This window comes from Blennius ocellaris (genome assembly GCF_963422515.1).
Source record: "Blennius ocellaris genome assembly, chromosome: 23".
In the NCBI taxonomy this organism is placed as follows: Eukaryota; Metazoa; Chordata; class Actinopteri; order Blenniiformes; family Blenniidae; genus Blennius; species Blennius ocellaris.
In genome coordinates, this window is record NC_137672.1 from 18621760 (window position 1) to 18681759 (window position 60000).

Below are 60000 nucleotides of genomic sequence, written 5' to 3' on the forward strand. Positions count from 1 at the left end.
CCAGGTCTGAACCTCCAGGTCTGAACCTCCAGGTCTGAACCTCCAGGTCTGAACCTCCAGGTCTGAAACCTCCAGGTCTGAACCTCCAGGTCTGAACCTCCAGGTCTGAAACCTCCAGGTCTGAAACCTCCAGGTCTGAACCTCCAGGTCTGAACCTCCAGGTCTGAACCTCCAGGTCTGAAACCTCCAGGTCTGAACCTCCAGGTCTGAACCTCCAGGTCTGAACCTCCAGGTCTAAAACCTCCAGGTCTGAACCTCCAGGTCTGAAACCTCCAGGTCTGAACCTCCAGGTCTAAAACCTCCAGGTCTGAACCTCCAGGTCTGAAACCTCCAGGTCTGAACCTCCAGGTCTGAAACCTCCAGGTCTGAACCTCCAGGTCTGAATCTCCAGGTCTAAAACCTCCAGGTCTGAACCTCCAGGTCTGAAACCTCCAGGTCTGAACCTCCAGGTCTGAACCTCCAGGTCTAAAACCTCCAGGTCTGAACCTCCAGGTCTGAAACCTCCAGGTCTGAAACCTCCAGGTCTGAATCTCCAGGTCTGAACCTCCAGGTCTAAAACCTCCAGGTCTGAAACCTCCAGGTCTGAACCTCCAGGTCTGAACCTCCAGTTCTGAACCTCCAGGTCTGAAACCTCCAGGTCTGAACCTCCAGGTCTGAAACCTCCAGGTCTGAACCTCCAGGTCTGAACCTCCAGGTCTAAAACCTCCAGGTCTGAACCTCCAGGTCTGAAACCTCCAGGTCTGAACCTCCAGGTCTGAACCTCCAGGTCTGAACCTCCAGGTCTAAAACCTCCAGGTCTGAAACCTCCAGGTCTGAACCTCCAGGTCTGAACCTCCAGGTCTGAAACCTCCAGGTCTGAACCTCCAGGTCTGAATCTCCAGGTCTAAAACCTCCAGGTCTGGGACCTCCAGGTCTGAACCTCCAGGTCTAAAACCTCCAGGTCTAAACCTCCAGGTCTGGGACCTCCAAGTCTGAACCTCCAGGTTCCACTGGGCAGGAAATCAACAAAATAAAAGCTTGTCAACACTGTGATGCCAAATCCGATACATCTGAAGCAGCCTCAGTGTGTGTGTGTGTGTGTGTGTGTGTGTGTGTGTGTGTGTGTGTGTGTGTGTGTGTGTGTGTGTGTGTGTGTGTGTGTGTGTGTGTGTGTGTGTGTGTGGATTGTCAGCGGTTTATATTTATCTCAAAGCGTCACTAACGAAGTGATTCACGTCTTGATTTGGAGGAGGAATTTGATTTGGCGGCAGTTTGGCATCGCCGACGACGTCGGAGGGAAACGATACCCGAGGTCTTCGTTTCCCCTCAAAGTCGCCGTGATCTTCAGAAACGTGGAACTAAAAAGAGGGATAATACGTCATATACGTATTTTATACGTTGATAATCACTTTTAGCGGCTGGGAGGCGGAACGAGGCAGTGATATTTTAAAGAAAAGATCAAAGAACGAAACAGGAACTTGAAAGTAACTGCAAAGAAGCCGAACTTGGTGACGGAGGTGACGGAGGTCTTCTTCTGTTTCACATTGTTTGGACGTTCAGCTGCTAAACCAACAACTAATAACCTATAAATATCCATAACTTGTGGTTGTCAGCAGCTTTATCGGCTCCACAGGGGAGATTTTAGCCTTTTTAAACATTATTATTCATCTTATAATGGTTGTGAATAATAATTCATCAAGTTGTTTTTTGACAATATTGTTCCAGGTTTATTAAATAAATTACAGGGAAAATAAAAAGTGTCTTTTTATTTTTTAACACCCCCGAAAAACCCACATTATTATCAATAAACTAAAGAAATGTTAGATCTACGTCTACAAAACCTGCATCAACATTTCTACCATGAAACGTTGATATATTTTTTTTTCCACCTCCTCCATATATCAGATTTTATTCAGTGTGATGTGAAGTGTTATAAAGATAAATCCAGTAATGTGACCCAGTGCAGAGGTCTGGGGGCGAAATCCAGTCTATTCTCGTCTAATCTCGTTTTGCACCTTAACAAGTCAGCCAGTGTGTGTGTGAGTGTGTGTGTGTGTGTGTGTGTGTGTGTGTGTGTGTGTGTGTGTGTGTGTGTGTGTGTGTGTGTGTGTGTGTATGTGTGGTTGAATCTACCTGATGCTCAACCAAACAAAACAACGTCGGCTGTAAGATTCATCCTTTGTCCTCTAAATTAAATCAGTACGTCCTCAAGTAATCCGCTCAATAAGACAATAAAACTGACTTTTTTTTCAGAATTTTGAATTTTAAACTCAGAATTCTGCATTTAAAGTGGAAATTCTAGAGTCTAAAAGTCAGAAGTCTGACTTTTTTCTTGTAATTCTGACTTTTTTCCCGCAGATTTTGGAGTTTAAAGTCGAAATTCTGAGTCTAAACGTCAGAATTCTGACTTTTTTCACAGAATTCTGACTTTAAATGTAGAATTCTGAGTCTAAAAGTCAGAATTCTGACTTTGTTTTCGCAGATTTCTGAACTTGAACTCAAATTTCTGACTTTTTAAAGTCACAATTCTTTGTTTAAAGTCAAAATTCTGAGTAAAAGTCAGAATTCTGACTTTTTTTCACAGAATTCTGACTTTAAACGAAGAATTCTGAGTCTAAATGTCAGAATTTGCTGCTGATTTATGTCCCGAAGCCCAAATGGTCATTTTAGTCCCGCAGTACCGTTTATCACCACAAGATGGTGCATTGAGTCATTGAAAGAAGCAGTTGGAGGAGGAATTGTTAACGGTCTATGCGATGAGCTACTTTCCATATATTAAAAGTCCTGCGGCCTAAAAACTAGACAAAAAAAGGGGGAATTGAGCTGCGCGGACGCGCGGACTGCTAGCTAGCACGTAACAACGGAGGAAAACTTCCAAAAACCTGGTGAAAAAAAATGAGCGTAACCAGAGTGAAATCAAGGAACCGAAGCAGATAAAGGAAAGTAAAAGAAAACAAGCTGGCAACCAATGCAAAAAAAAAACAAAAAAAAAACGAACACTGGTGAAAACTTGACTCAACACTGCCACCCAGTGGACAAAAGAGGGATCAGATAATCTTTACATACTGTCCCTTTAAAGCTACTCTGTCAGGACAATTTGCACTTTGGTGACAATTTTTGTCGGTGAATTTTTCTACTTTTTCCATATCGTCTACGATTTAAAAGCTTCGGCAACGACTCGCGAAAAGTTTGGACTATTTTCAAAATGTGCCTCGTGTTTGCGGTTGATTCGTCCCGACCTCGGCGTTTTGGAGGAGATAATTGAACATCTGGAGGAGGACTCCGTCCTGACCTGGACCGTCACCAGACAAAAATTGCCGAAGTCTTTCAGAATAAATGTAGTTTCACGGTTCGCCTCAAGAAAAATCAACGTAAGCGGAGAGGCGAGAGAGCCGGCGGCGGCGGCGGCGGCATCGGGTGGCAGTTGCTATTCCAGAAGCCGTGTCCTTGTAGGGAGGATTCTATAAACTGCTTTAGTGCAGGAGGAAGAGGAGGAGGAGGAGGAGGAGAAGGAGGAGGAGGAGGAGGAGGAGGAGGAGGAAGGGCTGAGGAGTGTGTGGTATATATCCTTCACGGTCATTTGCAGTACTTCCTGAAGCACGAGCCGTGACGGCGGCCATCTTTTTTAGCGATTCCGTCGTGTGTTTTTTTTTTTCGTACATTTTTTTTCGAGGTTGACGGTTAAATCGCCGCGTCTGAGTCAAAAAAACAAAACTCAAAACCCGTGAACTTAAGCTCATGACGGACGGCAAATGATAGTGTTTTTGGCGCCCCCTGCTGGCGCCGCCTCGAATCCCAACGCCTGCAAATATAACAAGTGAAACCGGAGTTGTGAGATCGTCTGACTTTTTTTTTTTTTTTTTTTGTGGGTCGTCTCATGGGAGGCCAAAGTCGAAGCACAAGGTCATGACAGTGACTTGCACGAATGCTGGGAAAAAGTATCCGGGGGGGTCGAGGGGGGGTTGGAGGGGGGGGGGGGGGGGAGGTTTCAGCGCCGGTCAAGGTTTCCTGTTGAGAAAAGGAATTAGCTGACCGGCGTGTTCGCCGGGACGGTTTTGTTTCTTATTTCAGAGAAAGAACTCAGCTCCTGAAATTAGACCCCCCCCTCCCCCTCCCTCCTACCCCCTCCCTCCTCTTCTTCCTCACCCCTCCCCCACCCGTCCTCAACCCCAAGCCAAACCATCCGCCGCCATAAATCCTCCGCAAAGTAATTTCTCTCCCCCTCGTCGAGTCCCGAGATCATTAAAGAGACAAAAAAGACTCGCCGTGGAACCGCCGCCATCAATCACGACAATCAAACGGCGGCGGCGAGGAGCAAACGATGACAGATAAGGACGAGGCGGAAGCAAAAAAAAAAAAAGCAGGAAGTTGTGGTTATTACATGAAAGCCAATCATAATGAAGTCGCTGCGTCTTTAAAAAAGAAAAACGTTAAACAAATGCAGCGGAAAACAGCTGGAACTGATTTTTCTCTCTTCTGACTTCCACCCCTTCATCCTTTCATCTCATGAACTTGAAAGAGAGAAAAGGAAAACCGTCATGTTGATAAACAGACAATTTGAGCTGTACGATATTTACATGTAAAGTTTTTTCGCCCGATAAAGATGAATTATGAACAGATAACAAAATGCTGACTGCAGCGGATTGTGTCGAAAAAACATAAGCGACAAATTGCTGGGAATCAGTTCCAAACACGTCGTTTTTGTGTTTTTGTTTTGAAAACTGCTGCCCGTTTCCAAGGAAACGGGAGAAACGCTGAAAGAAAACGATGTTGTTTCCCTGTAAGGCCACTCGAGGGTGCTGTTGGTTGTTTTGTTTTGTTGTTTTTGTCGTGAATCCACACACAGAACAGTGTTCTATTTAAATGAGCGTTTTCGAAAAGTTCCACCTTGGGAGCCGTTTTCAAAAAGTGGCGTGTAATGAAGTTCTGACCACACGTTTTTCAATTTAAAAACAAAAATGTGTAAACAGGCTTTTTTTTTTTTTTTTGCAGTAACAGCGCTTCGGAAAAGTTGCGTTTTCGTCCATCAACATAGAAACGCCTCTGAAGCATTTTCAAAAAGGTTCTGTGGCGCCGAGCCCTTGTTGCCATGGCAACGGGCTCCCAAAACGAATTTTTTTTTTTTTTTTTCCGTCTTAACTTGAAAGCGCTGTCGCGTCGCATCGGGATAATGTCGCCGGTGCAACGACTTCCTGTCACGACCTTCCGAAAAGTTTTGGAGCGGTGGCATTTTTTCGAAAAGTTCCACCTTGGGAGCCGTTTTCAAAAAGTCTTCAGTAACGGCGACTCGTAGGTAGCGCCGCAACAGACGCTTCTGAGAAAGTGACGTTTTTTTTAAAAAGTTGCCTCTTCGGTGGCTCCGAGCCCTTGTTGCCATGGAAACGGAGACAAAATGTTTCCATCTTAACTTGAAAATACGGCCATGTGGGGAGGGGGAGGGGTGATGTCGCCGGTGCAACGACTTCCTGTGACAACCCTTCAAAATAGAGGCGCCCCAAGCGAGTGTATCGATCAGCCACTTTGGTTTTAACGATTGATTGATTGATTGATTGATTTATTGATTGATTGATTGATTGGCTGATTCAGGGTCTTGCCGTTGTTTTTAAATCTTCCCGCCGCCCAAACAGAGAATCTCTCTGGCGTCCAGCTCACATTCCCACCGGCTTTGTCCAGAAGAGGAGTTCTAGTCCTTTCATCCTCTAAACGCAGACAGAAATCCGCGAGTATTAGAACCTTAATCCTGCGGCGAGTCGATTCACTCACACTTGAGAGTGTAAACTTTACCTTCTGTAATTCAGCTGACGACTTTCTCTATTTTCTCTTTTTCTTTTCTTTTATCTGCTTAGCGGCCGTCGATCCTTCTTGTCGGTTTTATTTTGAAAAGCCACCGTTCAAACATGGCGTAAAAATGTCAAATATATCCACCTTTTTATGGTGTTTTAGGCTCCGTGGTCAGAACCATGACTCAAACACACGTCCAATATATAGATTAACAAACGCAATCGCACTAAGTAAAGATGTTTTAACAGTCAAACAACAAGAAACAAGGATTAATTGATTCATTTTCTGGACTTTTCACTGTATTTCGCACAAGAATTTTTCATTTAGTTTAGATTTTTGTTGCTATTTTAGTAATTTCCTCGTCGTAATATTTTGTTCCTTTTCATCGCGTGTCCTCGACGCGGTGGGGGTCGGGGGTCAACTGTCTCAGTCATCGCCATGGCAACCAGGTTCAGGGCTCCGGGGAGTATTTTTAGAGGAGCATCTGAGGAGGAGGAGGAGGAGGAGGAGGAGGGTGCTCAGAAATAACGGCAGCACCTGTTGTGCCCCCCCCCCCCCCCTCCCCCCTCCACCCTCCACCCCCCCTCCGTTGCCGTGTCACTCCATCAGCTGTTGAAATGCAGCGACTCGGGGGCGATGGTTGTTTACACGAGGCGGCTGACGCAAGAGACTGACGACAGTCTGGGAAGAAAAAAAACAACAAAATATGTTGCTTCTGTTTTATTCTGACGGGACTCGGTTCAACAGCTTGTGGAGCTTTTATAAAAAAAAAAAAAAAGATGTTTAGAGCTGATTTTTCAGATTGGATTATTATTATTATTACTCATATAGTGACTGATTTAAATATCTTTTATTGGCTAGTTTCTTAGATTATGTCACACTACGTACCGATTGACTGTTATTTCTAATTATTTTAATTTGTAGTTTAACACTTTTAACACAGTGAAGCTGCTGAACTCCGGCGTCCCACCAGGTTCTGTCCTGGGGCCTCTCGTCTTCATCTGCACTTACTAGTAGTAGTTATTAGTAGTTGTTATTAGTATTAGTTATTAGTAGTAGTAGTAGTTATTAATAGTAGTAGTTATTAGTATTAGTTATTAGTAGTAGTAGTTATTAGTATTAGTAGTTATTAGTAGTTATTAGTAGTAGTTATTAGTATTAGTAGTTCCTAAGATTCTCCTGTTTATCATACTAATACTGTTACTACTACTACTACTATAATACTTTATATTTAAAGCACCTGTCAGTCATTGTCAACTAAAACTTGCTAATAAACAAAATATGAAAATATGAATTTGAATTTGAAAAACAAGGAGTTTTCTTTTTCTATAAATTAATTTCTTAAAACTATTAACTTTTTATGTAACTTAATTTTTTGTGTCCTCGGCCTTTATCGTCACGCGACGTAACGCCTCGCTGGTTAGCTTGTTTTAGCCTGGCTACGATTTACACGACTGTAATATACATTGTTTTCATTATTGGATTTTTATTTCTGGAAAGTTTCGCCGTCTCGAACGCTGAAAACGATGTAGTTACCATGTTGGGCCACTAGTGGGGGCTGTTGTTTGTGTTTGTAATGAAACCACGCACATACTCGCCAGAGAACAACCCGCTGTAAAACAATAGCAACGTTTGGACGCCGACGTTCTACACCATCAAAAGTACACATCAGGATGCAGTACATATGCCAGGCCTGTAGGTGGCGCTGTGGCGCCGCCACAGAAATACACTGAAAACGGAGAAGAAAACACGGAGAAAGAAAAACTCAAATGAAGGAATCACAAATCTCATAGTGAATATCATGAGCTCCTGCGGCGCCACCTGGAGCCGGTCGTCCGCCATTGTTGTTGTTAAGTGACGTCATGGTCGCAGGGTGATGACATCATCGTTTTCGGGCAAATCTTGTGGAAGACAAAAAAAAAATAAAAAATGACACGGCGACATGAAACGGCGTTGTCGTCGCCTCTCTGGCTCCTCCTCTTTTTAGCGGTAGAGTTAGCACGCCACGCGGGTACGGCGGATATCTTGAGCTTCCTCCTTCGCCATTACGTTCGTAGCGACCTCGTAGGTCTGACACTTTTTTTTACGCGTGGCTATTAATGTGACGGGTGTTTCTGCGTGCTTGCGGGAGACTCGGCGAACACGAGCGCCGAACAGGTGCGTGACGGCGGCGTCCGGTATTTCAACCTGGCGGGGCAAATACCGGCGTTATATCGGGACGAGGCTTTTTTATTAGATGTGCAGTCGTTTAGAAGTTGATCGTAAATTTCTTTGGCAGCGTTTTTAGTCACCTGCAGATGATGCGACGCCTTGGAGACAAACACTGTTGGTATTTTTCAATCCGCGGCAGCAGCGTTTCCAGAAAGTTGCGTTTCCAACCGTTTCCGTGGAGACAGTCAGCGTTTTCAAAAAGTTGCGTCTTTCCGTTTTCCATGGAGACGGACTCAGCATTTTCAACAAGTTGTGTTTTCCCCGTTCCCATAGAGACAGAGTTTGAGTGTTTTCAAAAAGTTGTCTTTCTTGTTTCCATGGAGACAGAGTCAACAATTAAAAAAAAAAAAATAGCATTTCCCCTCATTTATATGGAGACAAACTTGTGAGTGTTTTCAAAAAGTTGAGTCTTTCCCCTTTCCACGGGGACAGAGTCGGAGTGTTTTCAAAAAGTTGCGTGGAAGCAGTCTCAAAAAACTTTCCAAGTTACTCAGGAGACAGAGTGTTTTCAGAAATGTGCGTTTTCCCCCTCGTCTCCACGGAGATGAAGCGTCATTCGAAAAGTTCCACCTTCCGAGCCGTTTTCGTAAAGTTGCGTTTTGCGGCGTCTCCCACTGTCGCGTCGTAAACCAACATCCGAAACGTAAGCGACGCTTCGCACTTTCACTTGAAGGCGTCGCCGCGTCAACGTGACGCTAACGTCCTCGCGCCCAAGGAGAATGCGAAGCTTTTAAATACTCGCGTTTTAAAAGTTATTTCTGCTCTCGGGTTTTCCCCCTCGGTGCTGGGATTGCGTCACTGGGGGTGTGTGTGTGTGTGTCGGCCATATTGCCGTCCAGCAGTGGGATTCTTCTTGTCGGGGGGGGGGGGGGCAGTAATGACCGGCATTCCGCTAGACCACCGTGACCTCATTTTACAAGAAGGACCTATAGAGGCTCCAGCTGTGACCTCAGAAGGGGGGGAGAGGGGGTGGGGGGGTACCAGGACAGAGGGTGACTATATGCTAGCGGAGGACCAGGGGCACGACAGTGGATATGACGATGCCAATTAATTGATTTAGGCTTTTTTTCCCCCCGCGGCTGCTTTTACAAGAATCTTTTTTGTTCTTCTTCTTTCTTTCTTTGTCTTTTACTTTGACTGAACCTTTGATCTCCAGTTTGATCCATGTCTTTGATTCCCGCCACCTCATTGGCTAACAGCTCTCTCCTTTGACGTGGCAAGGCGTCACTTTATCTTATCTTTGCCCACACTTTCTCAAATTGTGACCTCGTATCTCATCATATTCTCAAATCCATTCCTTCCTCCGCCTCCTCCTCCTCCTCCGCCTCCTCCTCCTCCTCCTCCATCTTGGACTCTTACAGTTCACTTCAGGAATCCCGCCTGCTCAGCTGTCCCCTGGTGTCCCATGGCGATCACATTCCGCCCTTCTTGCCCCACGAACGCTCGCTGCCTCCTCTTCGGCTTAATTTAGTCCCCACGTTACCCCACCTCCTCCCTCCTCCCTCCTCCTCCTCCATCCTCCTTTCCTCCTCTCCTCTCCTCTCGATGAGGAGTCGTTCTAAATTTGGCCACGCGTGGCGAAGGAGTGGAGCACCTGCCGGTCGGACGGCGTCTCCTCCTCAGACGTCAAGTTTCACCGCCTCTCCGGCCTCGTTTTGGAAAAGTTCCACTTTTTGTAAAAACGCCCCAAAACGAGACTTTGTTTGGGTGTTTGACGAGAATCCTTCAGGTGTTGCCAGAACATCAGTCGCCGCCAAAAAACTTCACAGGTACGATGTTCCAGGAAGATTAAATCATTAAAAAAACGGAAAAAAAAAAACCAGCCTCAATTCAAATTTTCTTTCTCGCGTTGCGTTTATTCCTCCGCCACGCCCCGCCGGGTGTTTCACCTCGCCGTCCATGAGGTGAGGTGGAAAAACAACAACAACGAAACAACACCCGCCCACTCACTGTACAAGAACACAAGACATTTTAATTTCCTGGATTATTTAATGGAAAATGTATGTTCTCACCGACTGAGCTGAAACCTGGTTCCTCTGCTAATTTATACAGTACATCTCTCTCTCTCTCTGTATGTCTCAACCTCTCTCGCCCCTCACTACACCCACGCGCTCATCTGGAGATCGTTATTCAGCTCATGTACTCGTTCTGCCTCGACGCCCCCACAGTTTCGCTCCTCGCTGGAGACTCCCAACACACTTTCTCTCTCCGAGCTAAACGCCATGAAAGCCTCTCGAAACGCCATTCAGCCATTGATTGGATGGTCTGATGGAACCGATTGAACCCCACCCACCCCCACCCTACCCCCACCCTACCCCCCCCTCCTCCACCCTCCATACCGGTGCCATTAGGCACTTCTCCCAGACGAAAGCGAGCACTCGAGGGCCATTTACATCAGCATCACCTGCCTCTGCTGCTCGTTATGTCGCCTAATGAACGAGACGGCTTTTTGAAAGAGGCAGCGGTGCTGAAACAACCGGGGGGGAGGGGGGGGGGGGGGGAGAGGGGGGGGGGGTACAGAATTTATATACTCTGGTAAAACTGGTAAACTTTGATTTGAGGCGTGAATGAATGAATTAGGGCTCGGGGTAATTATTATTATTCAGGCGATTGTTTTGTTCGAACATTAATTGGCGGACTAACTTTCCTGTAATGAATCATGATGCTAAGCTAGCAAATGTCAGTCTAATAATGCGTTTCACTGGGAAACGACCACGGCGTGATTGAGCTAACGCTAATCACGGATTGGCAAACGTAGCGGTGAACGATTACGTCTAAAGTTCCTACAATCTGCTTGCTACCGTAGCTAGCGGCTGAACGCTTTGGTGGAGCTTGTGGCTAGATAGCCGTGTTCCGCTATAGCTGTAAGCTAGCCACCGCTACCATTCATGCCGGCATTATATGCTATTTCTGGCTAACGCTAGCTAAACACAGCTGTGCAGCCACTAGCTGCTAACAGTGACCGAACACAAACGCAGCTAGCTAGCACCACCGAAGTGCGCGGAGCTTTCGCTCACATTGCAGTTAAATACAGTTAAACGATTGTTTCCAGATGACTGAGTGACGCTTCAGGGAACAAAGGAAACATTTCGGCTTTAGAAATATTCCGGACGAAACCACGTCCTTTGATGTTTGAACAAGAACGCTTGTGTCACCGGGGGAGACGGAGAAATACCGCGGACAAGCAGAGCGATGAGTCAACGGCAGCCGTCGGGCCGGCGTGGGCGAGCGGACGCCACCTGCCGATGGACGAGTGACCCTTGTAACCCTCTCTCTCTCTCTCTCTCTCTCTCTCTCTCTCTCTCTCTCTCTCTCTCTCTCTCGCTCAGACCTTCACAGCTTGGTGTAACTCCCACTTGAGGAAGGCCGGAACACAGATCGAGAACATTGAGGAGGACTTCAGAAATGGCCTCAAACTCATGCTGCTGCTGGAGGTCATATCAGGTGCGTCTCGTCACGAACGGCGAACACGTTTTACCGCCGCTAACGCCGGACGATGAACGCCGCGGAAAGAAAACTGGTTCGCCGACTCTTCAAGGCAGAAAAGTGATTTAATGAAAACTCTCTACCATCTATGTCATGTCGGTGTTTAGTTTCAGACGGTTTTAGTTGCATCGTTTGGACACTAGGTGGCAGTAAAGAGACACGGGTTGTGTCCACTAAATGGTAACTTGAATCTGAACATTAATTATAAAATGCAAAATATTAAGTTGTGGTCGCTAAATACTAATTTCTGTCCAAGGAAATATTCATTTGAGGCCACGAAATGTTAAATTGTGGCCCTGAAATACTAATACGTGGCCACAAAATATAATTTTATGGCAACGAAATAAGAATTTATGGCCACAAAATATTATTTGATGGCAACAAAATATAAATTTATGGCAACAAAATGTTATTTTATGGCAACAAAATATTAATTTATGGCAACAAAATGTTATTTTATGGCAGCAAAATATTAATTTATGGCCACAAAATATTAATTTATGGCAGCAAAATATTAATTTATGGCCACAAAATATTAATGTATGGCCACAAAATATTAATTTATGGCCACAAAATATTAATTTATGGCCACAAAATATTAATTTATGGCAACAAAATATTAATTTATGGCAACAAAATGTTATTTTATGGCAGCAAAATATTAATTTATGGCCACAAAATATTAATTTATGGCAACAAAATATTAATTTATGGCAACAAAATGTTATTTTATGGCAGCAAAATATTAATTTATGGCAACAAAATATTAATTTATGGCAACAAAATATAAATTTATGGCCACAAAATATTAATTTATGGCAACAAAATGTTATTTTATGGCCACGAAATAGTAATTTGTGATCACAAAATGTTAATTTCTATTAAAATATAATGTCTGGTGTGTTTCAGGCGAGAGGCTGCCCAAACCCGACAAAGGCAAGATGCGTTTCCACAAGATCGCCAACGTGAACAAAGCTCTGGACTTCATCTGCAGCAAGGGCGTCAAGCTGGTGTCTATTGGTGCCGAGGGTGAGATTCCTGCCTTGCTTCATGGTTCCTTCTGCTCATAATCATGTTTCTCAAAGCCTCTAAAATATGTATGATGTAAATCACGACTTGTCACCGTCTAATTTTGCTTAAATTCATCTTTTTTTGCCGAAATATAACATATAATACAAAATCACTTCCTGTTTAGTATCACGCTCAGTAAGGAGCGACGTGATTGGTCAATTGACACCATGTGGTCTGTACATTTTGAATGCTGGCCTCTGATTGGTTCATAATTGGCCGACTCTGGTGCGTTCAAATGCTGAAGCAGAGAGGAGGAATTTTCACTTCCGATGAGAAAAGGAACAACATTTCAAGTGAAAATGTCTCATTTTCACATTTTTATCTCGGAAAAATAACTTAATACATGATTTAATAAACTTGGTTTAACTAAATAGATTTAAAAAATTGTTTTTATTCATTGATTTGAAAGATTATGTTTAAGATCTGTGCTTTAGTAGTTTTTTTATGTCAATTTTTAGTACAAATACAATTTAAAATCGCACAATTTTTTTTTTTTTTTAAGTTGACTTTTATGTAAAGTAGGTTTTTCTACACAGATTCTTAATACAGGATTTGTTTCATAGTTTTGAATCAAACTAAACTATTCTAAATAAACAAATAACAGGCTGAAATTAATATAAAACACTAGGAATTCCATCTGAAACTGTATTTTTGAGGGACTTTGTGACGCTTCCCTTGATAATTTGGTCCATTTCTTGTGTAGAAATCGTTGACGGCAACGGGAAGATGACTCTTGGTATGATCTGGACCATCATCCTGCGTTTTGCCATCCAGGACATCTCTGTGGAAGGTAGCTGTTCGCATTTCTCTTTTTCTTTTGAAGAAAATTCACTTCTATTGATAAAGTTAGGACAAAATCATTTAAATAAGAGTTTCATAGAAAACCCACGTGAACAGGAGTATTCTTGTTTTTGTGGACAATGTTAATTCAGATTTTTTTTTTTTTTTTGTGAAATCTCAGTTTTAGGACACAAAAAAATTTTTTATATAAAAATGTTCCAGATATCTGTTCTGCCAGGAGTCTAAAACATTTGGCTCTTTAGCTCCTCTAGTGGCTCTTTGAAAGATCTCAGACAGTTTTACAGAAATAAACATTTTCGCTCATTTTTAGAAGGCTTTTCAATTCTTGGATAAAAGGGGATTAAAAAAAAAAAAAAAGTTGTTAAAATCACCATAAATGAGAAAACATGTGGATAGAAAAATAGCTAAATTCAACATAAAGGAAAAACAATTCTCAAACAGATTAAAAACACACACACTTGAATTACTAAAAAAGACAAAAAAGTGGGAGAAAAAGTAGCTAAAATCACCTTCAAAAAAGAAATGTGGATAAAAAATCGCTAAAATCAACATAAATAAGGAAAAAAAAATCTCAGGTTAAAAAAACACTTGAATTACTAAAAAAAAATACAAAAAAGTGGGGGGAAAATAGCTAAAATCACGATTAAAAAAGAAATGTGGATAAAAAAATAGCTAAAATCATCACAAATAAGGAAAAAAAATTCTCAAACAAATTGAAAAAAACACTTGGAATTACTAAAAAATACAAAAAAGTGGGGGGAAATAGCTCAAATTACCATAAAAAAAATTTTTTAATTTTTTTTTTAAATCATCACAAATAAGGTAACAAAATTCCCGAATGGATTAAAAAACACTTGAATTACAAAAAAACAAAAACAAAAAATGATGGCAAAATATGCAAAATTGTCCAAACAAAATTGCCAAAAAAATTAAATAAATAAATCTGCTGAACTCAGGTCCAAAAACAGGTGAAAAAGATAAATTAGTGTTTCCTAAATTTTTATTTAAATTTCATGAATACAAAGTTTCGCCTCATTTCAACGCAGCTCGACTTAAACGTGGTGGGAAGTGAGATCGTAAGACGAGGGTCATCTGATGGAGTGTGTGTGTGTGTGTGTGTGTGTGTGTGTGTGTGTGTGTGTGTGTGCTCACCAGAGACCTCTGCTAAGGAGGGTCTGCTGCTGTGGTGCCAGAGGAAGACTGCCCCCTACAGGAACGTCAACGTGCAGAACTTCCACATCAGGTAACTGCAAGCGTCCTCCGTCCCTCGTCTTCCTCCCGGCGTCCAACCTTTTCCTGTCCTCTCTGACTGTTTTTCCTCCTCCTCCTCTTCCTCCTCCTCCTCCTCTTCCTCCTCCTCCTCCTCCTCCTCCTCCTCCTCCTCCTCCTCCTCCTCAGTTGGAAGGACGGCCTGGCGCTGTGTGCCCTCATCCACAGACACAGACCCGACCTCATCGACTACTCCAAACTGAGAAAGGTGGACTGTCCGTCCCTCTCGTCTCCTTTGATTCCGTCTCTTTGAACTTTCACTTCCTGTCTGCTTCACTTCTACAACTCTTCACTTCACTACGTTGCTCTTTTTGGAAAAACGTCGTTTTGACACAACTTTTAAAGTTACTTCAATATGTGTGCAGGTGTTTGACGCTGTATAGACACTTAACGTATAGATAATTAACGTGTAGATAGTTAACGTATAGATAATTAACGTATAGATAGTTAACGTATAGATAATTAATGTATAGATAATAATATATACAGTTAACGTATAGATAATTAACGTGTAGATAGTTAACGTATAGATAATTTGCATATAGATAGTTAACATATCGATAATTCATATAGAGATAATTAACATATAGATGGTTAACATATAGATAATTAACGTGTAGATAATTAACACAGATAATGAACATATAGATGATCAACGTATAGATCATTCACAATGTATGTATGTTAATGTATAGATAATTTACATATAGATAATTGATGTATAGATAGTTAACATATAGATAATGAACATACAGATAATGAACATATAGATATTGATGTATAGTTAACGTATAGATAATTAATGTATAGTTAACATATAGATAATGAACATATAGATAATGAACGTAGAGATAATTAATGTGTAGTTAACATATAGATAATTAATGTATAGTTAACATATAGATAATAAACATATAGATAATTAATGTATAGTTAACATATAGATAATAAACATATAGATAATTAATGTGTAGTTAACATATCGATAATTAATGTATAGTTAACATATAGATAATAAACATATAGATAATTAATGTATAGTTAACATATAGATAACGAACATATAGATAATTTACATATAGATAATTAATGTATAGCTAGTTAACATATACATAATTAAAGTATAGACAATTCACATATAGATAGTTAACGTGTAACTGTATATAGAGTTACATATAAACACATTTTAGAACTCATTCTTTCATTGTTGCTCAAATTAAAGCCGTTTAAGTCCAAACCATAAATCATTGATTCCCTTTATGATGTAATGAAATTATTACAATATTAAAGGAAACATACTTTTCCTGTTTTCTAATGTAATAATATCATAATAATAAGTGTTTGGGTTCAGGGTCGTGTGACATTATGGACCAGTTATGACATTTCAGGTCATTATTTAATCACAATATGGGTCGTTGTTACACAAGCCTCGTTAATTTATAGTAATAAACATTGTTTATGTATATATATTTGTATATATATATATTATGTGTGTCTGCAGGACGACCCCATCGGGAACCTGAACACCGCCTTCGAGGTGGCCGAGAAGTTCCTGGACATCCCCAAGATGCTGGACGCTGAAGGTGGAGGAGGGGGGGAGGGGGGGAGGGGGGGGGGGGGTTAAATCATTCTGATGGGCGTGAAATACAAAAACAGTTTAACTTGAGTCCCTTTTATCTTTACATCATAGATTTCGTGACACAGAAATATATTGATCTGCGTAACATTTATATAAAGACGTCCGGAATTCTGTCAAATTGATAAATAAAGAAATATTATAATTATGCAGAAATTAACAAGACTTATAGGAAGTGACCAAGTATTTCAGGAGATAAATTACTTTATTAACATTTTTGCTTTGATCTTTTATTGCTTTGATATGATATATTAACCAATTGATATTTTTTTTTAGATTGTATTATATTAGATTATAAATTCCACACTTTTTTAACTGTCACATTTTTTCTCCGTCCCCCAGATATCGTGAACACCCCCAAACCCGACGAGAAGGCCATCATGACCTACGTGTCCTGCTTCTACCACGCCTTCGCCGGCGCCGAGCAGGTAAGCGCCTCGCACGCCCGCCCGTCTCTCTCGTCGTACGTAAGACCGTCGTCTGAAACCGTGGCGCTGTCGCCCCCCGCAGGCCGAGACGGCCGCCAACCGCATCTGCAAAGTGCTGGCCGTCAACCAGGAGAACGAGAAGCTGATGGAGGAGTACGAGAAGCTGGCTAGCGAGGTGAGCATCGCCCCCTGGTGGCGGCACTCCGGGAAAAACTCCACCCAGGAACCTGTGTAATAAAGTGTGAAACTGACCGCTGGGGGTCTGCCGCAGCTGCTGGAGTGGATCCGCCGCACCATCCCCTGGCTGGAGAACCGCGCGGCCGAGCAGACCATGCGCGCCATGCAGCAGAAGCTGGAGGACTTCCGCGACTACCGCCGCATCCACAAGCCGCCGCGCGTCCAGGAGAAGTGCCAGCTGGAGATCAACTTCAACACCCTGCAGACCAAACTGAGGCTCAGCAACCGGCCCGCCTTCATGCCCTCCGAGGGCAAGATGGTGTCGGTGAGCACGAGCATTTATTTATTTAGTTATTGTTAAAATTCATCTATAGGATAGTTTGAGACAGATGGTGTATAACAGCGTTAGAAAAATAAATAAATTAAAAATCGTGACATCTGGATGTCTCACCCACTGCCGAACACACCAACAGAACATTTATAAAAAATAAATTATACAGTAAAATAAATAAATTATATTCATTTTAGTTAATAATAATAATAATAATAATTGTATTAATACATAAAAAATATTAAATGTTAACTAACCCTAATGAAAAATTTATAAAAATGAATTATACATTAAAATAAATAAATTATATAAATTTTTGTTAATAATAATAACAATAATAATAAATAAAATATTAATACATAGAAAAATGTAATTAAGTTAAATGTTAATTAATTAATTAATTAAAAAGGGATACATTTAACAAGGTACAAACAAGGAACAAAACGGACAGTGTGAAATATTATCGTGTAAAGTTATAAAAGTAAACAATCAAATCTGAATGTCAACACGCTACCTACTACCCCCCCCCCCCCCCCCCCCTCCCTCCTCCAGGATATTGCCAATGCCTGGAAGGGCCTGGAGCAGGTGGAGAAGGGCTACGAGGAGTGGCTGCTGACGGAGATCCGCCGCCTGGAGAGACTCGACCACCTGGCCGAGAAGTTCAAGCAGAAGTGCTCCATGCACGAGTCCTGGACCTCAGGTAGGACCGGGACTCAGTCTCACTGCCCCCCCCATGCAGGAAGTACGCCACCTAGAGGAGAAACGAGGATTTAACATGGAAATATAGACAAATTAGAAGAGGAAGAAAAATAGAAAGCAAACAATTCGGGACGCAACGATACCAGTGTCGGCCCCCGATATCGATACCGATACTTGGGCCAATACTACACAGTAGTACTCTCCAGATAGTAATATGCAGGAAATCCTTGGATTATTTTTTTTTTTAGAAGGAGACGAAGCTCCACAGAAACCCATGATTCCAGTAATAAAGTGGGGAGCTTGTAGGACGCTGACTCGGCGTTTCTTGTTCCAGGTAAGGAGGACCTCCTGTCCCAGAAGGACTACGAGTCGGCCTCCCTGATGGAGATCCGGGCCCTGATGAGGAAGCACGAGGCCTTCGAGAGCGACCTGGCCGCCCACCAGGACCGCGTGGAGCAGATCGCCGCCATCGCCCAGGAGCTCAAGTACGCAACTCGTCTCTCGACTCTCTGATTCGAGCGACCGGAGATGAAAGGGTGCAGAAACCTCTGCTCTTTGATCTTCTTTTTTTTTTTATAAATGTTTTATTCCTCGCCGCTCAGCGGGGCGACTCCAGATCCTCTCTTTGATCTTATACACAGCTGAACGTGTCTGTCATGTATACGAGTGCTTCAGAAAGTGCAGGTGATTCTAGGATTCTACGTCCTGACGGGGGGGGGTGTGGCCTGTTTTCAGCGAGCTGGATTACCACGACTCCGTCACAGTCAACGCCCGCTGCCAGGGCATCTGTGACCAGTGGGACAACCTGGGAACCCTCACCCAGAAGAGGAGGGACTCTCTGGAGGTAAACAACCGACGGGTGGAATAAAAAAACAAAAAACAACAACAACCCATCAATCGTAGCGGGTATACGAGGATCTAAGTGGTTCGTGTCTTTGTGACCTCAGCGCGTGGAGAAGCTGTGGGAGACCATCGACCAGCTGTACCTGGAGTTCGCCAAGAGGGCGGCGCCCTTCAACAACTGGATGGACGGAGCCGTGGAGGACCTGCAGGACATGTTCATCGTCCACAGCATCGAGGAGATCCAGGTACGCCGGATCCAACCGGATTGAATCTTTCAAAATAAAAGTTTTTTTTATACTTTCAGAAAATATACAAGATTTTCAGTATATATATTTTTTTTTTTTTTTGACTTTTTTAAACTTTTTAAATGTGATTGTGAAGAAAAAATAAAGGCAAAATATCTAATCAGTGAAAAATATTTTGGATTTTTATAAAATTTCCAAAATTTATGATTTTTTTCAAGCTATGATGTGGATTTTTTATAACACAATGAAGTGATTTGAATAAAATGTTAAATATGTCAACAACTTAAAACTTTCCTGTTTCACACCTTTTATTGATTTATTTGTTTTTCTTTATTATTGATATTTATTGCTTTTTTAGTCTTTTATATTATTGCTTTTATATCATTATTATTTTTTTTTTTTTCAATATTATTATTTTCAATATTTTATTATGAAAGTCAAAAAGTCAGTGTCTGTAGTCATGTGTCATAAAAAAATCAGGAAAATAAATAAATTATGGGATAAAAAGCGACATTGAAATGTATTATTCTGATTTATTGCACGATGTATAATTTAAAAGCCTCCTATTGTTTTATTCTTTGTACTTGTAGCTTATAAAAGATGAAAATCCAAACTATAGTATCTTGACATGTTATTTTATAAGATCAAACGTTTCACATTCCTTTAACTTAATGTCATAATTACCTAATTATCACAAATTGTAATGTATTTGACCATGAGTGTAGAAATTCAGCCTTTTTGTCTTTCCTTCATCGTCTCTTCCGTCTCCAGAGTCTGATCACGGCTCACGACCAGTTCAAGGCCACTCTGCCGGAAGCCGACAAGGAGCGCATGGCCACCCTGGGCATCCACAACGAGATCCTGAAGATCGCCCAGACCTACGGCATCAAGCTGTCTGGAATCAACCCGTACACCAACCTGAGCTCCCAGGACATCAGCGCCAAGTGGGACACGGTGAGTCCAGCGGGGGGGAAATGACCCCTGCTAGCAGGGACGTTACGTCAACTGGGGCCTGTTTGGTACCACAGGAACTCGTGTTTCTCAACTTTGTTTCCATCAACTTTGCAGGAAATATGATTTATTCTGTGTTCGGTTATTTGCCTTCAGTAGCGCGATCAACAACCAGGAATCGCTCATGTTGTAGGGTTTCCGAAAGAGAAGCACTTGTTTATGTACGGTAATGACGGTAGTGACGGTAGTGACAGTGGTGACGGTTTGGACGGTAGTGACGGTGGTGACATATTGACGGTGGTGATGGCATTGATGGCATTGACGGTGCGGACGGTGCTGACGGTACTGACGGTGGTGAAGGTAGTGACGGTGGTGACGGTGGTGACATATTTACGGTATTGACGGCATTGACGGTACTGATGGTACTGACGGTGCTGACGGTACTGATGGTACTGACGGTGGTGACGGTAGTGACGGTAGTGACGGTATTGACGGTATTGAGGGTGCTGACGGTAGTGACGGTGGTGACGGTGGTGACGGTATTGACGGTATTGACAGTATTGAAGGTATTGACGGTGGTGACGGTGGTGACGGTGATGACGGTATTGACGGTATTGACGGTATTGACGGTATTGACAGTATTGAAGGTATTGACGGTGGTGACGGTGGTGATGGTGGTGACGGTGGTGACGGTATTGACGGTATTGACGGTAGTGACGGTATTGACGGTATTGACGGTAGTGACGGTGGTGACGGTATTGACGGTATTGACGGTATTGACGGTAGTGACGGTATTGACGGTATTGACGGTAGTGACGGTGGTGACGGTATTGACGGTATTGACGGTATTGACGGTAGTGACGGTATTGACGGTATTGACGGTATTGACGGTAGTGACGGTGGTGACGGTATTGACGGTATTGACGGTAGTGACGGTAGTGACGGTGGTGACGGTATTGACAGTATTGAAGGTAGTGACGGTGGTGACGGTGTTGACGGTGGTGACGGTGTTGAAAATGGTGACGGTGTTGACGGTGGACGCCCGTGTGCCGCTGCAGGTGAAGCACCTGGTGCCCCTCAGAGACCAAATGCTCCAGGAGGAAGTGGCCCGGCAGCAGGCCAATGAGAGGCTGAGGCGCCAGTTCGCCGCCCAGGCCAACATCATCGGACCCTGGATTCAAACCAAGATGGAGGTACGGCGTCAGAAATCTAGTTTAGAAAAAACAAACTAGAGCTACACTCGGTAGAGCGCAGACCTTTGCCAACGCTATATTTGTTTTTCGAAATCCGCACGATAGCCATTAGCTCGTATCGATGCCAACTAGATCCAACTAGTAACGGCACTGAGCAGGGAGTGTCTCCATGGCAACAGATGCTGATCTCCCCTGATCTCCTCTATTACTTGCCTCTCATCCATTTTTTTTTTCACAGATTTTTAGGATTTATTCGAAAACGTCCCAAAATCTAATCGACTGGTTCTTAGATGATGAGAAATCTTCCCAGGAAATTTCATACAATTCGGGTCAAAAGTTTTTGCGAAAAGTTATTAAAATGTATACATACAAACCAATTAAAAAAACAACTATAGAGCTACACTCGGTAGAGCGCAGAGTTTTGTCAGTGCAAGAAGAGAACCCAGCTTGCGTGATAGTCACACCGATATCGATGCTAAACTCGGTCGGTCAGGTAGTGTCTCCATGGCAACAGACGCTGATCTCCTTTGATCTCATCCGCTTTGTATGGGAAATTACTTTGCAGTTTTTTGGGGGGGATTTATTCGAAAACGGTTTGCCGTTGACGTCCCAAAATCTGACCTACCGGTCTTTGGACGATGAGAAATCATCCCTGAAAATTTCACGCAATTCGGGCGAGCGGTTATTTGCGAAAAAGTTGCTTTTCGGCCCGACTCCCGTTGGCGAATGTGAAGTTGTGCGACTTGAGATTTCATGAATTTGGCGTGGAGCTGACCCGAGTGGGTTGTGAAACAGGAGATCAGCCACGTGTCGGTGGACATCGCCGGCTCCCTGGAGGAACAGATGAACAGCCTGAAGCAGTACGAGCAGAACATCATCAACTACAAGTCCAACATCGACAAGCTGGAGGGAGACCACCAGCTGAGCCAGGAGTCGCTCATCTTCGACAACAAGCACACCAACTACACCATGGAGGTGAGCCTTCCTCCTCCCCCTCCTCCTCCTCCTCCAGTCTCCCCGTCCGTCCTCTAAAACTGTCCCCCCCCCCCCGGCTGCAGCACATCCGTGTGGGCTGGGAGCAGCTGCTCACCACCATCGCCAGAACCATCAACGAGGTGGAGAACCAGATCCTGACCAGGGACGCTAAAGGAATCAGTCAAGAACAGTTGAATGAGTTCAGAGCCTCTTTCAACCACTTTGACAGGGTGAGAGGACACACACACACACACACACACACACACACACACACACACATCATAATATACACACACACACAGTACACACACACCATAATACATACACACACATACCATAACACACACACACATCATAACACACATACATCATAACACACACACACACACACACACACATCATAATATACACACACACACACCATAATACATACACACACATACCATAACACACACACACATCATAACACACACACACACACACACACACACACACACACACACACACACACACACACACACACACACACACACATACATCATAATACACACACACGCACACACACATCATAACACACACACATCATAACACACATCATAATACACACATCATAATACACACACACACACTCACCATAACACACACACACACACACATCATAACACACACACATCATAATACACACGCACACACACATCATAACACCCACACACACACACACACACACACACCATAACACACACACACACACATCATAATACACACACACACACACACACACACGTCAAACACGTCTCCTGAAGTTTCCTTTAATTTACACACAGCAGACAGGAGTTTACAGGAGTAATCTGATTACTGAGGCTGTCCTGAGTAATGAGTATCATGTGACTGACACACGGTTTGATTCCCCGCGTTGCAGAAGAGGAACGGCATGATGGACCCGGACGACTTCCGCGCTTGTCTGATCTCCATGGGCTACGACCTGGTGAGTGGCGTCCAGGTTCAACCCCCGCTGGGGGGGGGGGGGGGACTGCTCTTCTGACCCCCCCTCTCTCCCCCCCCTCCCTCCCTCCGTCCGCAGGGTGAAGGTGGAGTTCGCCCGCATCATGACCCTGGTGGACCCCAACAACACGGGCGTGGTGACCTTCCAGGCCTTCATCGACTTCATGACCCGCGAGACGGCCGAGACCGACACGGCGGAGCAGGTCATGGCCTCCTTCAAGATCCTGGCGTCCGACAAGGTGCGTCCAGGAGCGTTACGCTTGTTTTTTCACCAAAAGAAACCAAATGCACCTTTTATCACCAATTTACAGCCAGGAAATACCAAAAAAAAATTACCATATTTCCCAGACTATAAGTTGCTTTTCTTTTTTTGACTGGTGGGCGACTTATACCATTACCCCAAAAAAAAAAAAAAAATTTGCTTTTTTTTTCTTTTGACTGGTCATGTGACTTACCACTACAATTTTTTTTTACCATATTTCCCAGACTATAAGTTGCTTTTTTCATTTTGACTGGACACCACTATCCCCCCTCAAAAAAATATATGACCTATTTTTTTATTTGACTGGTCATGCAACTTACCACTACCCCCCAAAATAAAATACAAAAAAAATGTAAAAAAAAAAATTTTTGACTGACCATGCAACTTACCACTACCCCCCCCCCCCCCCCCCAAAAAAAAAAAAAAAAATGTTTTTTTTTTTTTTTTTTTTTGAGTGGTCATGCAACTTAACACTACTCCCCAAAATAAAATGAATTTTTTTTTTTTTAAATTAAAAATATTTTTTTTTTGAGTGGTCATGCAACTTAACACTCCTCCTCAAAATAAAATTAAAAAAGTTAAAAAATGTTTTTGGACTGACCATGCAACTTACTACTACCCCCCCAAAATAAAATAATAAAAAAATATATATATATTTTGAGTGGTCATGCAACTTAACACTACTCCCCAAAATAAAATTTAAAAAAATGTTTTTAATGTTTTTTTGAGTGGTCGTGCAACTTAACACTACTTCCCAAAATAAAATTCGAATTTTTTTTTTAAAAATGTAAAAAAAAAATTTTGGGAGTGGTCATGCAACTTAACACGACTCCTCAAAATAAAATAAAAAAAAAATAATAAATGTTTTTTGACTGACCATGCAACTTAACACTACTCCCCAAAATAAAAAAAAAAATAAAAAAATAAAAAAATATTTGGAGTGGTCATGCAACTTAACACGACTCACCAAAATAAAATTTTTAAAAAATAAAAAAATGTTTTTTTGAGTGGTCATGCAACTTAACACTACTTCCCAAAATAAAATAAAAAATTTGTTTAAAAAATGTAAAAACATTTTTTTTTGGGAGTTGGTCATGCAACTTACCACTACTCCCCAAAATAAAAAAAATAAAAAATTTAGAATGTTTTTTTGAGTGGTCGTGCAACTTAACACGACTCCTCAAAATAAAATGAAAAAAATAAAAAAAAAAATTTTTTTTGAGTGGTCATGCAACTTAACACTACTCCTCAAAATAAAATTAAAAAAGTTAAAAAATGTTTTTGGACTGACCATGCAACTTACTACTACCCCCCAAAATAAAATAATAAAAAAATATATATATATTTTGAGTGGTCATGCAACGTACCACTACCCCCTCCCCCCCCCCCCCCCCCCCCCCCCCCCCCCAAAAAAAGTGTTTTATTTTGAGTGGTCATGCAACTTAACACTACTCCCCAAAATAAAATTTAAAAAAATGTTTTTAATGTTTTTTTGAGTGGTCGTGCAACTTAACACTACTTCCCAAAATAAAATTCTAATTTTTTTTTAAAAATGTAAAAAAAAAATTTTGGGAGTGGTCATGCAACTTAACACGACTCCTCAAAATAAAATAAAAAAAAATAATAAATGTTTTTTGACTGACCATGCAACTTAACACTACTCCCCAAAATAAAAAAAAAAATAAAAAAATAAAAAAATATTTGGAGTGGTCATGCAACTTAACACGACTCACCAAATAAAATTTTTAAAAAATAAAAAAATGTTTTTTTTGAGTGGTCATTGCAACTTAACACTACTTCCCAAAATAAAATAAAAAATTTGTTTAAAAAATGTAAAAACATTTTTTTTTGGGAGTGGTCATGCAAACTTACCACTACTCCCCAAAATAAAAAAAATAAAAAATTTAGAATGTTTTTTTGAGTGGTCGTGCAACTTAACACGACTCCTCAAAATAAAATGAAAAAAATAAAAAAAATTTTTTTTTTGAGTGGTCATGCAACTTACCACTACCCCCCAAAAACAAAATAATAAAAAAATATATATATATTTTGAGTGGTCATGCAACTTACCACTCCCCCCCCCCAAAAAAAAAAACAAATATTTTTTTTTTTGAGTGGTCATGCAACTTAACACTTACTCCCCAAAATAAAATTCAAAATTTTTTCAAAAAATTTAAAAAGTGGTCATGCAACTTAACACTACTCCTCAAAATAAAATAAAAAAAAAAATGTTGGGTTTTTTTTTTTTGTGAGTGGTCATGCAACTTAACAGAACCCCCAAAATTAAATAAGAAAAATAAATTTTTTTTTTTTTTTTTGAGTGGTCATGCAACTTACCACTGCAGAATCATGTAATTTTTTTTACCATATTTCCCAGACTATAAGTTCTCTACAACGTTTTATGTAAACGCCCCCCCCCCCCCCCTCTGTGTTTGCGTCCCGCCCTGCAGAACTACATCACGGTGGAGGAGCTGCGCCGCGAGCTGCCGCCCGAGCAGGCCGAGTACTGCATCACCCGCATGACCAGGTACATCGGCGCCGACGGCGCCTCCGGAGCCCTGGACTACATCTCCTTCTCCAGCGCCCTCTACGGGGAGAGCGACTTATAAACACAGCCGCGCCCTCTTCACCTCCTCCTCCTCATCCTCCTCTTCCTCCTCTTCGCCCCCGACATCCCCGCTTTGTCCTTTTATTTTGTTTTCTCTTCTTCTGCCACTCTTCTTCTGCCACTGTAAAACCTTCTTCCTCTGTCCTTCCTGTCCTGCTTTATCGTTCTCTCTCTCTCGTTCTCTCTCTCTCTCTCTCTCTCTCTCTCTCTCCTCCCCTCATGCTCAGAAACACTGCGTTAAGAGAGAGCGAGGGGTGGAGGAAGAGGAGGAAGAGGAGGAGGAAGAGGAGGAGGAGGGAAGGCGGGCCGCTCAAATCTTAGAAACTATCTTCAGATCTCGTTTTCGAAAAAAAAAAGGAATGAACAAGTGTGCCGAGCAAAAGCAAGAAAAAGAGTGCATTTTGAGCCACGCCCCCTCCTCCCCTCCCTCCTCCTCCCCCCTTCCTCCCCTCCCCCCTCCCTCTTTCGATGCAGAAGGGTGATTAAAGAAGAAAACGTGATGAAACAGCTGGTTGGTTGGTTGGTTGTGCATGCAACATGTTTAGACGGTGAAAAAAAACAAAAACAAAACGCCACCGCCGCTCGAAGAACAAACGGAAGGACGGGTGATGAAGGGAGGAGGAGGAGGAGGAGGAGGAAGAAGAAGAAACGCACCTCGGAGAAGGAGGCGGCGACAGAGTTTCAGGAAAGTTGTGCACAGAAAATAAGAAGGATGGAAACCGTAGCGGGACGAGGAAGCTCAGCGGGGGAGGGGTTGTTGTTGTTGTTGTTGTTGTTTATTTGCGTCCCATTTATTTGATTTAAATAAATAAAAAGAGCGAAAGAAGGAAAAGTCGGCCATGATGACTGGGTGGCGTCCTGCTTTCATCTTCTGCCCTCCTCCTTTTCATCTTCTGCCCTCCTCCTCCTTTCATCCCCCGACTCGTCCTGTTTCCACCCAAACTCTTTCAAGGACACTTAAAAGAAAAAGAAAAAAAAAAAAAAAAAAAAAGCTCAACTTGAAATAAAAAAGGAAAATTATATTACTAAAAAAAAAAAAAGTTGTTTGTGATTTTTTTTTTTTAAATAAGTTTATCTTGAGAAGTCAAAGCAATCCGATTACTAAGGAATCGCTTCAAATAAAGCAAAAAAACACAGAAAGTGTGAGTAAAGTGTCGTGTCGGGGGGAAAAAAAACCTGTCGCAAGGGATTCTGGGAAAACAAAGATGGCGTCGCTGAAGCTGCAGTCAATATAATATTTGACCGATTCAGGGAAGAAAAAAAAAAAAAAAAAACTTTTTTAATGAAAGTCTTGAAGGCATGAGAATAATCTGAAATAATGAAAATAATGTGAAATAATCGAAAATAATGTGAAATAATCGAGAATAATCTAAAATAATCTGAAATGATGTGAAATGTTGAAAATGTTGAGTTCCGGTTTTGACGATATTTTAAAACACGAACATCAACAATTAAAACCGGATCATAAAGTTCAGATCGGATTAACTGTTTCCATGGCGACACACAGGAAGTCCAACAAGTGGCAGCGATTAAACGGAACGCCGGTAATCCGATTAACGCCGAGTCATGGAAAGGCTTAATCTGATCAGATCGGACTGACTGATCTGTATTCGCCGCCAGGTGGCGCCGTTTTAAGAGAAATGACGGCGGCGGCTTGTCGACACCGAACAGATATGAAATCTTTTAATTAAAATACTTAAAAAGAGCTGCAGTTTTTAACTTTGGCTCATTTCAGCGAGTTCCTGAGAAGCAGTTTAAATTTCACGATATAAAAAAATAAGGAATTTCCGACGTTTTAATGTAAAAATAAATAAATAAATAAATCAAATTCACCTCAAGACTGAGAAGTGATGGTGGTTTTTATTTTTATTTTTTAACTTCAGTACTTTTATCAAACCAGACATTTTATTTTCTTCATCAATTATGATGGGGGGGGGGGGGGGGGGGGGGAGTCCAGCGCTCCTCATCGCCGCGGGTCGCACCACGACAGGAAGTCCTGAGGAGGAAACAGGAAGCAGGAAGCAGGAAACAGGAAGCAGGCAGAAGAGGTACAAAGGGGGGAGGTTTCCTGGGGCGCGTCCAAATAGTCCCTCCTATCTCCTTTCCTATCCACTTCTCCTTGACCCCAGACGTGTTGAAGTGGCGGCCATGATAAGGAGCATCGGAATTCTCACTAAGCTGAGGAAAGGAGGCTCAATGCTTCCTTTAGCCAAGGAAACACTGACGCTTCCTTTAGCCAAGGAAACACTGACGCTTCCTTTAGCCAAGCAAACACTGACGCTTCCTTTAGCCTAGGAAACACTGATGCTTCCTTTAGCCTAGGAAACACTGACGCTTCCTTTAGCCAAGCAAACACTGACGCTTCCTTTAGCCTAGGAAACACTGATGCTTCCTTTAGCCTAGGAAACACTGACGCTTCCTTTAGCTTAGGAAACACTGTTGCTTCCTTTAGAACTTCCTTTAACCGAGGAAACACTTATGTTTCATTTAGAACCTCCTAGCACCTTTCCTTAACTCCTTTAGGAAGCCTCCTAACACATTTCCTTAACTCCTTCAGGAAGCCTCCTACCACCTTTCCTAAAAGGTAAGGAAAGGAGATAGGGGGGACTATTAGGACGCACCCCGAGTGTGTAAATAAAGACTGACCTGCAGCCAGACGTGACCCAACGCTGAACCTGTTCACCGCCGAGGACACGCACACACACACACACACACACACACACACACACACACACACACACACACACTTCACGAAAACACTTCCAAGACAAGAAAGTCAGTTTTGAAAAGGTGGGATTTTGTGTCTTTATTGAGCTTTTTGATAAAATACATGAGATCCAACTGATTATTTTTGACAACGAAGCAAATCGCTGAAAGAAAACGATCCCGGTTCGGCTTTGGATGGACGGAGAAACGAGTTCAGCGCTTCGTCCGGTTCCTGATATTTTAGCGGCGGAGCAGAATCGCTGCAGTGTATAAGTGAGTATTATCGATACGGAGTGGATACTGGACTGGATCTTCAGCTACGGATTCGCTAACGGCGCTTTTTGGACAAGTACCTACTCAGCCTCGCTCGTTTTTGGCATTACCATAAAGTGGGCGGAGTCACAATAATAGTAATCACCCCCGACATGATGAAGAGCAAACGCACATTGGACATCAGCTCAAATAATAAATGAAATAGTATATATATATATATGTTTATTAATAATATTACAAAATGTGGATGGTGCTTCACTGTCCGGTGTTTCGGCATCACTGGTGCCCGTGTTAACTGGTGACTCTGCCACCAGCAGCTGATGTTAAAATCATAAAAACAAACCGTACGATACTTTAGACTTTAATGGAAATGCGGTTAAACGGCGTTCGCCAGGACAGATGCGGGATTTTTTTTTTTATAAACATCTGCTGTGAACAGGAGACGGTGGAGGAGGACGGTCACCAGTTAACAGGGGAACCACTTCATCCAAAACACCGGCGGCTCGGAGACCACCTGGAATCCTCTGGTCGTCCACAAAATAAAAATAAATCGTTGCTGGGGTTCATTTCTGTACAAACATCTGTTTTCTGTCGTGATGGGGTTGAGAAAAATAAAATAAAAAATGGCGGGAAAACGAAACGCTCGACTGGAACCTCGAAAGTGGAAACGGCGAGTCGAGCGAGGCCGAGGAGGAATTAGCGGAAAAGCGCCGTAATTCGTCTTTCAATCAAAGCTACGTGGCTTTGAGATCGTGTGTGTTTGTCACATGTCCACTTGTAAAGGAAAACAAAAACAACAAACAGTAGAACACATAGAAAGGTCATATACATCGATAAGTCTCTACATTATTTGCTGCTAATGACACTTAAAGCACTTTTCCCCCGAAGCACTTCCACGAGCAAACACTTTCTTTACCGTTTCAAATCGACGAGTGCAAAAAAAAAAAAAAAAAAAAAAAAATCACATTAAAATTAGACTCGGCAATTTTTTTATTTTTTTTAAGCTTTACCTTGTGATTCACCAACTTTTTGTAAAAACGGATAAAGAAAAATCACGGATAAAGAAAAATCATGTCTGAAACTTTGCTGTGATTTGTTTTAACAAAGAAAATTCCATTAAACTTTGAGAGCGACTGAGGTCAAAGGTCAAGGTCATAAAAAAAAAAGATTAAAAAAAGTAAAACATATTTGTCATAATGCACCGTTTTAAAATGTTCAGTTTTTAAATTCCCTATATTCTGATAGGTCACATGATGCAGTGAGGTCATCAGTCTGGTTAGCGGTTGGGGGTCAAAGATCAAAGGTCGGGGGAGGGGCAAAAACTCCTGACACGAATTCCACAAAATTTTCAGGGATGATTTTTCATCATCCAAGGATAAATCAGTCATGTTAACCTTTGTCGCCCCCTGGTGGTCATCTTAACCTTTGCCCTTCAACATTGTGACGCGAGTTTGAATCCCGGTCGCAGCAGGAAGTGTGGTTTCCTCGGCGGATGCGTACATTCGGTGGTCACATCTCTTGGTATCCGGAGTTAAAAACAAACTTTTATTTCTTTTTTGTGTGAAAATTCCATCATTACGTTCGACGCGACACTAAAAGCAACTTGAAGCAACATTCACAATTTTTAGTACGTAGAAGAAAAATGCAAACCTCCACCCGGGTTAGCATCGGGACAAACAAAGGATAAGTAATCAGATTACTTTTGAAACAAATTCTAATTTACTCCAAAAATTAAAAAAAAACCTCCTGAAAGATTTGATTGTAGTTTAACTTTGACACGCTGAGCGATTTTATTGATTTTTATTTTTTTTAAAGCCGTTTATTCACTTGGTTTTAGTCACACTTAAGCAGGTAAGACGTTTTTTTTTCTCTCATTTTGATGCTTTGATCTTTTTTTTTTTGTCGTTTCGTGATAAATATGCGCTCGTCCTACTTTCCTGTTCTAAAAACCCAGAACTAGAAAACCAACGACTTGATGGAGAGTTTTATTGGAATAGACGCATTATTTACTCTACAGTCGTTTACCGGAGTCATTTCTCTTCCGTATCGTTTTTTAAATAAACGATCACATCCGGATTGCGCCAGCGTCAGTCGTCGAGGTTAAAGAATCCAGCATTTAACCCTCCGGTCACTTTTCTCTTTCATCTCAACTCAACGAAGTGTAAACAAAACCAACGTGCTCTATATACAGAGTGAAATAATTTAAAACATCATATACATAACATTAAAAAAAACAACAACAAAAAACAACCAAGAAGGCAAGAAGTGAGGTCGAGATAGTTAATAGTGCGAATATTTCCTCTGCTTGTTAAAATTAGCAAATCGTACCTTTTTTTTTTTTTGATGTTTTTTAAATTTTCTTTGAACTATCCGTGTTCTGCATTCTGATTGGACGGTCGGCGCGTCGTCATGCTACTGGATGTTTATACAAAGTGCAATATATCTGCTGGGACTGACCTACGCCGGAGTGAATATGGTGCTCTGCTACGGCGCTCTGCGTCTCACACACACTCACACACACACACTCTCACACACACACACACACACACACACGAGGCGTTCAGGTACGACCGCCCCCCTCGTAAAGCAGCATGCTCGATAAATGTGTCATCTAGATATTCTGGCGGCGGGTTTTGTACAGTGAAGCGGCTTTTCTTCTTCCCAGTGTTCGTTTAAAAATAAAATAAATGGATGTTTGATCTTTGAGAGTCGTTGAATCAAACCGCCGCCGCCGCCACGGCGTCTAGCCAATCAGGGAGCTGCGTCTGGAGAGGTCCACGTTGCTGGCGCTCAGCACTTTGCAGTCGGAGAGTCCGGAGGTGTTTTCCTGAAGACCGAGAGTTTCAATGTTACTTTCACTTTTTTATCGTGATTGTTTTGTATTATTAATGAATTAATTTATTATTATTATATTTTATTATTTCTGACCGATGCTCCGGGTGTCAACTTAGTTCACATCCAGAATAATAACCTTTAAATAAAATCCTAAATAATAATTCAATGATAAAAATACAATAATAAATAAATAACCTACATAATAATTTAACTATAGTAAATAAATATAATTCTAATAACAAAAAAACTCTAACATCTTAATTAAATATGATTAATAACCTTTTAAAATAACTTCCAGATAACAATGAATAAATAACAACTAAATAATAGTTAAATAAATACAATTCTAATAATAACCTAAAACAAACTGTCTTAATTAAATATAATTAATAAACAAATAACCTTTTAAAATAGCTTAAACAATAATTGAATAATTCTTTAAAAATGTATTCTTAGATGTTTATTTCTAACTTGAATGAAATACAAACAAACAAAACAAAATGAACAACAACAGCTAAATAAATAGCCTTTAAATAATAATCAAATAATCATAATAAATTATAATGAAATAAATCTAATATAAAGTCAATCCCCTGGCTCCCCCTGGTGGTGAGCGGAGGATCAGCGATGCACTCGGGTGGAAAAGCTACATTCTTCACTTTATTGACAAACATTGAAACATTAGAATCAACATCACACAACAGAAACATGGACGTACCTCTGTGGTTTCCTCGGTGCTCTTGTTCAGGAAGTTGAGGGAACTCGCTCGCTTCATGCTGCAAACAACAAACACAAGACATGTTTGTTGATCCAAACGGAAGGAACACAAACTGGACGGCTGGAGCAAAACAACAAGCCTCAATGATCTGGTGTCGACGAGAAAATCACGCAGGAAAACACTCGTTTTGTCCAATTCAGCAGTTTTTAGTCATTTTGTGAACAAACGGATTCTGATACACTGAAGCCTGATTGGCTGATTGTGAGGATGAAGGAGTACGACAAGGCACAACAACAACAACAACAACACAATAACAACAAGTTACGTTTGTTGTTCTGTAACTGTTTGTTGTTGTCTTGTAACTTTTTGTTGTTCTATTGTAACTTTTTGTTGTTGTCTTGTAACTTTTTGTTGTTCTATTGTAACTTTTTGTTGTTCTATTGTAACATTTGCTGTTCTTTTGTAACTTTTGTTGTTGTATTGTAACTTTTTTCTATTGTAACTTTTTACTTTTCTATTGCAACTTTTTGTTGTTGTATTGTAACTGTTTGTTGTTCTATTGTAACTTTTTGTTGTTCTATTATAACTTTTTGTTGTTCTATTGTAACTTTTTGTTGTTGTCTTGTAACTTTTTGTTGTTCTATTGTAACTTTTTGTTGTTCTATTGTAACATTTGCTGTTCTTTTGTAACTTTTGTTGTTGTATTGTAACTTTTTTCTATTGTAACTTTTTACTTTTCTATTGCAACTTTTTGTTGTTGTATTGTAACTTTTTTTCGATTGTAACTTTTTGTTTTTCTATTGTAACTTTTTGCTGTTGTATTGTAACTGTTTGTTGTTCTGTTGTAACATTTTCTTGTTCTATTGTAACGTTTTCTTGTTGTATTGTAACTTTTTATTGTTGTATTGTAACATTTTGTTGTCAAGTTGTGAATTTGTCCAAAAAATAAAATAGTGGCCGGCCACGTTGCCCCGTCACGTTGCCCCGCCACGTTGCCCCCCCACGTTGCCCCCCCACGTTGCTCACCCCGGGTTCCTTGGTTCTTGAGGTCCGCTGCCCTGCAGCTTCTTCACCAGCATCTCGCTGCTTCGCCTCAGAGCGTCGCGGATTTTCCCGAAGGAGCCGCTGCGGCGCAGAGAACCGTTCCCGTCCTGCAGGAAACAAACGTCACCATGTCGTCAACCAACGTCGTCAACCAACATTCAACCTCAACGTCGACATGAAGCAGCAGCCGGAGGAGGAGCTCGACTTTTCACTGCATTTTTGCACCATTAACGACTTCCTGCCACTTCTCTTATATAGATTATTATATCTAAACTTTTTTTTTGGGGGGGGGGGGGGGGGTTTGCTAAAATCCACACGGAACGGAATGATTTCACCTCATGAAGGAGAGAATCACTTCCTCTATAAAGCCTCTAAAGCAGTTTTAAAAAAATTAATAAAATACATATATATAGTTGTAATATATTGTATTATTTCTTTTTATTTAATTATTATTATTTCATTGACGTTTTTCTTTATTTCTTCTTCATAAGCGCTGCCATACGTTCCATTCAGGAGGGATTTGTTACGAGCGCCATGGCTTTGTTATATAAAAACACTTTATACATTGTTCGTGTAAAAACCAACAAATATATGTCTATAAAAAAGAAAAGATTTTTTTCTATAACGTCTATTTTAAGATGATTTGTGGTTAAGTGGTTCAAAAATAAAGAAAATTAAAAAGAAACTGCCTTTATACAGTTGTTAGAAATCAAAGGAATTCCTTTTATCTTTAGTAGTAATTCTTAAGTTAGATTTTATTGTGAAAATAGACATTTTCGTGACGTACATTCGCTCCACGACAAAGGAAAAGTCAAGATGGACTTTGTGGCTCCGGAACCAAAACGTTTGCCTCCTTTGATGTAAATCAACAAACAAGAGTTTTCTTCCTTTCATCCCCCACCGGGTGCGACGATCTCACCCCGTTCCACTCGGCCGAGTCGTCGCCGTCGTTGTCGCCGCGCTGCCCCCCCGGTCCGTTCATCCCCTCGCGGCTATGCCGCCGGTCGCCGCCGCCGCCGCCGTCCTTCAGCAGCTCCACCACCTTACTCTGGTTGATGGCGTCGATACCCTGGGGGGGGGAGGGGGAGGGGCAGATTAAGTCTCCTGGACCAGAGCGGTCCGGCAAGTATCCGTTCAGTTGAAATCGTGTTTTTTGCGACCTGCTTGCGCGACTTGCTAGCGCACTCCTCCAGCGTCTCCGCCGCCTCCAGTTTGCCCTGACGGCGGTACAGCGCCCCCAGGCTCTTCAGGGTGGTGTTCACCGTCGGACTGGCAGGACGGACAACAACAACAACAACAACAACAACAACAACAAAAAGTCACTCCACTGGAAGAAATACCTCAAATATGTTTTCACATTAAAAAGTCTCACGCAGAATAAATCCGCCACAACAAAGTCCTTTTATTTACAAACAAAAGAGAACTTGCCGCCATCAAACTACGTTGGCCGCAAGGGCTTCTGGGAAATCAAAGATGGCGTCGTGGCGGCTCAAATAGGTATTAACCCGGAAAAAAAAAAAGAATAATTTTTTTTCTTCTTTTTAACACATTTCATGCAGAACATTAACACAATTATAAATAAATTAATATATTAAGAATAAATTAATAAATAATAAATAAAGGAATATATGAATGAATAAATAAAGGAACATATTAATATAAATAAAGAAATAAGTACATAAATAATTATTAAAGGAATATATTAATATAAATAAAGAATTAAGTAAATAAATAAATAATTAAAGGAATATATTAATATAAATAAAGAATTAAGTAAATAAATAAATTATTATTAAAGGAATATATTAATATAAATAAAGAATTAAGTAAATAAATAAATTATTATTAAAGGAATATATTAATATAAATAAAGAATTAAGTAAATAAATAAATTATTATTAAAGGAATATATCAATATAAATAAAGAAATAAAGAAATAAGTAAATAAATAAATAAACTAAAACCTTTAAAACTAGATATGTAAGGGTTAGCGAGATGTGAGCTCAGCTGGCTTTCAAAATAAAACACCCCAAATCTTTCAAAATAAAAGTCTTGTTAAAATAAATCCAAATGTATATTTTATCAATATTTAAAAGGGCCAGAGGCCATGATGGGGACGATCACTGGTAGGTAAAGACATATTTCACTACTGATTTGTTAGTTAAAAAGAAATGACATCAGAAAAAAAAAACTTTATAAAAAAAAAAAAAAAAGGGACAACAAAGATTTTATTTCTCCTTCTACTTTCAAGAATTAAAAACCCCTTAAATAAGCAGACGTGTGCAAAAAAGTTCATCACCTGTCCACCTTGCAGGCCTTATACCAGCTGCCATACTCTACGTACGGACCAGAGTCCTTGCGTTTCCCCTGAGAGACAAAACAAGAGGTGGAAATTGTGTAAAGAGAGAGAGAGAGAGAGAGAGAGAGAGAGAGAGAGAGGGAGATGTAAACATCCCTCCATCCCTCCCGTCAGGCTGTGAAGTGTCGCCTGCCAGCAGGGGGTCAATCCAGACGACTGACCTTGCTCTCCTCTCGTTCCTCCGCATGCATCCAGATCGGCTTGTTGTCGTCTGCGGCAGAAGGAATGAAAAAAAAAAAAAAAAAAAATCACAAATCAAGTGTGTTTGAGTAAAACAGGATTAATAGTTGTTGACCAGATCAAAGCGCCTTTGTGGACACGAGGCATTTTATTAAAAAAATATTTAAAAAAAACCAAAAAGCTCCAGATTTATCCCGCTCTCGTGCAGCGCTCGTAAGCAAATAAGGGTTTGATGGACTTAAGCGAAGGGAGGGAGGGAGGGAGGGGGGATCGGCGTTAAGCCGCTTCGGTATCACAGAGTAAATCCTTTGATGTGTGGTGCAGCGTGACGGATCAGGGCGAGGACAAACCCAAACCTGAATCCTGGAACCCGAACCGCCGCAGGAGGAGGAGGCGGCGGCGGCGGACGCAGCGTCGATGACAAACTATCGCCAGCGACCGGTGACTTACTGTTGACGGAGCCGAACTCCTTCTCGTGCGCTCTGGTCAGGATCTCTTTGTACAGCGACTCGGCGTCTTTGAACTTCCCCTGCTTCAGGTAGCATGTGGCCTGACGGCAAAACACAAGGGGTCGCCGTCAAAACACAAAGTTCCCAGAGAGAAACGGAGAAAATGGGGCTGCACCGATACCAATACTGGTATCAATACCGATACCAATAACGATACCAATACTGGCACTGATACCATACTGATATCAATACCAATACTGACATCGATGCAAATACCAACATCGATACAAATACTTATACCGTACCGATACTGATATCGATACTAATACCTATACAGATGCAGATATAATACCAATATCACTATTGATACTAATACCTATACCAATATCATACTGATACCAAAACTGGTACTGATACATACTGATATCAATACCAATAGCTATACCAATACTGATATCGATGCTAATACCTATGCTGGTACTGATACCATGCCGATATCGATACCAATAGCTATACACACACAATACCGATACTGATTTCCATACCAATAGCTATACTGATACCAATACTGGTACCGATACAGACACCAATACCGATACCGGTGTATCTCTACTAGTAAATATGCTACAAGCAGCTTCTATAAAGATTCTCGGTAACCGAATCAGGAAGCTTGTTGATTTCTGCGACTCTCAGGAGCATGTAAACAAAAAGCGTGTTGTGACTTCTGTTAACGATTCGTTTACCGGGAGCAAAATTCCTGTGAAGTTGAACGACTGCTTTAAGACTGAAAAATCTCAGTATTCCGCGTGTCATCTATGAGGTACGTCCTCTGGGGTCGCTGGTTTTGCGCGGCGGCCGGACGGAGGCGCCCAGCTCCCCTCACCAGGTTGTTCTTGGTCTTGGCCACGTTGGGGTCGTCGACTCCCAGCTTGGACTCGTAGATCTCCAGGGCCCGCGTGTAGTAGTACTCCACCTCGTCGTACTTGCCCTGGTTCTGGCACAGCAGGGCAAGGTTGTTCAGCTGCTTGGCCACGTCCGGGTGGTACTTCCCCAGAACCTGGAACGCACGCCGGGGCAAGGTCACGCCAAAGGAGACGGCCAAATTCGCTAAAAGGGTGCGGGGCGATGCGGGGCTGCGCAGCGCGGCGGTCGCTAACCTTCTCCCTGATCTCCAGCGCTCTCTTGCACAGCGGCTCCGCCTCCTTGTACTTGCCCCGCTTGCCGTACAGCACGGCAAGGTTGTTGAGGGTGGCGGCGACGGCCGGGTGGTCCTTCCCCAGCGTCTTCTCCCGGATGGCGAGGGCGTCGTTCAGGAGGTGAGCCGCCTCTTTGTACTTGTTCTGGTCCCTGGAAGACCAAGGTCAAATTACGTTAAAATCAGCGCCGCGCACGCGTTTCGATAAAAAGGGGCGCGCGGCGCGGCGAGCCCCACCTGTAGACCAGAGCCAGGATGTTGAGCATGGTGGCCACGTCGGGGTGGTCGTGTCCGGACGTCTTCTCCAGGTCCTCCAGCGCCTGCTTGCACAGCGGCACGGCCACCTCGTAGCGGCCCTGCGAGGCGTACTGGATCACCAGGTTGTGCAGCGTCCGCAGGCGGGCCGGGATCTCGTAGCCCCCCTGCTGGGCCGCCGCCTCGCCGCTGGGCTGGGCTGCAGGACGGCGCAAAAAACACATTGAACCTTTAAAATGAGGCGGAATTTGAACGTGTGATTTGGATACATGAACAAAAACTATATTTATGAAGGTTCAGGATGTTAAACGTTTCCGGTTTTAGAAGTTTCGCTCTTAATTTTCTGCATTTTTATTTGACAATTTTAGCTGTTTTTAAGTAGTTTTAAGGGTTTATTATTTCTCCTATTTAGAAGGTTTTTTCTTGTAGACGTTTTAGTCATTTTAGTTGTTTTTTTAAAGCTGTTTTTGCACCCCCCGCCATTTTTTCCTGATTTCATTTTTTTTTGCTTTTTTTCCTATATTAAGTGTAAAAAAAATGTTTTTTTGCTTTTTTCCCCATTTTATTTATTTTTTACATTTTTGTTTTTCTCAGAATTATGAGATAAAATAAATTCAGAAACAATAAAAATCAGCTCTGTTTTTCTGAATTAATGAGATACGAGATTTTCTGCTGATGACGTTCGTCTTTCACTCCTTATTTGGTAAAACTTAAAATTTTAAGTTCAAATGAATCTGAAAAGAACCTCTGAAGACACGATAAGACAATAACATAAACAAGATAAATAAAATAAATAAAATAAAAAATATGAAATAAATTAAGAAAATAAGATGAAATAAAATTAAAAAAAGAAATAAAGTGAAATGTAATAAAATAAAGTAAAATAGAATACAATTTAATTTAATTTAATTAGATTAAATAAAATAAAATAATAAATAAAATAAAGTAAATAAAATAAAATGAAATGAAATAAATAAAATAAAATAAAATGAAAAAAATAAAATAAAATGTAATTTAATTAGATTAAATAAAAGAAAAAAAAGAAATAAAATTTCATTAAAAAAATAAAATAAAATAAAATAAGATAAATGAAATAAAAATAAACAAAATAAACAAAATAAATAAAATAAATAAAATAAATAAAATAAATAAAATAAATAAAATAAATAAAATAAATAAAATAAATAAAGGCTGTGACTGGGTCCTACCTGGGCCCTGGTCGTCGTCGTTGGGGAACAAGTCGTCCAGGCTGTCCTTGGACTCCCCCGCCCCTCCCCCTCCGCCGCCGCCGCCCGCCGCCGAGCCCTGGCTCTTGTCGTCGGACGGCGAGGCGTCGTCGTCGAACTTCTTGATCTGGTTCATGAACTCCAGGTGCTTCTTCTCCTCCTCCAGCTGCGCGACGCTCTGCTCGCTGCGCTGCAGCTTGTGCTGCGTCCCGGCTAGCTCGTCCCGCAGCCACTGGTTCTCCTGGCAGAGGCGGCGCACCTGCGCCCGCAGCTTCTGCTTCTCCGACTCCACCGCGCTCAGGTGGCCCGACAGGGCGATGATCACCTGGGGGGGGGGGGGGGGGGCACTTTTTAAAAACACTGCAGCTTCCTCCATCTCAACATTTCAAACTGAATGACCGAGGTTCACTTAAAACATTCAGTTTCCGGGGTTCGTTTACACGACGACGGAGCTCGGAGGGAAACGGCTCCCGGCGTGGAACTTTTTGAAAACGCTCCGACTTCCGTCTCTGTGGAAACTGAGAAAATTTAAACTTTTTTTTTTAATGCTAAGTTTCCATGGAAATGGGACAACGCAACTTTTTGAAAATGCTGGCTCGCCATGTCAGCGAGAGAAAACAATTTTTTTTTTAAAATGCTACATCTCAATGGAAATTGGACAATGCAACTTTTTGAAAATGCCGGCTCTCTATGTGAGCGAGAGAAAACATAACTTTAAAAAAAAAAATGCTACATCTCCATGGAAATTGAACAATGCAACTTTTTGAAAACGCTCCGACTTCCGTCTCCGTGGGAACCGAGAAAATTCTAACTTTTTAAAAAAATGCTACGTTTCCATGGGCATGGGACAACGCAACTTTTTGAAAATGCCGGCTCGCCATGTGAGCGAGAGAAAACACAACTTTTTTTAAAAAAATGCTACATCTCAATGGAAATTGGGCAACTTTTTGAAAATGTCACGTCTCCATGTGAACGGTGGAAAACACGGTTTGGAAAACGCTCCGCCTCCAAGTAAACTTTTTGAAAATGCTACATCTCTGTGAAAATTGGGCAAAAAAAACAGTCAGTTTCCATGGAAACGGGGAAAACAGCTGTTGGATCACGCTTCATATTTAATGGAAGTTTTTTTTTTTTGTTAGCGTAGCAAAGAAAAGTCATATTTTAGCAACTTTAATTAAACCGAGTTTGACTTTTACTCAAGTGTTTTAGCTAATAAGTGTATATTAACGCCCCCCTCCCCCCCCTCACCTGCGCCTCCCCCAGCCCCAGCTCGATGGCCTCCATGCTCTTGCGCAGCAGGCCGGACTTCTCCTGGGCGGCGGGCGGCTGCGTGCAGTCGAGCAGCGAGTTGAGCAGCTGGGCGTGTTCGCCGCGCAGCGTCTCCAGACCTTGCATCACCGCCTTGGTGTTCAGGACGATCTCGTCCTGGCTCAGCCGCTCCAGGGCCTCCTCACGAGGGTACACCATGGCCGACATGCCGGGGTTCAGGCGCACTGCGGGGGGGCGGCGGGGGGGAGGGGGGGGGGGGGACAAAACATCAGGGATCTGCTTTATACATTATCTGCCGCTGAGCGACGTCAAATGAGCTCAATCGTTTCCCGACATAAAGAGTCATTTCCAGACATAAAGAGTCGCTTCCCGACGTAGAGTCGTTTCTCGACATAAAAAGAGTCGATTCATGACAGAAAGAGTTGTTTACCGACATAAAGAGTCGTTTCCAGACCTAAAGAGTCGTTTCCCAACATAAAGAGTCATTTCCAGACATAAAGAGTCGCTTCCCGACGTAGAGTCGTTTCTCGACATAAAAAGAGTCGATTCATGACAGAAAGAGTTGTTTACCGACGTAAAGAGTCATTTCCAGACCTAAAGAGTCGCTTCCCAACATAAAGAGTCGCTTCCCAAACTAAAGAGTCTCTTCCTGAACTAAAGAGTCGTTTCCCAACGTTTCCGAGGCGAGGTAAAGAGTCGCTTCTCGACACAAAGAGTCATTTCCTGACATTAAGAGTCTCTTCCAGACATAAAGAGTCGTTTCCCCAACGTAAAGATTTGCTTCCCGACATAAAGAGTCGCTTACCGACATAAAGAGTCGTTTCCTGACCTAAAGAGTCGTTTCCTGACCTAAAGAGTCGTTTCCTGACCTAAAGAGTAATTTCCATGTAGCAAAGCTGGAGTTTCATGATGCACCTGAATGCATCGCTGACGTTTCCTGATATCAAGACTCATTTCCTGACATCAAGACTCGTTTCCTGACATCAAGACTCGTTTCCTGACATCAAGACTCATTTCCCGACATAAAGAGTCGTTTCCATGTAGCAAAGTTGGAGTTTCATGATGCACCTGAATGCATCGCTTAAGTTTCCTGACATCAAGAGTCGTTTCCTGTCATAAAGAGTCGGTTCCAGACGTAAAGAGTCGCTTCCCGACGTAGAGTCATTTCTCGACATAAAAAGAGTCGATTCATGACAGAAAGAGTTGTTTACCGACGTAAAGAGTCATTTCCAGACCTAAAGAGTCGCTTCCCAACATAAAGAGCCGCTTCCCAAACTAGAGAGTCTCTTCCTGAACTAAAGAGTCGTTTCCCAACGTTTCCGAGGCGAGGCAAAGAGTCGCTTCTCGACACAAAGAGTCATTTCCAGACCTAAAGAGTCATTTCCTGACATTAAGAGTCTCTTCCAGACATAAAGAGTCGTTTCCCCAACGTAAAGATTTGCTTCCAGACGTAAAGAGTCATTTCTTGACCTAAAGAGTCGCTTGCCGACATAAAGAGTCGTTTCCTGACCTAAAGAGTCATTTCCATGTAGCAAAGCTGGAGTTTCATGATGCACCTGAATGCATCGCTGACGTTTCCTGACATCAAGACTCGTTTCCTGACATCAAGACTCGTTTCCTGACATCAAGACTCGTTTCCCGACATAAAGAGTCGTTTCCATGTAGCAAAGTTGGAGTTTCATGATGCACCTGAATGCATCGCTGACGTTTCCTGTCATAAAGAGTCGTTTCCCGACATAAAGAGTCGTTTCCCGACATAAAGACTCGTTCCCGTCGTTCCCCACGGACCCGGAGCTGTAAGAGAAACCGGGAGGACAGAGCAGCGATTGTGCAGCATCGTGACTTTCTCACTCTCCTCTCCGGCTTTGATGGTGGAGATGCACCTGTCCTCCTCCCCCTCCTCCCCCTCCCTCTCCTCCTCCTCCTCCTCCTCCTCCTCCCCCCTCCCCTCCGCCTCACACACTCACTGCAATGCACCAACATCCACACTTCCTCTACGATTTGCAAGGCAAAACCAGCGGCTGGCGTTCCTCGTACAGCGACGCTCCCGCTGATCCCTGGAGCTTTAATTCAACCGTCTGAGGCCGCAGATGGATGAAGATGATGAGGATGAGGATGGTGGTGATGATGATGATGATGATGATGATGGGCTGAGGCCTGCAGCCAGGGAAGGAGGGAGGAAACGTTTGTCCTGGCAGCGGATCAATGAAGGTGACCGACAGGAATAAAAACGTCCCCGGAGGACGAATCCTGCAGAAATCGTCCACGAAACGAGCGGAAAACGACAGAAAACGACACGATGTGTCCGGAAGCTGTTTGTAAACAAGGCAGGCCCGACTTCTAAACGCTGTTACACAACACAACGATGCACATCATCATTTAAAATATAAATAAATAAATAAAAATCCACATTTAAAATCAGCATTAATCACATTAAAATGTTTACGTAATCTGCACATCGCGTGCTCAGTCCCCGGTGGGGGGGGGGGGGCGATGCGTCGTTCACGTTATTTATTTACCGTCACGCTCGCGACACGTCTCACCGACAAAACTCGCCGCATTTCAGGCGAATGACGTGAATAAAACGCTCCCGCGGCGGATAAACGACGTGTTTTTTGTTTTTTACCTTCATGGATCCGTGCAGCGCCTCTGGAGAAACAAAGCGGCGACTCAATGTTGTGATGCTGCCGGACGAGACCCGCGTCAAGCGCACTGACGTCACGCACACGGCGACTTCCGGCCTCCAAAATACAAAGAAACCGCGCACGCGCAAAGCCGTTGAACTCAAAGCGGACAACTATTTTACGGATCTTATTGAGTCAGAGTTCATTAACTATGCAAAGTTATTCCGCAAATAGACACACGTGGGTCTAGAAGTGGCACTTTAAACGAGTGCGACACTTATTTTGAAGAGACCCGCACCGGAAAAGCAAGCGATGCTTTACATCTGGTGGCTCATTCATTGAAATAAAGTGACATTTTGAAGCAAATGGGCTCATTTAAACGACCCGAAACCCGGCGGGGTGTCGCTTAAAGCGATTTTCATCCCGACAGGAAGACGTGACCGAGCGAGAGGCTCAACTCATCAGCTCTCGTTCGCGTCAACTTACCCGGACGGCAGAAGACGGTAACAAAAAAAAATACAAAAAACAAACAAACCTAACTGGACATTATATTCCGGAGTTTGAGGGGAAAAAAGAAAGGGAATTGTGAAAAGTTGAGCTCCGGTTGTGGAAAACCTGGAGGCGAAAATGGCTGTTTTCCCAGAGTCCGGCGTAAAGTCGAGATGATTCACTCCCACGTCGTTCGCAGAGTCGCGACGCCAAAGACGAAGAGCCACCGTCAAGATGGTTCCCTCTCACCGTGAAAACGATACTGCGCATGCGTACAGGCAAGCCGCTGTTTCCCTTGCCGTTCCGATGGGAGAAAAATAAAATAAAAACAAGAAAGGCTGAAAGGTTTTCCTAATTGTTTGATAAAACTCCGACACTAATTCAAAAGAGCTCGACTGAAAACCAACAAAAACAAATAAAATTTATCATTAAAAACATTTAATTTAATTGACTTTTATTTGCACACAGTGACGCAAACGACTTCATAATTCAAACAGTAGCTTTTTAGGAGTAGTTATTTTATCATCTTTGTTTTTGTTTGATCATATAGCTTTTATGTTTGTAGCCTTGTATGTTTTTATTATGAAGGACAACCGGATGCCTTGTTCATTCATATGCACTGCCTCGTCCAAATAAACAGAGAAATAAAACTAAATTGATGCAAAAGCGATCAATAACATGATTGTAAAAGATAAAATAAATAAGAAAAGAAGACGATAGTAGACATTTTTTGATAAAAGGAATATCACGCATTTAATAAAATCATTTAAAAATAAAAATACTGGTATAAAATCAACACACTAGTGAAAAAATAATTAATAATTGAATTAATCGAGGTTTTATATTTATTTCAGGCAAAATAAAAGCAGATTGAGGATGAAACATCTAATTTTCACTATTTTTTTATATCTTCCTGAGTCGAGTCTCATTTTTCCAACTTGTTTGTTTGGCCTGTATTTACTTAAAAAAAAATTATATATTTATATATATATAAATATCACAATCTGTGAAGCCTTTATACTTGCTGATATCTATTGAACTGAACCATTTCTATTCTCTTAAACGTGTATCCGTTGTGCTGCGTCAGTTCGAAACGGAACAAGAAATAAACTGACGAAGCTACAAATCAAGAATATCTTTATTTAAAAAAAACCAACAACAAATGAAACAATGAGCACGTCCACTTTTCATCCCACGTTTGATTCGACAAGTCATGAAAAAGCAGGACTACAAAACTGTCAAATGAATAAAAAAGAAAAACCAGAACAAAACAACTAGAATACAATATAACAAGTACTATATCCGATATATACAAGCCGTCATAGTTTTGTTTATTAGAATTATTGTTATAGGCAAAAAGGCAAAAAAAACCAACAAAAAAAACAAAACAATGGCATGTGCAAATTTTTGTGTCGGCAGCGGCGTTTCCTGTTTCCTGGACGACCGACTGACATCACGCTCTCCCCTCCGGCCACCAGGGGGCGCCACAAACACGACAACGACGCCCGAGGAGACGAAGAGGTGGAAAAAAAAAACCAAACAAATTAAAAACAAAAACGAAAAACGTTTCCGTCGCCGGAGGTGAAAGTTTCAGATTCAACATGTTCACAATGAAGCACATTTAACGTGAAGACAGTTCACACTTTCCGCCACTAGAGGGCGACAGAAACGAGCTCCAAACAGGAAACAAGCCCAGATTTCTCTTCTCGTATTTAAACTCGTTAATTTAATTAAAATAACGTCTTATTGTGGGAATCGTTGAATTTTTTTTTTCTGGTTTTGAAGCTTCGGACCAGGCAGAGTGTTTAAAATAGTTGGACAAACTTTATTAAATTACTTTAATTGGCGACACCAAATTAAATTAAGTTCTACAAATTTAATTAATTAACTTAAGTTGGAAGAATTTGATTTATTATGTGTTAGCTACTGAGTCGTTTTTCTTTTTTGTCGGCGCTCAAACTGTTGGACTAGTTGGACCAATTTAATTAAATAGTTTGAAAACTCGTAAAATTAAACGAATCAAGTTCTTCCAACTTAAATGATTAAATTCGGGGAACTTGATTTATTCAGACGTTTCCAATTGAAGCAATTTAATTAAGTTGGTCCGACGAGTTTCAGCTCCGGAGTTTGTGAGAAAAAGAAAACCGTAATTTAATTTATTTTATTTTATTTTATTTTAATTTAATTTAATTTAATTTAAAAGTAACATACGGAAGTTGGTCCAAGTATTTATTTTTTTTTACTCAGCTTTTGTCGATTTCCGCCAAAAAAATACGTGCCTTTGATCTTTTCAGATGAAATGTCGATTTTTACGTTAAAAAAATTGTCTTTTATTTATTTTTTAATTTTTTTAACGATGGTGGATAGAAAACCTCCAGCGTTTCGTCAGAATGAGAAAAAAGAAAGCGAGACGAGTTCAACGTGTGAAGTCCGATACTTTCACGGAGCTGCTTGACGTCGCCACGGCAACAAGGAGCGACGAGTGACTCATCGGGACTTTGGCGCCACGTTTTGTGAATTTTTGTCGTTTTGGTTAAAAAAACAAATGAAAAAAACTTTATTCATCTTGTGTCAGGCTACAACGTGAACACACACACACACACACACACACACGCACGCACGCACACACACACACACACACACACACACACACTAATCACCTCACGACAGGAAGTGTGAAGCAGAAAACAACCGAATCCATCCTGTTATTATTTTTTTAATTTATTTTAAAACCTCCAGACGCCTTCAGGCGACGTCGTTGTGCTTCAAGTTAATTTACGTTTTCGATTCTTGATTTTTTTTTTTTTTTCGTTTTCTGGATTTTTCCCCCCGAAAACGTCGCAGGTGTTTGTTTTTGTTGTTTTGCGGAACAAAACATTAAAGAAGCTCCGGCTCTGAAATGTTAAACAACAACAACAACAACAACAACAACGTCGTACACCACGCTTTACAAAACACCTTTTAAAGGGAAGGTTCACGAATTATAATTTTTTTTTTTATTTATCAACGAGAACACGTTTAAAAAAAAAAAAAAAACACTTCCCCTTTTGTAACAGTTTTTTTTTTTTTTTGTCCATTTATTCAGATAAAATGACTAAAAGTGATACGGAAGCCCTTGAAATGAAAACATTTGACGGAGGCGGGGGAGGGGCGGGGCGGCAAAATGGCGGCAATGGACTGAAGCGGCCATAATGGCGGCCATTTTGAATGTCGCACCGGCAAATTTTTTTTTTTTTTGTTTGTTGTATTTTTTTCCGACTCGTGCGAAACGTGAATTGCGTTTACGCGGGGGGGGGGCTGGCTGCCGGCACGCTAGTGGCGAGGGGCGTGCACGTGGCGTGTCGGGGGGGCGTGCACGTGGCGTGTCGGGAGAAGTGCGGCGGAGGAAACCGGCGGGTCGCTGCAGTCCAGAGAACGGAAACATAAATGGCAGTTTGCGAATGACGTTGTGCTGTAAACCCCCGCTGTTTTGTATTTTTTTAACACACACACACGCACACACACACGCACACACACACACACACTGTACATTCACGTGCATGCACGCCCGCCTCGCACACAGAAAGGGGCATTAAAGTGACGTAACAGCGCCGCCCCGTCTTCCCCCCTAGTCTTAGATCAAAGGTAACGTCGAGCGGGGGCGGGGCCAGTCCTAGTGGGGGCGTGGCCAGTCCTAGTGGGGGCGGGGCCAGTCCTAGGACGGGGGCTTGCTATAGCCGAAGAGTCCGACGGGGAGGTACTTGACGTGCGTCGGCCACTGCGCCGCCAGCTGGAAGAACTTGACGTCGTTCCACTCCACGCCGTCGATGGACACTGAGAGAGGAGGACAAGTGAGGAAGAGGAGGAGGAGGAGGGGGAGGGGGAGGGGGAGGAAGGGGGCGGGGCTACCTTTCAGGATGGTCTGCTGCTGCTTGGCGGAGCAGATGAGGCGGCTGATGCCTTCGATCACCTGACTCTTGGAGTCCACGTCCTTCTCTTTGGGCTTCTTCCCCAGGAAGATGGTGGGAACTGGGCGGAGGACGAGAAGACGGAGAAATGACACGGGGGGAAAAAAAAAAAAAAAAAAGTAGAGCCGTACGTCTCACGATAAGTTGCACCCGAGCGTAAAAGTAGAAGTTTCCGGTTTGTAGGTGAGGAAAAGTCCTGAAAACGGTCGTTTCCATGTTTGGCCACTAGAGGGAGCTGCTGTTTGGAGGCGGCCATTGTTTATTGTCGTCCATCTACTGAGCATGTGCAGAGGAAGTCATGTCTTATAAAAGCTGCCCCGTCTCCATGGAGACAGCAATTTTTCACAAAGTTGCACCCCCCCTTCCAATTTCCAAGTAAACTGGGTTGCTTTTTTGGGGGGGGGTTTTGGTTGTATTTTCATGGAGACAGAGCATTTTCGAAAAGTTGCGCTTTCCCCGTTTTTTCAAAAAGCTACGTTTTCAGTGACTCCGAGCCTCGACGACCAAACCGCCGACGAGAGTTTTCACATTTTCACTTGGGGAAAAAAAAACAACGGGTCAAAGTGCAACTTTTTGAAAATGCATAATCTCTATGGAAAAAAAAAAAAACGCAACTTTCCGAAACTGCTCAGGTCTCCGGTGGAAACGGAAAAAACGCAACTTTTGTAAAATGCTCCGGCAGATGCAAATTTTTGAAAATGCTGCCACTGCACCCCCCCACTCCAATTTCCAAGTAGACTTTTTTTTTTTCATTTATTATTCACGGAGACAAAGCATTTTCAAAAAGTTGCGCCTTTCCCATTTCTGCTAAGCTTTTTCGAAAGGTTACATTTTCAGTGACACACAACGACAACGAAAGTTTTCACATGTAGAAAAAAAAACGCTTGATCTCCGTGGAAATGGGTGAAAACGAACTTTAAGAAAATGCCTAATGTCCATTGAAACGGGGTGGGGGGACGCAACTTTCCGAAAACGCTCAGGTCTCTGATGGAAACGGGAAAAGCGCAACTTTTGTAAAACGCTCCGACGAACGCAACTTTTTGAAAACGCTGCCACTGCGCAGTCGAACCGCTAGCGTCGTCGGCGTTCCCACCAAAACACAAAAACAACACACTTTCACAATAAAAGCTGTGGCCTTCACACAACCTAACCCCCCCTTCCCCCCCTCCTCACCTTTCTTGTTCTTCTCCTTGGTGACCACCGTCATGGCCATGGTGCTGACCTGGGTCTGCGGGTCGCTGCCGCCCCCTCCTGGCAGCCGGCTGACCTGCAGCGAGCGGAAGGCGCTCTTCAGCGTGTTCTTGCAGCCCGTGTCGCGCCGCTCGCCCTCCCGCCGCTTCTCCGCCAGCGACGCCAGCCAGTAGTCCACCTGCAGGCCGATGGCGTCCACGCCGTGCGACATGCTGGGGCTCCTGGGGGGGTGAGGGGGGGGTTAAGTTTTAGTTTACTTTTTAAAAAACTGCACCAGAGTGTGTTGAACAGCCACAGTCTCACCCCTGCACGGTGAGGACGCTGCCCATGGAGGGGGAGGAGGGGGGGGTGGCCGCCTCCTTGATCATCCCTGTGGGGGAGCCGTGGGAGGGGGGGGAGGTGGACGGAACAGCCAGGCTCACGGCCACGCCCTCCTCGCCGTCTCCTAGGAAACAAGGAACATTTAAAAAAAAAAAAAAAACTCATCCCAACATGAGTTCTGTTACGACACGTCTTCAAGCTAAACGCAAAACTTTCCTTGTGCAACTTTTTGAAAACATTCCGTTGCCGTTGAAATGGGGGTGGGGTGTGGGGGAAACGCAACATTTTGAAAATGCTCCATCTTCATGTAAAAGGGGGGAAAACACATTTTTTTTGGAAAACGTTCCGTTGCCGCTGAAATGGGGGAACGTAACATTTTGAAAATGTTTCCGTCTCCATGGAAGTGGGAGGAAAATGCAACTTTTTGAAAACATTCCATTGCCTTTGAAAGGCGGGGGGAAAAAAATGCAAATTTTTGAAAACGTTCCATTGTCGTTGAAATGGGGGAAAGTAACATTTTGAAAATGCTCTGTCTCCATGGAAATGGAGCAAAATGCAACTTTTTGAAAATGCTCCATCTCCATGGAAATGGGAGGAAAATGCAACTTTTTGAAAATGTTCCATTGCCGTTGAAATGGGAGGAAAAGGCAACTTTTTGAAAATGTTCCATTGCCGTTGAAATGGGGGGAAAACTTTTTGAAAACGTGCAAAATCTGACCTCAGTGTCAGAATCAGAGCTTGTAACGCCATGTTAAGTAATAACGGGGCAATATGATAATAATACATTTTCAACTCAATATGTAATCATCTGCTGCATTTTTCATAAACATTGCCACATTTTGTTACTGACAGAAAAATTACAAAAACATGCAAACTGCATTATGTTAAATATCCTAAGGCTTAAAGACACAAAACAAACATCTATTACATGATTACACACGAACATTTTGTAATAACTGTTACAAAATGTAACAATTTATGACAAAATGCTGCAGTTTGTTACAAAATGTATCTAAAAATGTTGCAACAAAATGTGGCGATACTACATATCGAATTGAAAGAGCATTACATCACTATATATTACATCACTATATATTGCAGTGTTATTACATCACTATATATTAGTGTTATTACATCACTATATATTAGTGTTATTACATCACTATATATTAGTGTTATGACATCACTATACATTAGTGTTATGACAACACTATATATTAGTGTTATGACATCACTATATATTACATCACTATATATTGCAGTGTTAGTACATCACTATATATTAGTGTTATGACATCACTATATATTAGTGTTATGACATCACTATATATTAGTGTTATGACATCACTATGTATTAGTGTTATGACATCACTATACATTAGTGTTATGACAACACTATATATTAGTGTTATTACATCACCATATATTAGTGTTATGGCATCACTATATATTAGTGTTATGACATCACTATACATTAGTGTTATGACAACACTATATATTAGTGTTATTACATCACTATATATTAGTGTTATGACATCACTATACATTAGTGTTATGACAACACTATATATTAGTGTTATTACATCACTATATATTAGTGTTATTACATCACTATATATTAGTGTTATGACATCACTATACATTAGTGTTATTACATCACTATATATTAGTGTTATTACATCACTATATATTACATCACTATATATTAGTGTTATTACATCACTATATATTAGTGTTATGACATCACTATATATTAGTGTTATGACAACACTATATATTAGTGTTATGACATCACCATATATTAGTGTTATGACATCACCATATATTACAGTGGTTATAACGCACCGGGTGGCGACGGCCCCGACTCGATGAGTCCGACCTTCACAACCTGCCGGGAGAAACGCAGAGTCAGCAGGAAAAAAAACAAAAAAAAGAATACATAGATAAATAGATAATAGAGAGAATAAGGTGGGTTGTAGTGGAAACTCACCCCGATGAAGGGAATGAACTTCTGGTAGGAGTCTTCATCTCGCCTGGAGGAAGAGGAGGAGGAGGAAGAGGAGGAGGAGGAGGAGGAGGAAGAGGAGGAAGAGGAAGAGGAGGTTAGATTATGGTCTCTGGCGTCGTTCGTACTCGTTCCCCTCAGCGACTCACGTCCGGTGTTTGCAGGTCAACATGGCCTCGGCGACAGGAAGCTGGTGAGTCACTGTGGCGCCACTGATGTACTGAGAAATCCTCCCCGCCACGTCCAGCTGGTCTGGAGGGGAGGAAGATAAAGAAATACAATATCTAATAACAAGTTCAAACAGCTCCTCCATATTAATATTACAAAATCCTTAAAATCTGTAATAAAAAGACACAAATCAGGTTTTAAAACATCATAAATGAGAAACTCTTTTCACAATATAGTAACTCTGTAATAACTCATTATAACTATTATAACTCATAACCAATACCTCAACAACGGCTTCATATTAACTCTAAAATATCTATATAATAGCTCTATATTAACTATGATAGCTCTATAGTAACCTTATAACTATATTATCTATATAATAGCTCTATATTAACTGTATAATAATTCTATTATCTGTATAATAGCTCTATACTAATTCTATTAGCTCTTTATTAAGTATATATCAACCCTATAAAAATTCTATAATTAATGGTTACATAATAACTATATACATTTTATATTAACACTATAATACTATATAAACTATATAATACTATATAACCGTTATATTAACTATAACTTATATATATATTATTATTTTATTATTTTATTATCTAATTATTTTATTATCCTATTTTATTATTTTATTATCTAATTATTTTATTATCCTATTTTATTATCTAATTATTTTATTACCTAATTATTGTATTATCTTATTTTATTATTATTGTATTATCTTATTTTATTATTATTGTATTATCTTATTTTATTATTATTTTATTATCTAATCATTTTATTATCTTATTTTATTATTATCTAATTATTTTATTATTATTTTATTACTTTATTATTTCATAACTTGCTCATCATTGTTTCCACCTTCACCTGCCCTTGTGTGCAGTTGTTATATCATTTTCAGCCACTAGGTGGAGTTCGGGTCAACAGAGGTTGGAAGAAAAGCCTTCAGGCACCGAGGAGGATTTTATTTTGTTAAACTGAAACACTGGAGCTGATGACGGTAGAAAGGCTCTTATTGTGAAACCTGTCTGCGGCGGCTCGGCGCGGCCGAACACGTCCCTCCAGGCGCCGTCCAGGAAGGAGGAGCTGTAGCGGTTGTCCAGGGCGCCGAGGTGCTTCGCCACCGGATGAGAACCTGAGAGGAACAAGCGCCTTTTACAATCTCGTCTCATCGGTTTCCACGGCAACCACAACAAGCGACAACGCTGCCCGGGGCCACTGGAGACACAACTTTTCAAAAAAAAAAAATGCTTCGTCTCCATGGAAACAGAAATCGTGCAACTTTTCGAAAATGCTGTTTCATTGGAAACTGGGGGAATACGCAACTTTTTGAAAATGCTCAAGTTTGTGGAAAAACAATTTTTCAGAAATGCAACTTCAACTTTTCCAATATGCTCTGGAAATAGAAAAAAAAACGGTTTTCAAAAGTGATCCAAGAAATGGGGAAGTTTCCAAACAACGCTCCGTCTCAAGTTTGTGGAAAAACAATTTTTCAAAAATGCAACTTCAACTTTCCCAATATGCTCTGGAAATAGAAAACAAACAGGTTTTCAAAAGTGATCCAGGAAACGGGGGGAAAAAACTCAAGTTTCCAAAAAACGCTCCGTCTCCATGGAAACAGGGGGAACGCACAATTTTCAAAAATGTGCCGACTGTGTTTCCATGGAAACGAGGGTTGTCTCCCTAAAAGTGCCCTTAAAATGACGGTTTTGTTCGGCGCTCGTTGAAATAAAGTTGAGAACGCAATTTTTTGAAAATTGGCGTTTCCGTGGAAACGGACCTCCATTTCAAAACCTCATCATCGTGAACGAAGAGAGAAGTGGTGAACCGCCTCAACACTTCTTGTTTTTTAATTTGCTCCTGCTGCCGCCGCCGCAGGTCACATGACCTCAGAGAGGCCCTGCCGCCCTCTCGCTCGCCCTCTCGCCCGCTCACCCAGGGGGACGACCAGGAAGCGCATGTGACTGAGCCAGTCTGACGTCTTGTTGGCAAGTTGAGTGACGAAGAACTGCAGGATGGCGCCGAGGTAACTCTGGCTGCCAACGGCCGCCACCTTCACCGCCCGGGGCATGGACGAGTTACAGTTACAACTGCAAGGAGACAGAGAGAGGGAGAGGGAAAGAGGTGGGAGAGAGAGAGAGAGAGAGACAGAGACAGAGACAGAGACAGAGAGAGAGAGAGAGAGAGAGAGAGAGAGAGAGAGAGAGAGAGAGAGAGAGAGAGAGAGAGAGAGAGAGAGAGAGAGAGAGAGAGAGAGCAGGGTATCAATCATCAAAGGCTTCAATTCAACTTCAAAGCCATAGAAAACAAGCAGAATGTTGTTTTTCCAGTTGAGAAACTAAATATTAAATATATAAATGACGTGTTTCCTAAATCATTGTAGAAAAAACCACAAATATTGATATTTCAGTAGCTTTGCTTACAGTGTATATAATATTTATAGCCTATAAAGTGTTTATAGTGTGAATAATGTTTATATCGTAGTATGCATGTGTGGGTTTTATTACAAAACAAACAAATAAAAAAATGAGAACAGTGCCCACTTGTGGCCTGGCATGCCAACACCATAGTTTCTGGCGTTGCTGTGGAAACTGACTCCCCCCCCCTCCAAATAAAGTGTGAAACTTTTTGAAAACGTTTTCAGTGTGAACTCACAACTTCTGGATGCGGGTGAGCACGGCGGAGAGCACGGCCTGGATCTCCGCCGCCGAGCAGGTGCACACCACCGGGTGGCGCTGCACCTGCAGCTGCTCCGCCACATACTGCAACACACACACACACACAGAGGGTCAGAGGGGGAGGGGCTTCAGAGGGGGCGGGGCTTCAGGGGGAGGGGGCGGGGCTCCGAGGGCCTCACCTGCCCCTGCCAGTCGGTGCCGTTCACCAGGATGAGGCTCTCCGGCAGCGCCGTGTCTGAGAGCAGGATCTGGTTCAGCTGGTCGTACACCGCCTTCCTCAGGACCTACACACACGCACACACACACACACACGCACACACGCACACGCACACACGCACACGCACACACGGTTAAAGTAGATAACCCCCACACTCTTCAGATGAGTCATCAGCACATAAATAATTCATCATTTTCCCCAGAGTAAATCCCTCCCGTAGGAACACCGCCATGTTTTTCGGGGGGGGGGGGGGGGGGTAGTGGGCGGGGCTTGCTGGCCTCCGTACCGGCGTGGCGTGTCCCAGCTCAGGCGACCTCTCCGAGTCGGAGCTGTTGGTTCGCTCGCTGAGCGGCTTGGAGAGCTGGCGCTCCTTCATGGGCGTGCTGCTGCGCTTCTGCCTGGGGGTGTGGCCTCCGTCCAGCCTGGGGGGCGGAGGGGAAGATGAGGGAGGGGGGAGGGTGGCGAGTTAGAACATCGCTCTGCAACCGCTCAGCATGTTGGTCGTTAATAATTAATTTTCAAAAGTGAGAAACATAGATAAAACAGCCATTGGTCAAAATGAAATGAAAATGCAGGAAAAGATCAAAGGAAGAGTAATGGACAAAAGAGGGAAAAAATAAAGATAAAAGAAAACTGAAAAAAAATATCAAAATGAAAGAAAAAAACAGAAGAGGGGAATAAAAGAAGAAAAAAATTCAAAAGAAAAAGGAAAAATGATCATAAATAAAGGAAAGAGAACAACTGAAAAGAAATAAGTGAAACTATTCCCCCCCCCAAAAAATTGTTTTACAAGAACGGTCAAAATGAAATAATTGAGAATGAGGAAAAAAGAATTAAAAAAGATAAAACCAAACTAAATAAAATCATTAAAAAGAAAGAGAAAAACAGAAAGGAGGGGAAAAAAGATCAAAGAAAACAGAAAGTTAGAGAAACTGATAAAAAAATAAAAATAAACTAAAAAAAATATTAAAAACAAAGGAGAGAAACACATATATATATAGATATGTGTGTGGTTTTTTAAAATTAATTTCAGATAATAAACATGCTTCGCAGCAAATTTTTGCGTTTTTGCTCCAGAAAAGTTTCATGCTTACAAAACTTTTAAAAAGATGTAGTTTGCATATTGTGCCACTAGTGGGTGCTCTTGTTTGTTTTTGTAAACACCACACACACACACACACACACACACACACACACACACACACACACACACACACACACACACACACACACACACACACACACACACACACACACACACACACACTTTGAAACACTGCAGACTTGTCATCAGTAAACGTCAGTCCCAACTATGACTCATAGATCTACGGGCGACGTTTTCCCCGTCGGTTACCGTGGCGACGGCATGGGCTGAGTCTCGCTCTTGCTGGTCTTCAGGGGCGTGCGGGGTTTCTCCGCCACCGACACCGTGATGCAGGGGCCCACCTCGGCAAACAGCTCCTGGTCCGTCAGCTCCTACACACACACACACACACACACACACACACGATTACAAAGCTTCACACACACTCACACACACACCAGCCGAGGCGTGGCGGCGGCGGCGGCGGCGGCGTACCAGCGTGTCGGTCTCAGACGGGATCTCGTCCAGGTTGCGGCTGCGGGACGGCTTCATCTTGTCCAGGGGGGGCGGCTCCCCCTGCTGGGGGGGACGAGGAACAACCGTCTGGTTAATGAGCGCCGCCACCACGTGGCTCTACAGCCCCCCTGCTGTGGCTCCATGAAAACCTTCTGGAAGGTACCAGTGATGACAAACAACTTTTTTTTTTTTTTTTTTGATTAATCGCAGGGTTTCTGTGGGTTAATTTCGATTAATCGCGATTAAATACCAGTCATTCTTAATCTGCTTTAATCTGGATTATTTTGCACGAGCGGCTCGTTTCACATAGACAATGAATGGGAAGCGGGAAATTACGGCACGCTGTGGATATTTGCGTCAACATTTTCTAAGCGGATTAATTACGATGGATTAAGCCGCGTGTATAAAGATAAAATAGATGGATAAAATAGCTATTTAAAAAAATTCGGGAGAACAGCTAAAATAATAAAATTGCTGAAAACAGTCAAAAAAGGTTGAAATGTCCGATATAGATTAATAAAAAAAAAAAAGGCAGTATATAAACAGCTAAAGAGATAAAAATGTCAAAAATAGGAAGAAAAATTGGCTAGAAAGGCAAAATATTTAATTGATTTAAATCGTAGCAATCATGAATAAAATATAACATTTCAGTCCGTAAAGCCTTTTTTATTGTCGTTTTCCTTCATTTTAGATAATTAATATAAATATTCAGCTTCATGTGAGAAAAACACCACAAGTGTTCAGAAGATGTTTGTTATTTTCCAGGAAGATTGTTTATGAATCGTTGAAAAGCCTGAGAAATATTTATTGGGGGACAGAAGGACTTTGAGTGATGATGTCATGAGAGCAGGAAGAGCCTCCAATAGAGCCCCGCCACATTAAAAGCCTTTTCATTGGGCAGATGGCGCCGCTCAAAGACTGTTTGGATTTGGTGTGAAACCCTGCTGGAACCTCCACCTCGGCACTGCGCTGCGCCCCCTGCTGGCAGCAGCAGGTGGTTCCATGTGGTTCCAGGTGGTTTTATTTACATTTCAAGGATATATTGTGTTATATATTGTGTATATATTGCACATATCTGGGATATAGTGCACATTTTAGGGTTATGAAATGTGCAATATAGATGAAATGTGCAATATATAATACAATACATCCCTGAAATGTAATATATATTACAATATATATCTGAAATGTGCAATATATAATACAATATATTCCTGAAATGTAATATATATTGCACATTTCACAGTATATTGCACAATACATCCCTGAAATGTGCAATATACTGTGAAATGTGCAATATATATGAAATGTGCAATATATAATACAATACATCCCCGAAATGTGCAATATATAATACAATATATCCCTGAAATGTACTATATATTGCACATTTCACATTATATTGCAGATTGCATCTCTGAAATGCGTAATATACTGTGAAATGTGCAATATATATTACAATATATCCCTGAAATGTAATATATATTGCACATTTCACAGTATATTGCACAATATATCTCTGAAATGTGTAATATATAATACAATGCATCCATGAAATGTGCAATATCTAGTACAATATATCCCTGAAATGTAATATATATTACAATATATATCTGAAATGTGCAATATATATCTGAAATGTGCAATATATAATACAATATATTCCTGAAATGTAATATATATTGCACATTTCACAGTATATTGCACAATACATCCTTGAAATGTGCAATATACTGTGAAATGTGCAATATATATGAAATGTGCAATATATAATACAATACATCCCCGAAATGTGTAATATATAATACAATATATCCCTGAAATGTACTATATATTGCACATTTCACATTATATTGCAGATTGCATCTCTGAAATGCGTAATATACTGTGAAATGTGCAATATATATTACAATATATCCCTGAAATGTAATATATATTGCACATTTCACAGTATATTGCACAATATATCTCTGAAATGTGTAATATATAATACAATGCATCCATGAAATGTGCAATATCTAGTACAATATATCCCTGAAATGTAATATATTACAATATATATCTGAAATGTGCAATATATATCTGAAATGTGCAATATATAATACAATATATTCCTGAAATGTAATATATATTGCACATTTCACAGTATATTGCACAATACATCCCTGAAATGTGCAATATACTGTGAAATGTGCAATATATATGAAATGTGCAATATATAATACAATACATCCCCGAAATGTGTAATATATAATACAATATATCCCTGAAATGTACTATATATTGCACATTTCACGTTATATTGCAGATTGCATCTCTGAAATGCGTAATATACTGTGAAATGTGCAATATATATTACAATATATCCCTGAAATGCAATATATATTGCACATTTCACAGTATTTTGCACAATATATCTCAGCAATGTGTAATATATAATACAATACACCCCTGAAATGGGCAATATACTGTGAAATGTGCAATATATAAACATTTCTCTGAAATGTGTAATATATAATAAATATATCTCTGAAATGTGTAACATATAATACAGTACATCCCTGACATGTGCAATATATATTACAATATATATCTGGAATGTGCAATATCTCATACAATTTATTCCTGAAATGTAATATATATTGCACATTTCACAGTATATTGCACAATATATCACTGAAATGTGCAATTATATAATACAATATGTCTCTGAAATGTGTAATATACCGTGAAATATGCAAAATATATTATATCTCTGAAATATAATATATATTGCATATTTCACAGTATATTGCACAATATATATCTGAAATGTGTAATATACTGTGAAATGTGCAATATATATCTGAAATGTGTAATATATATTACAATATATCCCTGAAACGTGTAATATATATTAAAATATATCCCTGAAATGTGCAATATATAATACAATATATATCTCTGAAACATATACTATATAACCCAGTCTGGCCTCAGATTCCTGCTTGAACCCCGCTGGTCTCCGTCGCCCCCTGCTGGCTCCACCCTGACTGTGCAGTTTTAATATTTCTTGTAATATCGTCTGTCGGGATCAATCAAGTATCTAAACAATAAAACATTTGTACGTCGGTGTGAACGTATGAGAACTCCAGACGTAGACTGACCGGGCTGAAGGCGTCCCGGCCCAGACTGCCTTTACTGTTCAGACTGCCGATCTCTGTCTGGGAGCTGGACTGAGACATGCCCTCGAAGAACGGCCTGCAAACAAACAAACAAACAAACAAACAAACAAATAAACAAACAGTCTTTAAGGTCCAAAATAGAAACAAGCAGGCAAAGTTCATCACAAACTTGTGAATCTGTCAGTAAACTTCAGTACAGAAGACCTCAGTTTTTGTTTTTTTTTATTTCAAAAACTTTTCTTGTGAGCTGTTTTTGAAGCATAAGAAGAGCTTTTGTTATATTTTTAGGCTTTTATAAATAGGAGGGAATAGGACAGATCAGGCCAACGGAAATAGCAAAGGACGAAAATAACTGATGAGACGAAGAAAGAAATGAATCATCGTCAAACACCGAGTCTGTCTGACGTTTATCATCACTTCTTCTTAAATCTACACAACTTTTAACTTCGTTATCCTGCTTTTTTTGTCTGTTTTGTCACTCTTTTGTCCTATTTAGGGTTGTTTTTTTTTTATCGTAGAGACTCTAATATTTGTACGTAAAAGAAGAAAAATGTAAATTAAAATCACAACGATATTGAAAGATCAAAGCAAATGGGTAATAAAGGCGATTATGAAGATTTATTTTAATGTTGGAGAGGCAGTGTTTAGCTGGATTTTTATAATTTTATTCATTTCACATGAAACAGAAAACAGCTAAATCAAAAACTACACATGAACTGAATGTAAGAATTCATCCCGATTGTTTAAACCAATGGAAGTGAAACGCAGATTTTAATTTCATGATTCGCTGACGAGCAGAATCAGATCACAAAAGCAGCAGTGCATGTTCACAGGATGAAATCAAGACGTTTGTATATCGTGACACGAACGCGGATATTTAATCGAGATTAATTGCAAATAAGCTAAAATATTCTTTATAGCTTCTCGAAAAATAAATCAAAGGATCAAAGGAAACGATTTTATATCACAAACAAAAAACTGAAAAATGCTTCCAACCATATATAGAAATAATGAAAAATGTCACTTTTGCATTGCAGCATTCAGATAAACAGTCAAATAGTCTTTTTTAATGAGTGATTCTCAGGCTGCAGTGACGCCTGCCGGCCACCAGAGGGCGG

General features: G+C 41.4%; 3 protein-coding genes across 3 annotated transcripts in view; 1 reads left to right on the forward strand and 2 right to left on the reverse strand.

Moving 5' to 3' along the window:
* Positions 1–11303: 11303 nt before the first annotated feature.
* On the forward strand, positions 11304–26518 carry actn3b (actinin alpha 3b). The gene is given in 20 exon segments (XM_080519084.1): positions 11304–11415; positions 12367–12486; positions 13232–13318; positions 14485–14572; positions 14728–14806; positions 16100–16181; positions 16577–16662; positions 16745–16837; positions 16934–17164; positions 17723–17870; positions 18204–18354; positions 18605–18713; positions 18817–18957; positions 19729–19911; positions 20967–21101; positions 21897–22076; positions 22160–22306; positions 22996–23066; positions 23068–23317; positions 25791–26518. Coding segments are annotated over 20 exon segments (2565 nt in total). The 5' UTR covers positions 11304–11390; the 3' UTR covers positions 25950–26518.
* Positions 26519–31191: 4673 nt separating this feature from the next.
* On the reverse strand, positions 31192–40664 carry klc2 (kinesin light chain 2; the record flags this gene model as incomplete). Its single annotated transcript, XM_080518721.1, has 13 exons — positions 31192–31754; positions 32481–32538; positions 33507–33631; positions 34444–34593; positions 34685–34793; positions 35824–35891; positions 36045–36094; positions 36514–36613; positions 37396–37569; positions 37670–37859; positions 37945–38161; positions 39171–39513; positions 40437–40664. The coding sequence occupies 13 exons, from the start codon at positions 40662–40664 to the stop codon at positions 31671–31673; spliced, it is 1896 nt and encodes a 631-aa protein (XP_080374847.1). The 3' UTR covers positions 31192–31670.
* Positions 40665–44750: 4086 nt separating this feature from the next.
* The window catches only part of pacs1 (phosphofurin acidic cluster sorting protein 1), a gene marked incomplete at its 5' end in the record, with an annotated part of 25813 nt that continues 10563 nt past the window's right edge, over positions 44751–60000 (reverse strand). The window contains 15 exon segments of the mRNA XM_080519017.1: positions 44751–47383; positions 47459–47578; positions 48691–48929; positions 49012–49153; positions 50875–50917; positions 51020–51062; positions 51184–51286; positions 52248–52358; positions 53159–53313; positions 53879–53985; positions 54081–54185; positions 54405–54540; positions 55473–55594; positions 55698–55781; positions 58865–58958. Coding sequence (XP_080375143.1) covers positions 47265–47383; positions 47459–47578; positions 48691–48929; positions 49012–49153; positions 50875–50917; positions 51020–51062; positions 51184–51286; positions 52248–52358; positions 53159–53313; positions 53879–53985; positions 54081–54185; positions 54405–54540; positions 55473–55594; positions 55698–55781; positions 58865–58958 — 1723 coding nt within the window. The 3' untranslated portion in view covers positions 44751–47264.